The sequence below is a fragment of the Amborella trichopoda genome, chromosome 11, assembly GCF_054954075.1.
Source record: "Amborella trichopoda isolate Santa Cruz 75 chromosome 11, AtrichopodaSantaCruz75HAP2 v2.0, whole genome shotgun sequence".
Classification (NCBI taxonomy): Eukaryota; Viridiplantae; Streptophyta; class Magnoliopsida; order Amborellales; family Amborellaceae; genus Amborella; species Amborella trichopoda.
The window spans coordinates 4425257-4484914 of record NC_142346.1 but is presented as its reverse complement, the minus strand read 5'-3'; the positions used below and the strand labels follow the sequence as shown (position 1 = coordinate 4484914).

Here is a 59658-nt window from a genome sequence, read left to right as displayed (position 1 = left end):
ATATGCTTTTCTTTTGGGACTTTTGGCACCGTCCATGTATTTCTTTGATCTAGTGTGTTTTACACAACATCCTTCTTCGAGATGGACGTTGAAGTTCCAGCGGGCTCTTGCACTCACTGACTCATAGAAAACTTTTCTTTCATGAATAAGCAATGTGTGAGAGTTGACATTTAATAAAAGGCTTCTGTTTCTATGTGGCCAGTCCGCATATTGTAGAAATGCGGGCTTGGCAATAAATATATTTTTAAATATAATTTGATCCTAATTTTTAAAAAATATATAATTTTTAATATGGAGATCATGAATATGAAAAATAATAATAATAATAAAAACTAGAACTAGAAATAATAATTATATTAAAAAAACATTTTGGCTATTTATTACAATTGTTTTTATGTGAACCACCTATTTGCATCCATCTTTAAGATGGATGCTTTATACCTCCAGACCGCATATTGTAGAAATGCGATCCAACCCGCATGAAACAATTTTTCTTTAATAAATCCATTCTAGTAGATATGGAGAAGAATGAAGAAACATGAACATGAAAATACACTCTCTCAAACAAAGTAATGGGTTAGATATGTCAGTTCGGGTCAAGGAGGTTAATGTTTAAATGCCGAAAATTATGCCAAAAGCCCAAACGAAACTGACCTGGCCTTTTCAGTTTTTAAGGACAATGCCTCTAGAGTGGTGTTAGGGAAAAGTCTCTCTCCCTTTGCAAAAACAACACCTACAATTACCATACTTCAACCTCTTAGGGAGCATTTATATATACTCACATGGGAGCATATTATATATTTATTCCCTTGGGCAAAAGATTTCTTTGGGATTTAATATTCAATAGGTGATTATTTCAATAGAGAATAATTTATATTTTGAGTTCTCTAATACTTAGATCTCACCCTTCAAGAATTGGATGGCTTCAATTCTATCTTAAGGCATCCCTTCTTCAACCATACAGAGAGTGTAATTTGAAAACTTATTTTATTGAGGTTGGTCTATGAGTTTAAGATGTTATATCCCAAAAACCGGGGTCCTCAAAATATTCGTAGATTGAGTTTTGCCCGAGCGAGTAAATAGACAACATACTCTTGTAGAATTCTCAAAATCTTTTAGGTTGATTACAAGAGGAAAATTGTTCCATGGGTCTATATTTGCATCCCTTGAAACTAGCTGGCCAAATGTTTTTTTCATAAAATTACTATTTTTAAAAAAAAAATTATTTATTTTTTCATATTCATGATCTCCATGTTAGATATTATATGTCTTTAAAATTTGGGTCCAAAAACCTATCTCAAAAGTAGATTATTAGAGGGGTAATCACTCTTAACGGGACCTTACCCCATCAAAAGACATTTCGACATGGACTCATAGAAACCGTGTTATTAAAAGAATCACCTGAATACTGTTCCCTCCCTTGAACGAGAGACCATTCTTTCGTTTCCATAAATTATCATGGAGGAGTGAGGTCCACCTGCTTATGGTACCATTAACTTAGGGGTGGCAACGGGTTGGGTTGGGTCTAGGTCCGGCCGGACTCGTACCAGATGGAACCCCTACCCAAAAATAAAAAATAAATGTATGTATTTTAAATATTATGTTAAATACATACATGTATTTTTTAAGTTTTATACAAAATATATATAGTTATATTTATTAAATAATATTTAAAAATTATATATTATATAAATAATAACAATACTATTCGGGTAGGGTCCGTATGGACCCGAACCTGACTATTGTTTGGGTCCAATATTTAGACCCGGGCCCAATCCTGACCCTTTGAGTCCAACTTTTGGACCCATATCCAAACCCAGGTCGGTTCCGGTCGTCAGTTCCCATGTCCCGGGTCGCGGTCCATCGCCACCCCTACATTAACCATATTCATCAGGTGATCCGGATTATTAGAAGCTTCGCCTGATTCTTGCACCCATAACAACGACCCAGATATGTTTTTTTTTCTAGTTTTTGATGAAGTAAATGAATTCTTGAGTGGGTTTTTTTCCCATTGTTTAAATGAGAGAGAAGTTGGGATGATTTCTAGAGAAAGAGCGAAGCCAACCTTGCAATTGTGGGTGGAAATTGCAGGAATTTGGCACAAGTGGGGAGAAGAGATGGAAGAAGCCAAGATTGGAGAGGAAAAATTTAATATCGCACTTACATTATTTGATTTAATTTTGAAATACACAAATATGTACAATGTTGAATAATGCATCTCTGATAAATATTTTGATAAATTTCCCTTATTTGTTTCTCAAACATTTAGAAGTGACCACCCAAAGGAAGACAATTTGTATCCAATCCTCTAACATAATTCTTTTCATGCAGTGCTATTTTTTCTTTTTTTTTGCCCAATATTGTATCCATAAATTTTGGGATCTTGAAAATACTCCCAAATTAAATTTTGACGGGAGTTCATTCGTTAATCCTTGTCCGGCGGTCACCATCCTTGCTCAGCTAATGAAGCCAAAGCAAGAGTACTGTTACATGGGATTTCTTTACTTAATGATAATTTAGGAAGGTCATTATTGAAGGTAACTCCCGCTGAAGGCCTTCAAACCATCCCTTGAAGGCTAGTTCCCATATTTGACCTAGGGACCTATCTTTGTAGGTGCACTTCATCCATTGTTTTAGAGAAAAACAACACCCTTGTTGATGCTTTGGTGAAAGAGGGAGTTTATCTCTAATCTCTTTTGGTTAACCGCTTGCAATTTTTTTATTATTGATGGAAAAAAAGAAAAAAAAAAGAAAATACTCCTAAGTTTGCTTGAGGGAGTAAATACACAATTTGCTCCTATGGGAGCGTATATTAGTCCATATGCTAGAGCCACTTATGTAGGGGTGGCAATGGGTCAGTTCCTGGATCGCGAAAAAATGATATGAGACCTAAACCCGGACCAGAATTCATCGAACCAGACCCATACCCAAACCTGAAAAATATAGGGTGGGACTTGGACCCGGACCCAAACCCAAATCTAACCGGATGTATTTAATTATATTTAAATATATTTCATATATTGGGATCCAAAACAGAACTCAGACCCGAATCTGACCGGACCGGATTCGACCCAAACCCAGGCCCAAATAGTATTTGGGTCCAAGATTTGGATCCGGTCCAGACCCGTAGGGTCTAATTTTTGGACCCAAATCGGGTTTACCCCTTAGATCCCAAGTTAGGTCGGGTCTGGGTCCATTGCCACCCCTACTTATGTCATTATGATGCGAATAATATTAGGGTTATTTTAATTTTTAATTATTCTTTTATTTATCTCTTCAGGAATACGGTGCACAGGGATAATTAGGTGGGTATGAATTTATAGAATTTATCTTGTGCATATTGATAAATTGGATTGGGTTAGTTTAGGAGTATAAATAGATAAGGTTAAATTAGGAGAGCTAGTTTAGGAATGTAAAATGATAATGTTAAAAAGTAGTTTTTAGGCTTCGGATAAAAGGGGATGGTACGTGAGGTTAAGGGAAGAGAGTGAAAATGAGGAAGAAGAGATAAAATGGGAAAAGTGTAGAGAGGGTTTTTCTTGTTAATGTTTATTTTATTTTTTAGTCTATTTAAAGGGAGGTTACTTTTCATTGTAAAAAATATGGATGAGTTAATAAAATTTGGTCCCGTAAGGAGATATTTGGGGTGAATTCCCTCGCAGACCTTGAAAGAGGGTATATTCTCTCAACTTTTGGGGTGAATTCCCTTGCAGACCTTGAGAGATGATATATTCTCTCAAACTCTTTCCTTTTATTTTTTTGTTATTATTTTTTTCCATCAAAGCTGCGTCAATTGATATCAGAGCAAATCAAATCTTGAGAGCAAGTTAGGTCCCGCGAGCAAGTTAGGTCCAAAGTTTACAATGCCACAAAAAACGAATCAAGCTAATCCTGCTCTTATGGATGATTGTTGGGGGCAAGTTATAGAAAATTTTATTAATGCCGTAAAGGATTTTTGAACTAAAGTACGTGAGATGATTCAGATGTTGCAGCGGTTGGAGAACAATCTTACTCGTGAAGAAGAAACTCACAACCACATTCATCTTGTACCAGTAATTCCACGACAAATCCAGGGTGTTGATTTCAAGCATATTGAAGAAATTTACAAGCCAGATCCGTTGTGTTCTATAGAGAAGCCAGATCCGCTGTGTTCTATAGAGAAGCCAGATCCGCCACGTCTTATAAAACGACCACCAAATTTTGACATTAAAATCGATCTCCCAAAAATTCATGGTAAAGCGTGTTCATCGATTGAACTTTGTATTTTTTTGGAGCTGTACCAATTCTTGGTTAGGAATAATCAACCCAAGCTCATATTCAACGATTACTCTTGAAACACAATTGCAGACATCAGTCTTGAAGAAAAAATATCGAGGCTCATGGTGAGACTTCATCACCAACTTAACTTTTGAGCTCGAGGTCGAGCTTCTCCCAGCCTGAGAATAAATGATGCAAATAATATTAGGGTTATTTTAATTTTTAATTATTCTTTTGTTTATCTCTTCATAAATAGGGTGCACAAGGATAATTAGGTGGGCATGAATTTATCGAATTTATCTTGTGCATATTGATCAATTGGATTGGGTTAGTTTATGAGCATAAATAGATAAGGGTAAATTAAGAGAGCTAGTTTAGGAATGTAAAATGATAAGGTTAAATAGAACCTAGTTTTTAGGCTTTGGATAAAAAAGGATGGTACGTGAGGCTAAGGGAAGAGAGAGAAAATAGGGAAGGGAAGAGAGAGAAAATAGGGAAGAACAGATAAAATAGGAAAAGTTTAGAGAGAGTTTTTCTTATTAATATTTATCTTATTTTTTAGTACTCTCAAACCTTGAGAGATGGTATATAAATTTGGTCTCGTGAAGAAATTTTTGGAGTGGATTCCCTCTCAGACCTTGAAAGAGGGTATATTAGGGTGGATTCCCTCTCAAACATTGAGAGAGGGTATATAAATTTGGATTCGTGGAGAGATTTTTGAGGTAGATTCCCTTTGAGAACTTGAGAGAGGGTATATTCTCTAAACCTTGGGGTAAATTTCTTTGCAGACCTTGAGAGAGGGTATATTCTCTCAACCTTTTATTTTTGTTTTATTTTTGTTTTATTTTTTTACATCATAATATCAGTCCACCATTCTGCTACGAACTCTTATATGAAACTAAAATTAGCATTTTTTAGTTTAGAAACATCAATAATAAATTATTATCTCGAATGGCATAGTCTCTACCTAATTTTTTATATTTTGTCATCAAGTTACTTGGAATTCATTTCTAATTATGAAAATTAGTGTTCGCAAAATCAAAACAGAACGGTTAACCGGACATGAGTCTGAAAGCGGTTTAACCGGCCTAACCAGTAAACCGATCGATTCAACCGATTTAATCGGGCAAGTCCCGGGCGGTAAAAAAAGCTTTGAAAATAAATAAAAAAATGCAAAAAATAATCTATTAAAATATGAAAAACTTATAAAGGATGATTAAAACAAAACACATTCAAATGTAGTTAAAAATTAATGAAAAAAACTGAATTTTAACCCATTTTATATTTTCCAAAGGCTATTTTTAATTTTTTTAAAAAAATATAGAAAAATATAAAAGTGAGTATTAATGACGAAAACAATTTTTAATCTTTACCATAATGACAAATCAAATTCTTTATTTTTTCAAAATTTATATACATTTTTTTGAATATATTTTTTTTAAAATACCGGTTGATCACCCTAACCGCCCAAATCCGATTCCGATCTAATCGAGCGGTTAGAACTGGCGATTTTACAAACAATGGCGAAAACATACTAAATACCAAAAAAAAATCCAGGTTTTTCGACATGGTTTCGGAATGTACGCCACTATTCACAAGCAGTCTCTTCCAAAAACCAATGACTTTTGGATCGAAAAATTTATACCTTGATAATCTCGACCAATTATGAATCTAAAAGAATTTAAAAATATATCTTTTAAATTTTGTTTTGGAACCATTTTTCACCGTACATCTTTATAGATCATAAGATCTCGACCATTTTTTTAATTGCGAAATTATAGAACCAAGCAAAAATACATGGGGCTTGAGATGCATTCCTAAATTCATCTCTAAAGGATGAGCTTTGGGATGGGAGCCACATTGAGGGTTGACCTCATTTAAGATTTTTTCCCTCTTTCTATATGGAATTAATCCTTTCTCCTATTGAAAAAAGGTTTATACAAGATTGGAGCTCCAAATAATGCACCTTAAAAATACAATAGAAGAAGTTGTTTTGATATTAAAAAACCCTTAAATCTGATCATCTTAACTTTGATATACATAGTAGTTGCGGAATAACAAAAATTCAAAACTTAGAAATAATGTATTTTATAATGTATTATCATTAATATTAGAGATTTTCAAGTGTTCATAGACCTTCTTGATCTACACGATTTTTAAAATTTTAAATTTTATAATTAAAAAAAATGAATTTTCAGGCATTTATAAAACTTTTCGCCACCAAAATGACATCTTTTACCATTATTTGAATGGTTAGGGCTTTAGCCTTATACAAACCACACCCTATCTTATTTTATAAAAAAAAATTTGGTGACTAAGCCAGAGTCAACTCTCTCAATGTGTGTTCTCCTTTTTAAAATCTATCTTAAAATCGGATTATAAAAGGGAAAGTGTTATGCGCGTTGGAGTAAGCATTCTTGCATGTGTCCATCGTGGCATAAACTATCCATCCAAAGATGGGGATGTAAATGATGGTCCCTCCCAAAAAGGTCAAATCAATGGTTCAAATATTTTTTTTTTTAAATATCATTTTATTTTCTCTAGACATTAATGATCTCAATGTTAGAATTATATATTGCTTAAAATTAGGGTTAAAATAGTTTTCAAGAATGTACTATCAAGAGGGGGCACATTTCTACATATGAGTCCACGGATTCATATAAATCGTGTTTATTATAAATCCATTTTTTTAATTTTGAAATCCATCCTAATTATATATATTGGATCCAAAATTTTAAGATTTGTTATTCTCAATCATCATAATCATAAGTTTTAAATTTTACCATAAAAATAGTATTTTTTTTATATGTTTTTATGCACTTTAAGTTTAAAAAATATATTTATAAGGATGCAGCCTTATTAAAATAAGTAAAGCCTCACCTCATAGCTCACTAGAAATTGTAATTTTGGTTTCAAAAAAACTTTATATCGATCATCTCCGCCTTAATTATATGATTGTAGAAATTTTTTTTTAAGCATTAAAAATAATATATATTGTAATATATTATCTATAATGTGTATCTCGCCCTAAAAGTAAGTATTGCATTTTTGTAAGATCTGTACATTATTTTAGCTTCAAACTGAAGTAGGGGTTGGAAAATTTCGTTTTAGAGCCGCCCAAAGTGCCTTTTAGACCAAAATTCGACGTGAGGCTTTACTTTTTTTTTCATAAAACTTCAGCATAAGTTTTAGTTGAGACGTCAATCCATCTTTGAGAGGGACGGACGAAGAAGGACACACATGCATGGTACCAAATACGAAAAGAATCTGGAGATTCCCTGAATCATTTCGTTGCGCTTTGTATCGAGCAGAGGGTCTAAACAATCAAATTAGAACCCCCTACAAATAGTATTGAGAAATATAGTTCGAAATATTACTGTTTTAAAATATATATATTTTTTTAATTATAGAATTTAAAGCTTATCAAGCAAATTTATAAAAATTTGATAATTGACCACCTAAAAATGTATTGCAAGATGAATTATTTTCAAAACTTGGAATGTATTTCTTTCGCACGTCCATTATGTCTTGATGTTGAGATGATCAATTTGAAGATATTTAGACAACAAAACAATCTCTTCTATCAAATTTTTTGAGCGGGCTCTAATTTGAACGTTTAGAAGCTCGGTTCTATATACACTCTTTTCTTTTTTATTATTATTTATACAGCATTCGAGAGGAAACTCCATTAATCAGACGGAAGACCGCCTAAAGCCGTGAGGGCCTCTTTGTCCACGTAAATCAAGGTAAATTATCGAGTTTTTCCTTATGTAGCCAAACATTCATGCTCTTTTTCATGTTTGAAAAGCTTTCTCTAATTCACCACAACAGCTCATTTCATGGCTTTCAATGGAGGTCTCGATTCTTCAATCTGAAAAACGAAATTTTTTTGAAGCTTTTCCTTGTATTCTTACCAGTTTTTCTTTGGACTTCTTGCTATGTTGCTCGCCAATTTTGAAGATTTTCTTATATGAAACTGTTACTTTCGCAGATAAATGGAAGGGAAACACGCTGGCTTTCAATGGAGGTTCAAGTTTTTGCTTGGATAACTGCTCTGGAACAATCTCTGGAAGCTTTTGCTCATCTCCAAAGAGATTTTTGCTGACAAAATCGCGTATTTTGAGCTTAAACACTTAGTAAGAGAGTTTTAAGTATCCTCTCAGTAAATACCAAAAGAATATCCTGGGCGTAAACTTCGCCATTAATGCTCTATTTTAGGAAACATGTGCTGTATCTTGTTATGACATAGGGCATGGTCTTGTTGTCTTGTAAGTTGCACATGTTATTATTTAAAAACCGCCTCAACAAACGTTCAGCACGTTATATTGACTGTTAGGCAAGAGAAAACCTAATGCTTCTTTGAGGTCATTTAAAAATTCCTTTTTTTCCATAAGGCTAGGGTTTTACTTTGTTCACGGTCATGGACGTTACTTCCTATTGAATATTTGATTTTTTGTTTAGAGTTTGAATTTGAAAGAGTTGAAGTCTCTGTAGATGAAGTAGACAGCAGAGGAGCAGCAGATGATCAACGCAGGAATGGATCGCTTGCTCACAAAGTTTCTCAGACCATAAAATCAGCCATGAATTCCTTAAAAAAGGAGAGTGATAATGTGGAAGCTAATAGGTTACCTGGGCATTCTCCTTTGGGAAATTCAGTACTTCAGCTATCTTCAATGGAAGGTGTACCAATTGCGACCTCATCTCCGAGAGGTCAGATCTCACTTCATTTTTTATGAGGAATTTGATCCTTTTTGTTGATATTGGTGCTTGGAATGAAACTTTGAGCATGTTGCTGTTGATTTGAATTGCATTTTTCTTTCAATATGTTATTGACACTAGTCATAGATTTGGCCCAAGTTTCATAGCTGAGAGAATGGGGCAATGCTTCCTAACTGGGCTTCCCATGTCACATTGCTTATATAGTTTTGACATTTGAATGCGCTGGTTGCCTCTTGGTAAGAAATATGGCTGTTGTTTCTATATAAGAGTGATATCTACTTTCATGTATGCAAAAATATAAAAATAAATCAAGGGAATGACTTTACTTGTGCTGGGATTATATGGCCGGAGAATGAGAAATATTTCTCTCATTGTTCACAAGGATGTGTGCCTCTATGGGATGGAAGAGTAGTTTTAAGAACTGTCTTTGTGTTTCTCTGTAACCCAATTCCTCAAGTTGCAGTGTTACAGTATGCATAGCGAGCTGGCTTCTTATATGATTCTCTTGGGACATAGCTTTGCTGAATAGGGAAAATACATCTGAACTATTCATTGCACTGTTCTGGTCTATTAGGTTACAGACTCCATGGTAACTGAGGCCATTGTTGTGCTTCATTAGATTTAATTGCATGAGATTTACTTTTGGCACTGTAGTGTTAGTTGATACGGAATTTGTTAGTATCATGCAATGCATCTGAACTTTAGTACCTGGGGATCCTAGGAAGATCTATTTGGTATTGTCATGAACCCATCAGGATTCTAACTTTGGGAACTTAAATGCTATCCATGTAGTCTGAAGTCTCTTTGACTGCGTACTTTCCTCACTATGAGGAATATCTATGATAAAATTAGTGATCCACATTGAGAGCCTCACTTGATACACAGCTACCCTTGTAGAGATGTCCAGATATCAGCTACCCTCATAAAGATGTCATCTGGAAAGTTTGGCTTAAGAATTCCATTGTAACCTCTCTGGATTCGTGCATGTGGAACTCTCTCCTAAGTTGATCAGTCTCCTAATCTTAGCCGATAGAATTTCCTTTCCATATCATACTTCTCTATTTTAACAAAAACATCAATTGTCAATGTAAAAGGATTGGTGAAAGGCATCAATCTATAATATGCTAAAGGGTTGCTACATGGAAGTCAAAAGTGCATAACCCAGGTGGTTCGAGAAGCTTACAACAAGTGTATGGTGCCTTCCGACAGCGATCTCAGGTCTTTGAACTTGATTGTTTAAGTTATTTGGCTTGGTAATGAGCGCGTGGTATGTTCTAAAGGGGAATATTCTAGGGGGTGGGTGCTTGGTTTTAGTTTGATTCTTTCTTTTCTCACAAATGAATACACTGAACCATAATTAGTAATCTTCAACACAAACTCCCTCCTCCCACCCTCTCTGCACAAAGAAAAGGAATTAATGACAATTTCTATTAAAAATGTCATTTCCCTGATCCTTTTTTGTGTTCAGGTACTTGATTGCTGAGGGGGTCAATTCTTCATCATGGAACAACTTGTTTGTCCTTGGATGTTTCTACAGATATACTTCCAGATACCTACGTAGTTCTCTTATAAGGTTTAATTAATTTTTGAGTGATCTTGATAGATCTCTACGAGTGGTTCTCGCTCACAATTTTCTTATTGGTGGGACTCATAAGTGTTAAGATTGTTAAAAAATTTTGTCCTAACGCAATAGATTGAATTTGGTTGACAATTCTATTGTCGTCTTGTGGAACATTCTATCTTTGAGTTGAATGAACGAATCCATCTGTGTTAGGCTCTGTTTTTATATTGAGTTATTTTTAATGCTCGTTGAATAGATAAAAGGAGTGTGATCATACCCTGCAGTATACACAAGTTGACTACTTCTTGTTTATGTCAGTTTGTTGTCCTAGAAACTTCTATGGCTTTTGCAAAATTTATTTGAGTAATTTTGTATACATATTACTTTACATATCCATTCTTTCACATCCGGGTGGTTTCATCATCATCATCATAATTTGAGCCTTATCCTAATTATTTGGGGTCTGTTACACGAATCTTGTTATGCCACTCCACTCTATCAAGGGCCATAATCTTAGGTAGAGCATATGTTATATATTTTTTCACTATTTCCTTTTATGTCCTTTGGGGCTTTTCTTTGCCCTTTTAGACCCATCCATTTAAACCAAGTCACCCCGCCTAACTGGTGCTGTTCTACGTTGATGCTGCACATGACCAGATCACCATAGTCTATTTTTCCTCATTTTATCGCCTATTGGAACTACCCCTGAGTTTGCTCGAATTTATTCATTTCGAGTTCTATCCTTCCTTGTCTCTCCACTCATCCATCTCAACACCCTCATTTCAGCTACACTCATTCTATGGATATGTTATTTTTTGACCGCCCAATATTTTGTCCCATAAAGTTGGGCTGGTCTTATAGCCATCCTATAGAACTTTCCCTTTAGTTTCATTAGTATGCGACTATCACATAAGATTCAGAAGTACATCTCCACCTCATCCACCCAGCTCTAATTCTACGAGTAATATCTTCCTCAATCTCTCATTTCTCATGGATTATCGACCCAGGATATTCAAAATAATCTCTTTTTGATACTTCTTAGCAATCAAGCTTAACCATTTCTTCGTTTCTGCTCCTATTATTATGAAACTTGCCTTCCATATATTCTATCTTCGTCCGATTCATTTTAAAACCTTTAAATTTTAGAGCATCCCTCCAAAGTTGTAACTTTACGTTGACAGCATCTTTAGTCTCATCAATCAAAGCTATGTCAACCACAAACAACATACACCGTTGTACTTCATCTTGAATATGTCTTATGAGTTCATAACCAAAGGTAAGAGATATGAGTTCAACGCTGACCCCTATAGGCCTACTGTCACTAAAAACTCAGTTGTCTCTCTCCTAATTGTCTTCACACTAATTAGCAATCCCTCGTATATACTCTTCACCATGTCAATATCTTCTAGAGACCCTTTTCTTTTCCAACATCCACTAAATTATCTGAGTGGTTTCATTCTGATCGTAAGGAAATTTGTTGTTATCCTGGATCAAGTATGACTTAAACAAGTCTTTCTTAGCATAAGAAAGCAGCATGCATATACAAATACAAATATAGTATGTATGGGCCAGGCCGTAGACATGCCTTCTGTGTGATCTCGCAGTTGTTTTAATAATTAAAGAATTATTAGAAATGCAATTTCTTTTATTTATTTGAACGGGAAACTAGACATTGGGACAAACTGCGAGGCTACTCTCTCGAATATCAATTAGAGAAGTATTTAATGCTTTTAGCTCTTGACAGAATAATGCATAACAAGTTCATGTTATTATCATTTCACTTCAAATTTGAAGAAAAATTGATATTTATTGTCCCATGAGTGATGGACTTCTTCCATTTCTCTTTTACAGCTTTGGAGCATTGCAAAACAGCACCTGCAGGCACTAATATTTCCCAAAACTTGTTAATTGAAAACTCGCACATGGCATTATCAAGGTCTAAGACCGAGAAAAAGGATATACAAAAGCACGACTTGAAGTTAGATAGACTCTCCGATCGTGAAAAGGTAAGCAAGACACTCATTCATTTTTATCTGCTTCTTTTATATGGCATAATTCTCTCAGATGGTTTAATCTTGCTGTTTTGGCTTTTTTTAAGCGCTCTTGATCTCCTCAAGAAAATTTACTTTGAGTTGGAATCGGTGAAAACATACAAGTTTTTTCCAATTAGTTCTACACAATTAGATACTATGGCTTAATTTCAAAAATGTGGGTGGTATATGCTTTTAGTAACTGGATGCTTTCACAGTGTCAATATTTGTTTGGAACAATCAAGATGCATTTCTTTTAGAGTTACATTGCTTGTCTAACCATAGTTACTGGGAGTAGGAGCAAGAACGGCTCCGGTTCTGGGAGTGGGAGTGTTAGATCGACGGCTGCCCAAAGCTTTGGAGCTCGGGGAGCGAGTTCTGGTGAGGGTAGAAGTTACAGATTGAGATCCCGTTTAAATAGGGAGGGAGTTCCCGATACATTGGGATCGAGATCTTATTTAACGGGAACGTGTTCCATGTAAAATGGGATCGTGTTCCAATGTTCATAGGATTGCGCTCCCATCAACAATAGGTATGAGATCCCATTTAAGGTTGAGTTGCCCCTCATCTAAGAAAGACCGTGTTCCTATTTGGAAAGGATCGAGCTTTATTCAAGGTACTTTCTCAAAAAGGTTTGAATCTCCCTTTTTACTCTCCCCAAGAAACAAATATATTTTTTGAAATGATAGCTAGACATGCATTAAAAACATTGCGTGAAATGGAAATGGAAATGGTGAGCATAAAGGATATCATTAAAAATACTTTAAGTATTCATGTTCCTTGTGAACCCACAAAACTATATTATGTAAAAGTTAAATAAACCAAATGTTTTCTATAATTTTATTTTTTTCGTCTTAATATTTGATGAATAATAAATCTATTTTTATATTTCATTATAAAAGAATAATTCAGGTTTGTCCTTTATGGCACTAAACAGCAATTTACTCCATCCTTAGCACAAACTTTTTGGGTTGTGTTAATACATATTCTAAAACACACACGTGAGTGAGGGCATCCAATATTTTAATAATTAAAAATTTAATCATTACATGTGTATTTAATGCACATATTAAAAATAAAAAATAAAGGAGATAATATTTTAATAATAAAAATGTATCATTACGTACATTAAATGCAAAATTGATCAATCGATTTTTTTAAAACATATATTTCTGCGAACCCGCAAGACCATATTATGTAAAAGCTAAATAAACCAAATGTTTCCAATAATTTGATTATTTTTGTCTTAATCTCTAATGAACAATAAATCTATTTTTATATTTCATTATAGGAGAGTAACTCATGTTTCTCCTGGATGCCACTAAACAGCAATTTACTCCATCAGTAGCACAAACTTTTTGTGCCTTGTTAACTCGTATTCTAAAACACACACAAGAGTGAGGGCATCCAATATTTTAATAATTAAAAAATTGATCATTACATGCGCATTTAATGCAAATCTTAAAAATAAAAAATAAAGGAGATAATATTTTAATAATAAAAATTTATCATTACATGCGTTGAATGAAAAATTGATCTATCGATTTTTTAAAAAACATATATTTTTGTGAGCCCATATATATTATGTAAAAGCTAAATAAACCAAATGTTTTCAATAATTTTATTCTTTTCGTCATAATCTCTAATGAAGAATAAATCTATTTTATATATCATTATAGAAGAGTAACTCAGGTTTCTCCTTGATGGTATTAAACAATAATTTACTCCATTGGTAGCACAAAGTTCTAACACACACACACGTGAATGAGGGCACGAGATCTACAATTTAAAGGAATGTGTTCCTTGTGAAAATGGGATCGCGATCTGTGCGATTGTGGGATTGAGTTCCGTTATGAATGGGATTAAGAATCCTATAAATAGAAGCGAGCTCCCAAATAATTGGAATGGGTTCCGGTTGAGATCCCGGCCACAGAGTGTTGGAGCTGGGTTCCGGAGTGGGAGTGTCACCCTAGTTGGGCGCTTGCGGTAACTGTGTCTAACATGTTCACCCCATTATTTTGAATTTTTATCCCCTTAGCTCCTCTCTCTCCCCCCACATTACCCCTGTATTTCTCTTGCACTTCTTTTGCATTCCCATTGATCTCATATGTTTGTAGTAAAATTTCCTACATGTTTCCTGGGTGTTTCCTTGGTATTGCTCCATCCTTCTCTTGATTCTCCCTAGTGTTCCGTTATAGTCTTGCATTGATTTTCCACAAGCATTTCCAAAAGTTAAACAAGTGCTTCTCAAATCTTTGACTCCTTTTTCATTTCTACGCCTCCTTTTGAATTGTAAGTTCTATATTTCTCCAATTTCTATGAGCTGAAGGATCTTACACACCGAATTTTGCTAACTAACTAGGAAGAACTAACCATGGATGTCAAATTTAATTTAGATAATTTGGTAATCAGTTAGTTTATGCCCTACTTCTGCTTCTCATAATGCAGTCTTTGGACATGCCTCCTTTATAGACTTCAAGGTTCCAGCCTGTCTCAGCTTCATGATCCCTATACTGTTTATCATAATTTCTTTGCTCTGCGTGCATGAGTCTTGATCAACAATTTTCATAGTGTTCAGCAACAGTTGTTGAAATTTAACCCAGCTTCACACCTTGAGAATAGTTTTAGTTGTCACCATCCTGCCTAAACAATCTTGATTCTAGTCTTGGGTCTTCGCCCTTGGCTCTTGGCTAGTAGGTCAGATGAGAAGGCACCTTACTTTGAGGGCGTATTAGGGGTGAGCAGCTATCTAACTTCACAAGCCCCAAAGACTACCTTCTTGGTTTGCATATTCTATGGAAGACACCCTCGAGCAGATAACATACCTAGATAATTAATTTTTAAATTTTGGCAATAAATTGGCAACTAACTGAGGAACATGAAGACATTCAAGTAAACAAGTAGTAACGAGAGAAGTTTGTACTCAAATACTAAACTAGATGTTCCATTAGCAGTTATGACTAAACTATTTCATTTATTAGTTTGGTTGCTTGATAAGCGAGAGGAGACTTCAGTCATGTGATTAGATGCACTAGAATCAAGGATCCAAGAAGAATACTTGGATAAGTAGCCAAGGTTAAAAGCTTGTGAATGTGATGATTGTGCAAGTTTAGGGAAAATGCTTTGGGAATGAGGGAATTTTATGAGGGCAGTACGTCACATTCTGGTTTGTTCATTGTGGGTTGGAGCAATTTTCCAAACAAAAAAAAAACTAGGTGGCATGTGTTGGCAGCTTGGAGGGGTCTAATTGCCTAGGTGCTAGGCGGGCACCTCGGTTTTGAGGTGCCTTAGACACATACATATCTCTGCACTCCAAATGCACGTTTATGTATATATGTATAACTTATTTATACATGTATATATATCATTGTTGGCTGATCTTAGTGCCCGATACTCAATCCTCGATATTTTGGATGAATATTGAGCTCTAACACACCCAAAAATTCCTCTTATAACCTCCTTTGATAGATCACAATGCAACCAATATAAAAAAGATATTCTTAAATTTCTCAACTTTTTTTACCTAAAAACATTTGAGAAATCCAACAATTTTGTTGTTGTTGTGTTTTTTTTTTTTTTTTTGGGTTTCAAGAACCTAAAACAAGTTTTGGGGGTTAAAATAACCCCCAACAAGCTACCCCTCATTGTTTTACCCCTCTTAAAAGGGGAAAATGTGACAAATGCCCTTGTTTGAGGGCAATTTCTGCCCTTGAGCATGGGGTAATTGCGGCTGGCATCTTGGCTTAGGTGGGAAGTGCCTGCCATATTTATCAAATGCGGCTACGTAACACATTATGCGGCTGAATCAAAGCAAATGCACACTTGGGCACACCGCATACACCTGCATATTCAGGATATCATGATGCACTTGCATATGCGAGTCATCAACTGCAAATACAGCCATCACCCTCAATTACGTGCCTGATATGCAGGTAACTTCTCGTGGCCAGAAAATGCTCAGTAGCTGGGGCATTTTGTTTTTGCCCCCACGAAAAGGGGAGGAAAGGTTTTTCTTTTTTGGTTGTCGGGGAGAGAGGTATATACCTCCCCAAATCCCCACATAGAACAATTTTTTTTCATGGTTCAAAGGGGATAAAATTATAGAAAATCATCAATATCATCATCGTCAAAGCCTTTTCCCAACTAATTAAGGTCGGCTACACGAATCTTGGTCTTCCATTCTGCTCTATTAAGGGTTATACTCTCAGTGAGGCCATAAGTCCCATGTCTTTTTTCAATACTTCCAACCATGACCTTTTGGGCCTACTTCTTGCCCTTTTTTAGCATTCCACTTGAACTAACTCGCACTTCTTAACAGGTGTTGTATTGGATCTGCGGCACACAGGGCCAGCTCATCTAAGTCTATTCTCTCCATCTTATCGTCTATTGGTGCCGCACCTAAATTTTTTGGAATGTATTCATTTTAAATTCTATCCCTTCTTGTCTTGCCACTCATCCATCTCAACATCTTCATCTCTGTTACACTCATTCTATGGATATATTATTTTTTGACTGCCCAACATTCCGCTCTATAGAGCAAAGCTGGTCTCACAACTGTTCTATAGAACTTGCCCTTCAGCTTCATTGGTATGTGGCGATCACATAAAATTCCTGTCGCTCATCTCCACTTTACTCCCCAACTTTAATTCTATGCGCGACATCTTCTCCAATCTCTCTATTTTCTTGAATTATTGACCCAAGATATTAAAGTGCACTCTTTTTGATATCTCCTGGCCGTAAACCTTAACTACTTCCTTGTCTCTACTCCTATTATTACTAAAATTGCATTTCATATACTTTATCTTAGTTTGGCTAATTTTAAAACTTTTAGATTCTAGAGCATCCTTCCGAAGTTCTAACTTTGTGTTGATGTTGTTTCTGGTCTCATCAATCCAAATTATGTCATATGTGAACAACATGCACCACAGTACCTTATCTTGTAGGTGCCTAGTTAAGTCATCCATATTAAAGACAAGGAGATATGGGTTCAATGCTGACCCTTGATATAGATCTATTGTCACTGAAAACTCACTCGTCTCTCCACTAGTTGTTCGTACTCTAGTTAGCGTTCCATTGTATATATCTCTCACTAAGTCTATGTAGTGTCTGGAGGCTCCTTTTTTTCCCAATGCCCACCAAATCAAGTCTCGAGGTACTTATGATTAAGCTTTCTCTAGATCAATAAAGACCGTGTGGAGGTCTTTTCCCTTTGCCCTAAACTTCTCAATCAGTTGCCTAAGCAGGAAAATAGCCTCAGTTGTTGACCTCCCATGCATAAAATCAAATTAGTTTTTTGATACACTCGTTTCATGCCTTAGTCATTGCTCAATCATCTCTCCTAGAGATTTATGGTGTGGTTCATAAGTTTGATCCCTCGATAGTTCGCACAATTCTGCATGTCTAATTTGTTCTTATAAATAGGTATCGCAGTACTTTTCCTCCATTCATCTGGAATTTTTTTTGTTCTCAACACCTTGTTGAACAATTGGTCTGCCAGTCAATGCCAATCTCCCCAATGCACTTCCAAACTTCTATCAGGATACTATCTGGTCCTAAATCCTTTTCTATCTTCATCCTTTTCAAAGCTTCTTTTGCTTTTGATATCTTAATCCAACGAATGTGCCAATGTCCTCTGCTCTCATTTTATGTCAACAGTTCCTTCTACCGCTATGTTCCCATTGTGTTTGTCATTTAATAATTTTTGAAAATAAACTCTCTACCTTTCGTTGACCTCTTCATTCTTCACCAATACCCTTTGATCCTCACTTTTAATGCATTTAATATGGTCTAGATTCCTACACTTCTTCTCTCTCATTTTTGTTAATTTAAAGACATCTTTTTTACCTTTTTCTTGTTCCCAATATACTTTATAGATTATCATATGCCTTAAGTTTGGTCTTAGTTACTATTTATTTAGCATTTTTCGTAGCATGTTTATATGTTCTAAGTTTTGATTTTTTATGTTATACTGTCAAGTTTTATAACATGAACATTTTTCGCAATGGCCTTCTGATCCCTATTACTACCGTCAAGTTTCCCTATCGAAATTTCTTTTTCTTTTGCCACTTTCTTAATAAAATCAACCATCTCATTCTACATAACATGGACCTTATATTCAGAGTTCTATTTTCCTTCTCTAAGTAATTTGTCCTTAAATAAATTTATTTTTCATTTTTTAAATTCAACCACCTATTTCTTGGACACCTATTAATTTTACCCCTTGCTTCCATGTCTTTATGCAGACATCTATAACCACGAGCCGATATTGGGTAGCCAAGCTCTCTCTTGGGATAATCTTGCAATCTTTACATGATGGTTGATCTACTTCTTAACTAGGAAGAAGTCTATTTGGCTTTTATGCGATCCATTTTATAGGTTATTAAATGTTCATCTCGCTTTTTAAAATAAGTGTTTGCTATTGTTAGGTCGTAGGCCATAGCAAAATCTAGAATAGTCTCACCCATCTCATTTCTTTCTCCAAACCCATATCCGCCATGTTCCCCTTCATATCCTCTACTGTTCTTCTCTACATGACCATTTAAGTCCCATCCTAAAAGGTCCTCTCTCCATTTGGTATGTCTTGGACTATTCCATCCGTGTCTTCCAAAAATTGTCTTTTAATTCTATTCTCTAATCTTACTTGTGGTGCATAAGCACTAATTACGTTAATTATCTCTTTCCCAAATACAAGTTTGATTAATAGGAACCTATCACCTATTCTCTTGACATGAACTACTTTATTTTTTAAATCTTTGTCTACTATTATTCCTACGCTATTTCTATTATTATCCTTTCATGTATACCAAATTATAAAAAATAATAGTGAAATTTTTTTATCGAATCTAAAGATTTCAATAATATTTGATGATTCCTTGGGTGGAAGATTCAATTTCTTTACGCAATGTTTTGAAGGATTTTACCAAGTAATTGAAGGATTAAGGGAAATAAGATTAAAACCTAGAAATTGAAATTCTTTTAACTTTGGGTTTGAGATGGATGTTTTTGTTGTGCATTTTTATTTTGTATGTCTTGATCATTTTGTATTTAGATGTTATGTACTTGTGAGGTACTTTTGGTCTTTGTAGTTCGGATGTTATGTGATGACTATTTGGCATTTTGGGTTTTGGCTATATGCTACAGCTTACATTGTACTGTACTTAGCTGCTATATGCTAGTATATTTTCTAAATGGTTGCTACTTTACTAGGTCACTTGGTATAATACATATTCTTTTGTGTTTTATGTAATTTAATGAATGACGTGGATTAATCTACTTTACATTTTAATTGCAGTTGACTATTAGATAATAGAGATGACAAATCTGTTAGTTGTGTTAAGCTATCAACAACTCAGATAGCGGATAGATTAGATACAAATACTAAATTAAAATGCCAACTATCACGAAATTCATATAATCAAGTTATTTTTTGTATTCTTATATTTTTATTATTTTTTAAGTTTTGTAAATTTATTTAGATCATCGGTAGTGATGTGCCTATATCAGGACCACGTCAAGCCACATAGCGCTCTGGACCCCCTGAGCCCATTGAGTATGCATCCCACATTTGATAAATTTGTCATTCACCTAGGTGTTGCCACAGGTGCTTGGGCATCCTCCCCGCATATGGACATGGTGCCCAGTGGGCCCACCGAGGCGTAGGTGGCCTGCTATGGTGCCCGAGCTGAGGAGGGGTGCCCCTAGGGACTAGGCAGGATATTTTTTGTAGTATTGTTGAAGGACTCTTCAATTGTGATGATGAGCGTGAAGCTGGCCAAAGGTCCTTCCTATGTTATAAGGAACCCTTCTGCGGTACTGACTGATAACATGGCATTACTCCTTGTAATCCTTTCACCAAAATCTGTCCTTACATTTGGTCGAATATCCTATATTTTGTATCAGCACTAAAACTCATTTTCATTGTGATCCTACTAGGACTCTTGTGGGCTAGGCAAGAACTGCTAGGGACTGATTCTTCTACATTTGGCATGGATAAGGTAGGAAACCGTGATTATCCTCAACCATGATTTCTGTGAGGGATGCATCAAATGTAGGACATTAACAGCTGAAGCAGAGAAGCTCTAAAATTCTCAAACTCTGGATGTAACCTCATTAAGAAGTGGGCATGAGGCTGCCTTTCAATTTCTGAGTGATGACTCATTGCTTCCTACAGAAATGGATCCTTGAACATAACAGGTTTTCACCATGTCTAGTTTAGTGCGCAATAAAATTCCTAGATACTCTTATTTCCTGGGCTTTAGATGTATTGCTTTGTTGTTGCATTGCTATATTGCATGAAAGTAGATTCTTTAGCCCATGTATTCTGTGTGGAAGTTGATTCACTTTGTATGCTTGCATTTAAAGTGAGGCATATAATCTTATGCTTAAGTTGATTATGTCATATATTCTACGTAATCGATTTTTTCTTATGCAAGTAAGATTGTATTCTCCATGTGTGCATTTATTGATGTTTCTTGCATAAGAATGTATTTTCTTTTCAGGATTTGGTTCTTTGTTTGTCTTTATGTAATTGTATGTAAATCACACTATTTGTTTGGAACCCCATGCATTATAGCTTTACTTCTGGTTGTAATCAAATGATAGAAAATTGCCATGTCAACCTAGTTTCCCTTTTGAAACATTCGAGCTACACGCATCTCCTATTGGTCCTTGTGTTCATGCTGCCTTGCCAGTTCAACAGACGATTTCTTTTTTGTTTCAAAATGTAATGCTTTCGCTTCTTCTTCTTTCAGAAGAAGATAATCGAGAATCTTGCCAGAGTACAAGATAATGGAATAGTGGAGGTTGATGTTGCTCTGAGTGCTCCTGTGGCATCGGAACTGTTAGAGCTCGATGTTGTTGATGCTGTACATGGTGATGTAGCAGAATTAATTGAATGTAGTAAATCTGTTCCAAAGTTAAAAGTTGCGATGCTTGTAGTTGGAACAAGAGGAGATGTTCAGCCTTTTGTAGCTATTGCGAAGCGCCTACAGGCATGTCGTTCTAGCTAATTAATTTCTTCATGCTTTGAAGTTGTCCCAATATGAGATTTATGATGTACAAATAGTATTTCCCAGGAGTAGATTTGCCCTTCGTGTATTTAGTATTGTTTGATCGTTGTTTCAAGGAGATTTTGGCATCATGGGTTTATTCTCAAGTCTCAAGATGAGATTGATAATCATCACTACTAGCTTTGAGGTAGCCTTATGGATTGGATACTAAAGTGTACACCTCCTGTCATACATGTGAAACTTGTCCTTCTCTCTCTCTCATACACACATGCACATATACATACATATAATCTGTGTTGTGCATGCATGTGCAAGACTGTGTGAGGAGGGACATATTTCTCCAAAAGACTAGAATCATAATGCTTTATTATTTCGATTTCCTTAAAACTGTTATATGGAGACTTAGTCTTTTAATTGTTCTTGCCTTAGATTCTTTATCATGTTCAGTATATCAATTTCTCTATTGAGGCATAATTTTAAGTGTTACGTGTATCTGGTATCTGTTGGGTGTGTGACCTTTGCATCCATGGTTGTAATGTTAACCATTGTTTTCTTTTTTGAAGATGTAATGCTAACCAGTTTTAGTGAAGGCTTTGACAAAATTATCGATAGATGGCAAACTTTGTATTGAACCATTGGAGTCTCCAAATGGAATCTCTAGCTTGAAACAGTTTGGTGAAGCTTTGTTTTATTTAGAGCTCTCCCTTTTGATAATTTCATGTGGTTCACCCTCTAGATTTTGTTCATTTAAGGTTTGTCTTGTTTGGAATGGACGATGAATATGCTATACATTTATAGTCAGAATTTTGTTTCTGTAACTGTAAGACCTTGTTTTATATTTGGGAGTGGTGATAATATTGAAACGTCGCATTCCATGTTATGTTAAAAGAGCATTGGCATCATGCATGTTAAGTTTGTAGTTATCATAGACAATATCTTGCCAAGTCATGCACAAACTCAGCTTGGCATTGTCTGATGTCTATAATATTTGGCAAGCATTTTGTCATACCATGTTTTACCAGGGCTATAGCACACAAAGCCTTGCTAAAGTCAAATCTACCTATACAAAGGAAGTGACTTACACAAATTTGATCAATATCCAGCTACTCATAATCATGGTCCTTTAATTAATGTCCTATTTGCAGCATGCGCTTCACGTTCATTTTGTCATTTGGCAGGAGTTCGGTCATCATGTTAGATTAGCAACGCATGCCAACTTCCGATCCTTCGTGCGAGCAGCTAATGTAGAATTTTATCCTCTTGGTGGGGATCCTCGGATTTTGGCTGGATGTAAGATTTCTCCCTACCAATTCATTGTGGCCATTTTCCTTCATGATGATGTCTGGTTCCTAAGTAGCTGATCAGCTACGAATCATAGAAAAGCGTTTCTGTGCCACCATGCATTTATCGATATAGCTTGAACTAGTGCGCCTCTTTTTCTGAGCCCTGGTCATTTTTTATATTCATACTCTTCAAATTATTGTTAAAATTAATAATATTTTATTTCACCTTGTCATGAATAAACAGTACTTATTAAGTTAGCAATGATAACAATAATTTGATAGTACTTTTACCACTGTCAGTCCTCTACTTTTATTACTGTTATCCCTATCGGTGCTCAAACAATTTATGTATCATTATCACTTTTTTTTATTTCCATTGCTGTTTGTGAAGGTTCAGTTAATAAAGTGTCCAGATGGAAGTTCTAGAAGGATAGTTATTTATTATATTTCTGCCAACTTTTTGTGGAATAGCACAAACGTAGATGCAACTGCAAGTATTCTTTCTTCTCTTTTAATGGAATCTCTTTTCTCTTTAATACATGTTTAATTTGCTTTTTTTTTTTTTAATGTAGGAAATCTTATGTCTTACATGATAAAAAAATATTTAATGTGGGAATTATTTAATAATTATTTGTATTACAGGTGTTTTGTTTCTGGAATCTTATTTTCGGAGTTGACTCTTTTGATGCTTCGAACTGTGTCGAACACAGGCACCCATGTCCATCTCTATGAAACATTGTTGATCATCTTGAAATGCTAGTCTTTAATCATTCATAGATGACCTAGGAATCTGTCTTCTTGAGGCTTTCTGTTGTACCTGATTAGGCACTGGAATCTGTATGTCAGGCAGTTTTTACTAGCTTGTTCGTTTGCTTGCTGTGTTCAAAAGAATTCATCATAGTTCTTTTCTACTTTTTATAGCTTAACAGAAAATAATCTTTGAATGTTTTATGTCAGACATGGCGAGAAACAAGGGCTTTCTGCCCTCTGGACCTGCAGAAATATCCATCCAAAGGAAACAACTGAAAGTCATTATTGATTCATTGCTTCCAGCATGCACAGAACCCGATATGGAATCTGGTGTCCCCTTCCAGGCTCAGGCTATTATTGCGAATCCTCCTGCATATGGTTTGTTCTCCTTAACTTTCTTGGTTTGTATATCTGAAGTCTGAACTAATCTATTTAGAGTGGTGTATGTCAAATTGTATGGTTGATAAAAATTCTCCTCAAAGAACATGGCTAAGTAAAATGCTCATAACTTTGCGACAAAAAAGAAAAGAAAAAGGTACAACATTTATAATGTTAAGTCTTGTTGCCAAAGCATGCTAACTTATCTTTTGTATCTTATTCCATGCCTAGTGTATCTTGCTTAACAATATTTCAATCTTTAGATGTCCATGCTCATAGTTCACCAGTTTTTTGAGTATGGTTTCGGAAAAACTGAACATTGGTTCCTGGTTTCAAAAGGAACTAATGAAGATCCATTGAACTTCCAAAAAAGGCCTTTAGGTGTTTCTCTCCAAAGAATATTGATTACTTATTTGCTAAGCCCTTGCTGTAAATAAGTATTAAAATTGTCACTCATGTCTATAGGCACTCTAAAGAATATTGTCACTCTAAGCATTTAGGTGTTTCCCTCCAAAGAATATTGGTTACTTATTTGTTAAGCCCTTTCTGTAAATAAACATTAAAATTGTCACTCATGTCTATAGGCACTCTAGTTTGAGGTATTTACTTCATTTGGTGCTCACTCACACATATTGAATATTCTTACTAGAGACGCGATCTTTTTTTGTCAATTATGAGATTCACAGTTTTTTTCTCAATTTGTCTGTGGTCCATACTAAGATAATACCATATGTAAACAGTGGAAATATGATTGTCTTCCAATTTTGTGGCTTGTAGTTAATACGTATTGATCAAATGGTAATTCCTTTAGAGAACTATAAAATAGATGCAAATGTTTTTAAAAATTAAAGATGCATTAAGAAAAGTAACCTCTTTTACTTTAGATAGAGATAATTAAAATATCCTAGTTCATTTCTGTCCTTTGTATCAACCATCTAAACAATTATTAATTCATATATCTTGGAGAGTTATTAATCATATTATGAAACATTGCTTGCTTGTTCTATTACTGTAAAGGGCTCATGTTGCTTTCACAAAATAAATTAAGGGTTTATGTATGTAGTTCCTTCATAGTCTTATTAGTTCTGTTGTTGCATCAAGTGTTATATTAAATATCTGTAGCTACTTGCAGGACATGCACATGTCGCTGAAGCTCTTGGTGTGCCCCTCCACATCTTTTTCACAATGCCCTGGACGTGAGTTTTAATTGGCAGTTCCCTAATTTTATGCTTTTTGACAGTGATTGTTTTTCCTTAAGTTCTTGTTCCATAAGGATTTTAGTTAGATCCAAGGAGCATGAATGGTAGTATTTATCTTTTTAATAGTGCCGCCCTCATCTCTTTCTCTCTCTCCCATGTTTTCATTTTCTTGTTTTTGTTGACAGTGGACTGTGATTTCATTAATTGTATGAGGACTTTGAAAATTGGGTATGTGCCTCAGTGATCTTTTACAGAATATGAACAAAGATGATCTGAACCCATTTGGTGTGATTGCACAATCTAAACAAAAATGTCTGTAATAAAACTCTCATGAAAAATCGGATGTCCTTGGCTCCTCTCTATTTCTCTTAAGTGAGTTTTCTCTGATATCTTTCTAGCCGTGTCAGCACTTGATCATTGGATACTCTCATATGTTTTTAAAGGATACTTCAATGCTAGTTACTCTCCAAAGTTTCGAAAAATTATTCATCAAGTCTCCAAGGGTAGCCATTTCCTATTGTGACCCAAGAAATGGTGTTTACACATTCTCCTTCCACTATTAATGGGGCATTGCTAGTATCATATAATTGTGGACCAGTTAACATGGCTCTTTCGAAATTATAGTGGATTATGCACTTTAGTGGGAGTGTGTGTGTTGGTTGACTGACCTAAGGTTAGGTGATTTGTGGTTGTGGTCATGTCCAAAACCCTTATCTTTAGGCATATAGCACTGCCATTGAGTATTTTTAGAGGGTCATATCTTTATGAGGTATAAGAGATGCCCAAGGATGTTTTGTTGGCCAGGATAACTTTGTGGTCTCCTGTGTGCAATTGTAGGCCTATGAGAGTAGGGGCTAAATCCTCAACAAACTTTTGTACAGCATATGCACATGACAATCACTTTTCGGGAAGCAACCCTGTAAAGGGATACATGCATATGTGCATAGAAAGAGTCTCACTTGCACTATAGTGATGTGTCTGTGACTTGCTTTTAATGGAAGAACATGTAATCCACATTCAAAGGCCATGGTTTGACTTTTTAGTGGTCAGCTTTAACAAGCCAATCATGAGCTCCTGCGTGAGATTGTGGGTCATGGATCTCATTAGGCTGGTTTGAGAAGATAGTCGAGGATCATGATTGTTAGATCGAGTGGAATGCCCTGAAAGTCACTTTTTTTCTTGACCCATTGATACCAATCTACATCTAGAGGCATTTATTGAGAGGTTAATAATTTTAAGAACTCCAAATATATTGTTTTTGGATTAAGAAATGTTTTCGATTTTTTCAAAATTTTTAAAAATCATTTATAACAATAACATTCACTAGAACTTGTGTGGGGCCAAGGATCCAGCCCCATATGTGTGCCATGCTCGCATGTGTGGGATGTGGAGCCCACATGGACCACATGTCAACACTAAGTGCCTCTCTTTCTCTTCTTAAGTGTTAAATTTTTTTTAAATATGATATTGTAAAAGATCCTTGAGAATGATTTTGTAAGGATATTTTTTGCGGGTAGAAAATATTTTGTGTTTTAGAAAATATTCTTTCAGTATTTGAAATTTGACCAAGTCTTCTCTTTGACTTTGAATTTCTACAGTCCCTTTATGAGAGAAAAAGAAATTCTAGCAAAATAGAAGATGACGTTTGATTGGTCTTATTCTAGATTGACTAGAAGTAGATATGGGTAAGGGATTTAGGGGAGAAGGTTCCTAGATTCGTTTCTAAATCATTCGCGGATTTTTTGGATGGACATCTCATATTTGTTTCTATCTTACCTCACAAATTTCCTAGGAATCCTATGGCCAAGTGAAATTCTAATTCAAATAGGCATTATCCTAGACCCCTTAAGAGCTATAAATAGAGGTGGCTCTCCTCATGCTGCACCATCTCATTTCTTACCCTCTCTCTCTCTCTCTCTCTCTCTCTCTCTCTCTCTCTCTCTCTCTCTCCCTACAGCTCTCGCATACTATATCACTCTTCTCTCTCTTTAGTCTCTCTAGGGGTGGTACGCACCACCCTAAGGGAGCAGCACACACCACCTAGGGCTCATATAGGAAGGCATGCCCTGGCCTAAGAAGCTTAACAGGGTGGTGCCTTGTGGCATGCCCTAAAAGAACCCCGAGGGCTCAAGAAAATCCTAGCTTTTAGTTTGTGCTCTGTAAACTCCAGTTCTGACAATGAGGTATTGCCTAGGTGTTTCCCATCTCTGTAATTCGGCAGGGCGAATAGGTTCAAAGAAGTGTGCCAACAATCATGTAATTGGGTGTGGGGTGTATTAAGTCCTAAAAGGGTGACGTTACATAAATCGAGTAAGTCTTTCTGGCTGTTTTAATTTATTTTTCAGTAAATATTGCTTGGTTTGTTGTAATTTTCGGTAACATTATTCATATTGAAATTTATAATTAAAATTTGAACTCAGACCTTGGATTAAATTATATTTATTTGGCTGAAAAAAGTAGGATCCGAGGTTGTATTTAGGTTTGTTTAAATTTACAGCATACTTTTTGTGGCACCTGTAAGCGGAATTCAGTTATATTAATAAAAAAAAAAAAGAGAATTTTTTATTTTGTTCCCTAGAGTTCTACATAGCCACTTCTTTCACTGTGGGGCTCCTTTCCAATTATACGTTTGGATGCACCACCTATGCCAGGTAGGCTCTGGCTACCTTTGGAACTCCTATTGAAGATGAGCTTTGTGCTTCATCCAGATTTGAATGCACTTCATATTCATTTCAGTCATGCCTGTGTCTTGGAGGAATTTCATTTTATATTGGCATTTTGTCTATTCTTGTAAGCACCTAATTTTTGCATTTAAAATGATCTGGATCTTGGGAGTTGATCGATTTTGATCTGTAGTCCATGAATGCTGTCTTCGGTTGTTTTCACATTATTATTATTATCATTATTAGTATTATTATTATTATTCTTGGAAAAAGTTTATATAAGGTTGCAACCTTAAATGTAGAACTACGGATGCACCTAAACAATCCATCGGAAAAAGTTATTTTAATGTTAAAAAACCCTTTGTTTGATCATCTCGATATATCTCGATATCGAGATGTATAACTATCAAAAATAAAAAGATTTTGAGTCTTAGAAATAGTGCATCTTACAACATATTATCTACACTGTCCATATTCAAGATTTTCATATGTTTATAGATCTACTTGATTTGAATCATTTTTGGAATTTAAAATTTTATAATTAGATATAAAAATAGATTTTGAGATAATCCTAAAAACATTTTACATCAACATTATATATTATGATAAATTTTGAAGGTGCACCTTAGTTGGATTGTTTAAGGTTGCAACTTTATGGAAACCACACCCTTTTATTATTATTGTTGTTGTTGTTATTATTGTTTTGTTATAATTATTATTATTGTCATTATTATTATTTTTTTGTTATATGGTAAAACCTTGAGTGTGAATATATTTAACTTAAATCTTATTTTTAGGTTCTTTAAGTAGTTGCATCATTCTGTTTGATGATACTTAATTCATTCTTAGAAAGTGAAAGGCACAAAAAGGGAAGAATGTTGCAGCTGATGATGTGTTATCTGCTCACATAGATGTACAGAGGATGCCAAGCTTAGCTAAGGAGTTGGCTACATCATTGGCATGAATCTTATCCTAGTTTCTTTAAATAGTTCTATTATTCTGTTTGATGACACTGAAGAGTTTTAACTTCCACATGTAAACTTCTCCATGAGCATGTTATGCCACGTAATTGCATCTAATTGAATGTAATTCTATCTTCAAAGTTTCTATAGTGATGTCTTTTCTTACATATATCCATTTATAGGCAGGCCCACTTCTGTATTTCCTCATCCTCTGGCCCGTGTGTCTCAAAGTGCTGGCTATCGAGTATGTTCATTTATTTCATTATCTATATTCATTTGACATGGTTGTTTCATCTTTCTGTCCTTGCTAAGTGTTAATATGTTTAATTATTGGCCAGCTTTCATATCTTGTCGTTGACTTACTTATATGGTGGGGCATAAGGGGATTCGTTAATGACTTCCGGAGAAGGAAGTTGAAGCTTCCACCTATTGCATACTTCAGTACATATCATGGATCCATTTCACATTTGCCAACAGGATACATGTGGAGTCCGAATCTGGTGCCTAAGCCAAAAGGTAGAGACGATCTTTTGCCCTTACGGTTCAAAGACGTGAGTATGCCTTATTGATGATGTTGCAGAATGTAAAACCACAGAAAATTTGCTGCTTACCAAGTAGAGTTCACTTTGTACTTTCTCATGGAGAAGTTAGGCGAAAAAATAGCAATTTACAACTAGTGGGTAGTGGCTATTGCTTTTATCCCTTGTTGCATGCCCTCTTCCCTTTAATCATGTTTCTTGAGTTTTATATTAATGGTGCATAGATTTCAACAAACTCTATTGATAATTATTGTTTATAATATGTATCATATCATATTTCTATGAATGTATCATGATGACGTTTATCCACGAATGTACTTCTCGTATTAACCTGAAATTTTAGAAGCCTTATTTATATTCATATTTGGACGAACTTGGAAAGAAAATATTTTTTCATGAATGTAACTTGGAAAGAAAATATTCATGAAATAATGTTGTATTGCTGTTCATTTTTGTGGGAATAAGAGAAAATGAGGATGTCCTTCCCTACTGTGAGGTGGCTCAAGAGAAGAAGTAATAATTTCAGGCCAAGTAGGAGAGTGAAAAGTTCTTCCTTGTATGTTTCTCCAAGGCACCTAGTTCTGGAAGAGGTACTATGTGTTGTGTTAGAGGTCTCTTTGTCTTGTCTCTCTGCTATTACCAATGTTGGTTGATATGTATAATCATATCAATCATCTTAATACCTCAAAAAAGCAGCACATATGCTCATTAATGAGAAAGAGGAGTTGAATTCCTTGTGCCTTAGCATGCACAAAATGATCTAGTACTTGTGTGTTGTTTACATTTATGAAATGACTTACTACTTAATGAAAGGCTATCATGGTTGGGGGCCTTCAGACAATCCTGATAAACATGGAAATTGTTGAAAGTTATTCCATGATAGTTTTATCAGTATCTAGATGATATAGGGAAAGTTTCTGAAGGGACGGGTGGTAGGGAAATGAGGCTATTAACTAGTGTTGCCTTAATCTAGGTGGTTTGGCAGATAATTACCGGGATCACCTAACTTTGGTGGGCGATCCATTCTGGAAGCTCCATCCTAAGGTCCTGGAAAGGGATCTTCTATGGATCTCCTTTTTTAGAATTTCGGATCTCGATCCCTTCATCAAGGGATTGAGTTCTGTCCATTATGCGACTGAGATGCATACTACAGTGGGATCAAGTTCTTGCATGTTGGGGTCCTAAGTCCTCAGAGTCGTGGGATCCAGATTCTATTATATTGTAACACAGGACATGAGTATACTCCACACAGATTCGACCAATATGTGGCTCTAATATTATGGGATCCATCCTTTCCTATAGTTCGTACCGAGGCTCTATCAATAAGGGATCGAGCTTCCATTAACTTGGAATCAGATGCCAAAAGCCAACTTATCAGCCAAATTATTATGGAAAAGTATGCAAAGAGACCATTTACTTTGAGCACAAGGACGTCACAATCACTTGTGTCCTTCAAATTTCAAATCAGGTGATTGTGAGCGTATCATTGACTGGACTCAAAGTTCAAAAACAATTTCTTGAACTTTGTAATGCACCCCAAGCCATTCAATTTGATATCTAATGGCTAGGAGTAATTGTGACCTCCTTGTAAGAAATATAAATAGTCTCAAAGTATACGATCCTAATTATTGTTATGATTTATGATTATTTAATACATACAGACATTCTTACATACAAACATGCATATATGCATATATACATTATGTATGTATATATATGTGTATTGGGAAAGGGCTATGATGATGATGATGTATGTATATGTGTGGGCGTGTGTATATATATATATATATATATATATATATATATATACATATATATAACATAAAAGATGGCCATGAGTTTTGGTACTTTACAAAAATCAGAAGACAAACTATGAAATCATAGTTTATTAAATGAATCATTTATTTAATATGACAATGTCATACACTTACTATAGAATGATTGAAAATTTATGATTTCTTTAATAAGAATTTAAGTTTAGTTAATATTGGTTCAACAACATATGGGACCACACTCTGAGCCAAGGAACCCTAGTTAAATGTACTCAAGGGCCTCATTTTACGACTATATGGATTGCTTCTATAAAATTTATCATATGCTCTAGCCTACATTTGGATTGTTTTCCAACTACGCTTCAGTGGTAGGGAACCTTATTTAATTGCTCTGGGGAACTTCAATTCTTAACCAAGGGATCTTGGTGCCAGAAATTTTATAACTTGATTCTAACTATTTCAGGATCCTGATCCTAGGAACAGAGGGATCGAGTTTCTTGGATTTAATAGTGTATGGACAATGATACCTATCGTAAGGAGCTTCTACACGGCCTTGATCCATCAATCCCGCCCCTGATCCTGGAATCATTTGTCATCCTGTTCCCAGTAGCTATGGTTTGGCATTAGACAGTTGTAAATAGAGGGAGGGAGGTTTGTGCCTTTGTGGCGCCATCATTTTTCTACTATATAGGTTCCAATGTCTGTTCTTGACTTCTAGTTTTCAACTCATGTGCTAGTCATGGCTTCAAAATTTGGGTCCTTTAAAGAATATTATTTACTAGGTAACAGAAACAAGGACTCACATGTTGTTGTTGCCTGACACTGGTGTGTTCAACTCTGCTCCCTAAACAATGGACTGTTAAACACTGTAGATCGGACAGGATGCACATGTCATCTTGCTTACATGTGGGATACCTGTATCTTTACAGGAACCTCATGAATTAAGTATACCATGTGTACAAAATTTTTCGACCACATGTATAAAATCTACCTAAAATGTGTGCGATTTAAATCTGGACATGCGGAAAATTTGGATATGTGTGTTGATACTCAAAGACTGCGCCAATGTGTTTGAGACATGTCTGGTGACACTCAAGTGTTGGAAGGTATTTCTAAATCATGACACCTTGTTGGACATGATGAAAATATGTCTCACATGTGTAAGTAGGTAGTGAGGAGCTGTAATTTTTCTAGACTGGTTAAGCAAATCTCAGAGAGCATGTGACCTCACGTGGGAAGTTTGTGGGAAGTTCATGTACCATAGGAATTCATATGAATGGCCCTAGTTAATCTACTTCAGTGATGTTTGCTAGTTTTTCTCCTTAGTGAACACCTATTACACATGATCAGAAGACTTGGCTCTGCATTTTTATGTCCACTTTTGTCTTGAACTTTGAATATCTTTTCTATTTGTCTGGAAGTTCTTTATGGAATGGTAACTGAGAATCATGTGTATTTTATATTTCATTTTTCAAACCCAAAAAGTAGAAGTCACACTCTAGTTAAAAAATTCCTTTTTCTTCTACATTTCATTTTCTGTAAATGAGGTGAAGCTGAAGCAATCGAAGTAGATGGGATATTTCAGGTGTTTTGATATGAAAGTATGGCATTTAGTTAAGCACTTGAATATTCTTGTAGTTAATTTGTGTGACTTTGCCGCTGAAACTAAATGCTTTTAGTTGCAAATTTGCAGATTGGGGACTTCTTGTGGATGTTGTCGGCTTTTGTTTCTTGAATCTTGGGACCAAGTATCAGCCTGAGAAAGAGTTTCTGGAGTGGCTTCAAGCTGGAATGAAGCCTATATATGTTGGTTTCGGGAGCATGGTATGGCTTCTGCTAACTATTGGATTAAAGAAATATTTGGTTCGGGGACTTGGTTATAATTGCTTGGGATGCTGTCCTCTCAAAAAAAATGATGTATCACTGACATAACGACGCTAGTCACCTTTCTCTTCCCAGTTTAGTGCACTAACCTCTTCATTCAAAGCAATGAACTCCATTGCTTTGTTTTGGAATAGTTATTCATTTATCATTGCTAATGAAACCATTCCCTTCTGAATATATTGCTTACGTTCTTCCCTGTAAAATATGATGTTTCTAGTAATGTGTAGTCTTTAGAAATAGTTGTTTTCAAAGAGAATCAATTTGTAATATGATGTGTAATTAGATTTAGTAGAAGTGATTACCTTGCATGATACACAATTATATTGGCATGCACCCTCCATCTAATGGTATTGTGTTTTCCTAATAATTGCATTTTGCTGTTCTACTCTTATCTTCTACATAGACATAATTTAATGGTGTGGTTGCACGTTTTAGTAAGTCTGCTGCATGCACCCGTTGACTTTTGATTAGTTAAGAAGATGTTTTTAAATATTTAAAGTTAGCACTGGTAAAGGCTGGCTCATGTGTAAACCTGCGGAAGAGAAGGTCGTTACTCGAAAATAGTGGAAGGGGACCAAACTCCCTCTTTTTGGGCTTTCAAATGAATGGTGGAGCTGTGGGACTTCCTTGAGAAGTTGTTCTTCCAAACAGGCCCTAAATATATGCTTTGAGAATAGTGGAGGGGACCAAACTCCCTCTTTTTCGTCTTTCAAATGAATGGTGAGGTTGCGGAATGTACGTGAAAAGTGATCCATCTAAATGAGCCCTTAAGCATGTGCTTTTGAGGCTATTTCTCATCTCGAGATGATGACCCTTAGGCTAACTTGTTAGCAGCGAACTGAAAACCATATAGAAGAAGGGATAAAAGAGACACACACTATGCTACCATGAAAACACACACCAGGGACCAGCCCTAATTCTTGTATTGCAATATATAAATGTTATATCCTGAGTAAGAATAGATTTGCCCTTATACATTACAGCAAATTATAATTTAAACTACTTAAAATATGCACAAATTCCAAAACTTCCCTTCATTGCCTTCTAACATTCCCCTGCTAGTTGTACATCATGTTTTGAGCATGTACAACTTGTTCTTTAAGAGCTCATGTCTATCTTTTGCAAGCCCTTTTGTGAAGGTACCAGCTTTTTGATTTTTGGACCCGATAAAGCGAGCATGTGTCTATTTGTCGTCAATTTTCTCACGAACAAAATGGTAATCTAGCTAAATGTGATAATGCGATCATGAGATAAGCACTATTGTTGTCATAATAAACTGTTGAATTGCATATTTTCGTTTTAAGAAAAGAAACAATGTTTTGTATCCATGAAATCTCAGAAACTATACCTGTAAGTGCTCAATCTCAGCCTTAGTACTAGACCTTGCAAGAGTTTTATGTTTCTGACTCCTCCATGAAATTAGATTTCTTCTAAGCAAGTCACAACAACCTGAAAGTGACTTTGGATCTCTGGCCTAGTTTGCATCAGATACCCAACTATATAAAATCTATTTAATTTAGGGTAGGTTTGTATGAGGCGGCAGCCTTAAACAATCAAAGTAATGCGCACCACAAAACTATGCAAAAAGATATAGTTTCGTTGCCAGAAAGCCTTAAGATGGCATGCAAATCTATTATCACCCCTAGTTACGATATTTAAAGCTTTAAAATTACTACGGATTGAGCAAGATCCAAAAAGGCAAAAACTGCTAAATTTTTTAAAAATGGACCATCTAGAGAATGCCTTACAAGATGCCCATTTTTTATGATTTGAAATCTTTTCTTTTATATTCATACATCTCGAGGTTGAGATGGTCAATTTGAGAGTTTTCGATTATCAGAACAACCTTTTTCGATGGGTTTCTGAGAAAAGCCTTACTTCAATAGTATAACATTGACACCTTATATTAACTTGTTCTTTCAATCAATTCATGTTTTTTCTTTCATAGAGCAGTCCATGATTACTATTCCTTTTACATATCTAATTATTCTCTTTAGTGCTTCCATGTGTCAATGGGAGCATGCATAAATTGACAAACTTGGTAACAACATATGATATAGTAGGCTGGGCAAGAGTGAGATATTGTAATGCCCTTGCAGAACTTCTTTATCAATCTGGATTACCAAAAGATTGTCTTTTAGATACCCTTAATGTTTTATTCAGAGCAGCTGGTGTATGATATTGCCTGCAATCGATCATATTTGCCTAAGAAGATCTAGAGCGTACTTCTGTTAAGGCAACCAAATTTGATTCTCATTTCAACCTACTTCAATTCTCAGGATGTATCTCAACTGACCTAAGTTTTTCATAATAAATCTGTCATGCAGAATTTTTTGGCACCATCAATCAGGTCTATAGCACTCCCAAATTATTATGTTATCAACATGAACCAAAATAACAATAACACCTTCCTTGTTATGAAAAATAAACAATGAATGATGTGATGCTGCCCTGATAAAAACCCTTTCTTTTGATGCATTATAAAAACATTGAAACCACCTTCTTCGAGCTTGTGTTAACCCTATATATATATATATATATATATATATATATATATATATATATAACACACAGACACACACACACACACACACACACACACATAAAGATCTTTTCAACCTACAAACATGAGTTTTTGGATCTGGTTCATGAAAACCTGGTGGTTGTTCTATGTGGACCTCTTCGATTAGCTTTTTCATGTAAAAAGACATTCTTAATATCCAATTGACAAGAAACTAACCATAGGGTAAAATAAGGGAACTAACCACCTGAACTGTTACCATCTAATAACATGGTTAAATGTTTCATTACAATCAAGTCCATGTTGTTGATTAAACCCTTTTGCAACCAGCCTTACTTTAAACCTTTACACATTGCCATCTGACTTGTACTTCACTTTATAAACCCACTTGCAGCCCAAATTTTTTTTTTTTTCTGCATGTCTGAGAACTATCTCCTAAGTCTTTTGATGTACGTAGCCTTCTACCACAGCCTTTATCCACCGCCTATCTTTTCTTGCCTCAAGATAAGTTCTGGGCTATTTGATTTTGAAAATTTGACACATAAAAACTTGAAAACTATGAGTGAAGGTGTTATAACTTACTCCTGTGTGCATTTTAAGTGTTTCTCTTGAATTTCAACTGGCCAATTTTATTACTGACCTTCACCCCTTCCTTTTTGGCATACTATAATTTCCTTGGCTGATGTATGAGGGTCTTCCATTTTATGAGAGTCTTCACTTGGGATTATGAGGGTCTTCATTTGGACTATATTCTTCTGCTATTCACATCTTCTTCTTTGGTATATTATAACATCTTTGGCTGATTTATGAGGGGCTTCAAATTTATGAGAGTCTTCTTTAAATCCTGGTCCATATATTCGATGAACTCCTCCCCAAGTCTAGGAAGAGTTTCATTAATTATTTCCCCATCAAGACTCTGCTGCTCACCACTTCTGTCTACATCTTTATCAACAAAAAATGGTCTCTTGTCTACACCTTGATTCATGGGTCATCAATGAATTTCATGATGCAATGGCACTTTCCTTTTACTTGAATCACCTACATTCGTAAAACAAGGAGGCATATACATCCTTCCTTCATCAAAGCTTACATGTCTCTAGATATGTATCCCTTGCATTCATCATCATACCCTCGAAAAACACATATGTTTGCCTTTGGAGACAACTTATTTCTCTGGCTTTTGTCAATATGTACATACAAAACGAGCACCATGTGGAATACTCAGGGTCCCTTTCTGATCCCTGGACCAGTTGCATGCTCTCCTCTCATTCGAGGTAAACATCTGCCTCAACTGGACTCTCCTTGAATGTATGCTACCTAAGCATAGGTACTAGGTAGTAAATCTCGTGACTCTGGACCTTACAATCTCTTTCTTTAAAAAACTACGCATCATGCTGAGGGTGAGGGCGTGGCTACAAATGAAAGTTGTAACTGACTTTGCCTTCTTAGCTACCCCTGAAATATCGTGCTAACCGCCAAGAGCCTCAAGAATGAGGTCTGTACAGTGTGTTGTGCATGGTGTCCAAAAGATACTAGGTTAAGCTATGCGCAACAAATTAGCAACAACAACATTAGGAGTAGCATTATCTGTGACAACCTGTATAACATACTGCTCCCCAACCTCCTTGATGCCCTTCTATATCACTTGTAATATGTAATAGGCATCATGGCTATTATCAGAGGCATCAATAGACCTTAAAAAAATGGTCCCTAAAGGACAATTCACTACGAAATTCATCTGACTTCTTCTCTTATCACTCCTCCAAGTATCAGTCACGACATAAACCCCATACTGAGCCCATGCATCCTTTTGTGATTCCACAATCTCCCTCATGACATTCACCATTTTTTTCAAAAGAAGCTCTAAAAGCTCACATGGGGTTAGGGCCTTCAACCTAGGCCCAAATTGGGCAATTACCTATACCAAAGTGTAGAAGCTGCTTAGACGAGCGGCATTGAAATGAATGCCTGCCTCATAAAAACATCTAACAATGTATTGTGCAGCTCTATCTTTTTCTTCCTTCTTGATTCTATTCTCAATAGTTGTTTGCTTCTTTGTTTTCTCTCCTGCAATCTCAGGGCCAAGCTGGGGTAAAAAATAATCCATAGACCCTCTAATCTGAGGCCTTTTATGCCCCCCACTCCCAGAACCAAGTACAACTCCCTTTTCGTTCCCCCTATTCTGGGATACAACACGTTGTTCCAACTCTTCACCCCTCCTGATCACTATCATCATCATCAAAATTGACACGAAACCCACACCTCAGCTCTGTTATGGAAGCCTCTCTCTCATCTTTTTTCTTTTTTACAATATTCATATAATTTTTTATCTCCTCTCTAATAGCAATAAGAACTTTTTTACATGGGGCAATCCTCCCTGATATCACAAGATGTTTATACCCCCATCTGTATCCTTTTCACAATAATTGCATCTTATGCAATTTTAATTTAAAGGATTTGGGTTATATCCATATTTTCAACGCAGATCACCTTCTATTAGATCTTGAAGAACATATCTTAAAATGATTCAAGGAATCCAAAAAAATAAAAATTTTCACTAATTTTGATGGCTTGATCTCCAAACTTCCACCTTTGGGATGTTTTTTAATATCAAAATCTTCTAGAAATCCCTTTAGTGGACCTATAAAATCTCCAAAACTAAATCTAATCTCAATGGGTAATGTTTGGATTGATTTCTCGTAATTTTGAGAAACCCTTCGATACTATAGAAATCACAAAAATCTAGTTTTTGAGGTTTCTATCTCTTTAAAATGGGCTCTAATGGGGTTTAGCTTTGAAATAAACCGAAACACTTGTTTTTACAATCTTATATTTATCAAAACAACCCAAAAATACCCCTTAATGAGGGGCATTTCGCCCCTGGGTGGGGCGCAGGCCTTGGGTAGCCGCCTAGGGTTGGGCATTGGGTGCCCGCCTAGGCAGGTGACCAGGGTAGACCGTCCATTTTGGCCACCTAGGCTTGGGCGAGGCCCCCTTGCCCACCTAAGCGCTAGGTGGGCCACCTTTTGGAACACTGCTTGTATTATAATAAATGTAATGTTACATCTAAAGTAAGGACATATTTGCGCTTATATATTGCAACAAATGACTGTATAATAGAAGCCATTTAGAATACACGCAAGTTACAGAACTTCCATTCATTGCATTCTAACTATAGTTACTGGAATCTCTCCACCGACTTCGCGATTCCGGTTCCGAAACCTGATTCTGCGTTTCCATTAAGGAATCTCCACGAAAACCATTTTTTGGAACCAAGGAAACTCTATTCCTTAATTTCGGAATCTCGATTCACATCTTCAGAAATTATATTTTAGAACCAAGGAAACTCGATTCCTTAATTTAGGAATCTAGATTTAACACATCTTTAGAAACCCTTTATCGAAACCAAGGAAACTTGATTCCTTAATTTTGGAATCTTGATCGAACACATCTTTAGAAACTTGAACCCATTAATTGTGGGTAAAAAGAAAACCAATTCAAAGTACATAATGTCCAATGTCTATGATGGTTGTGCACTTCCTAAAGGACATTGGAGTAGATATCTTCCTTCGAATGTTTCTAGTGGTTGTAGGTTTTCATTATTTTACTTGTGCCACCCTAGACAGCTTTTACTTTAAATTTAAAATATAATTGGTAAATACAGCATGTACAATTAAAAGTAAAACCATGGCAATATCCTATTTTGTTTTTATAATAATGAAGTCAAAATCACAAATTAGGAATACTTATCTTTTGTATATAATGACCATAAGTTCAATAGTCAACACAATCACTTCAAAATTTGGGAAGCCTTTTAATAAGAGACATCGAATATAGGTTCTAAAGTTGATAAGGCTCAAGATGTGCTTGGGGCTTCCTTCTCCATTAAAATGAAATCTCGATTCTTAGTAGGGGTCATCAAACGCATTCCATAGTTCATATTATTGTAAATCTCAATTTCAAACTGGCATGGATCTCTGATCCATGTACTTCAAAAACTTGATTCCAAATATGTTAGAATCACGATTTGAAACAGCAACATATCTTTGTTCTATATATGTCAGAAACTGGATTCCATAATTCCATAGATGTCGGAAACTCAATTCCGCATATTAATGAATCTTGACTCCTAGAGTGTCAATTCCAGGGGATAAGAATCTCGATTCCAAGGATGACGAAATCTCGATTCTATATGTGGATGAAACGTGGATCTATTTCGGTCGAAACACGATTCTCAAAAACTAGAAATCTCGTTCCCTGCGATTCCTATTGTATGAACGACGATTCGTAATACAGGAATCTTCTAGCCAGCGGCGATTCCGGTTCCTAAAACTATTCGGTTCCCAGACGTTTCCAACAACTATGATTCTAACACAAACATCTCCAGTGGATTCCTCATATGCACACACTGAGAGTCATCCTAATTGCAAAAACCTCATACTTAAGCACGCAGGTGCCCTTCTGTTTGGACAAAAATCTCTCATATCAAGTTGTTGGCTTTTCGACTTTTGGAGCATTTTCTTATTTTTCTAATTTTAATCAATAGAAAGTTTTTGGAGATTTTGACCTCTAGGGTAACTGTCAAGAAGTGTTCATGTGACTATGGTCTAATGCTCGTTTATAAGGTATCTCCACACATGGGTTGCAATTTACAGAGTACAAGAACTACATATGCAAAGAAGAAATTCATAAATATGCTTTGTGAATATCAAGTAAACATATTATTATGATCAACCATTTGTTTTTTGTTTGGATGAGCTAACGTACTCATTGGTTCAAGGATCACCTTTTCATTTGTACTAATATTAACAATAAGCATATTCTTCTGATCAATCCATTTGTTCATATGTTTGAAGGAGCTGATTTACTCGTTGGTCTAAGGATCACTTATTACTCAGTTGTTTAAGGATTACATTTACTCATTGGGTTCTGTTTTTAATTCTTGGGAAGCACAATTTTTTATGACAGTATGCAAATCTTAGCCTTCAACTGACTTTCTAATAGACTTGTTTTTCTTGACGTGTTAAGCCTCTTGAAGATGCAACAAAGACTACAAGCATCATCATTGAGGCATTGAAAGATACTGGACAACGAGGAATTATTGGAAAGGGGTGGGGTGATCTCGGAAATCGTAAGTTTTAAAAATCTTACATGATGATTTTTACATGTGTATGTCGTCATTTATTCATCTACTTTATGGTTCTTGTTTGATGTCATGGTTGGATTTTCCCATACTACCATTTGCATAAGCAGAAAGTTTCATTTTTCCTAAATATCTAATGTGCTAATTCATGCTTATTGGTGTTCCTGTTTGATTTCACAAGTTAACATTGAATTGATGTTTCATGGAATTTTTTTTTGGGTACCTATCCATGAACCTTATGTTTTCTTAGTTACAAATTATTCTTTTCTTTTCCATAATTTACTAATAAGTTCAGTTACCCAATGATTGCGTGGTGTTTGAGAAGAAACTGACTGCTTTAGATATGGCCAAAGTTTTCTCCTAAGAGTTAGGATATCTGATTGGGACATTCCATATTAATGTATCTTCATTAAATGCAGTTCACCTTTAATGCAGATAACTTGTTGATTCTTCATCATCATCATCATCCAAGCCTTATTTAAATTATTTGGAGCCAGCTACAAGAATCTTGTTCCGCCATTCTGCTCTATTAAGGGTCATACCTCAGTGAGACCATAAGGCACCATATCTCTTTTCACTACTTCCATCTATGTCCGGGCCTTTCCTTGCCCTTTTAGAGCCTTTCACTTAAACCATTGGGGATTCATGAAAAGATATGGCAAAATTTTATGCTAGCTGCCCTACCTAACACAACCCTTCTCCTTGGGACCGGCCATGGTGGAGATATAATTTGTAATTTCCAATTGAAATTCATCGCCTCTCCTACTCGCATAGGCTTTCTTGGTGTGACAGTAGGTTGGACGGACATCATCATCATCATCATCATTATTATTGGAGACTTATCCCAACGATTTGGGCTTGGCTGCATGAATTTTATTTCGCCTATTCTGCTTTATTCAGGGTCATACTCTCAATCAAACTTTAAGTCAGCTTATCTCTTCCCACTACACTATCCATGTCCTTTTGGGCATTCCCCTTGCCCACTTAGAGCCGATGTGTGATAAAATATCATATGGCCTTCTGGGGATGACTTCCCACACTGCAAGGCATTGAGAGCAGATCCTATCAATTTTATTTAAAATGCTTTTGCAAAGTCTAAAGTGAATGGTAAAGAAAAGACATTGGTTTTTACTTCTCACAATGCTGGCAAAGTTGCAACTAAAGGAAATGTGTTGTACTGTCATTTGAGCAATTTTCTGCAAAAAGCAAAAATACATTTTTATGGCGCCTTCAGCATTGCTTATGGAGTAGATTAACCAACTTTGTCATGATTTCCTTGAGTTTACATTTCACCTATTTATCTTATGAAATCATTATCCCAAGTGCTGCTTCCCTTTTGTAACCTTGTCTGTTTTCTGTGTTGCAGTTATTGAAGTACCAGAAAGTGTTTTTCTTCTAAAGGACTGCCCGCATGACTGGTTGTTTCCTCTTTGCTCTGCTGTTGTAAGTTGCTCTCGCCTTACTATTAATGATTTCCTGATACTAACCTTTAAAGATGGCAATGACAATTTCCAAATTGAGTTTTTTCCCCCATATGTTGAAGAAATGGCATTTACTGAAATCTTAAAACGAACTTGGCCTGGCCTTGAGCTAGTTGACTTGGTAAAGTCCCATGCTAAATTTTTGCAAACATTCAAGTTTTCATACTGAGTGCCATGTGAAATAATCTTTGATTCTCCAATGAAATTCTAAGCTGACACTAACCACCTCTTATAAAAATTATTTAGCACTTTGTTCTGGCCCATCATGCTTCCAAGTACTTTTAACTATCATGTATGCTGAATGTCTTTTACAGTTACAACATGCATTTGTTATGTACGTATGTACTTTCCTCTGCATTTAAGCATGCACAAACATTGGTTCCATGCTTCCAATCAGTGGAATATATGCTCCTTTTCTGATGCTAGTCTCCTTGATCCTGGATGCTTCCAGCCCTAGATTGTGAGCCCTGGGATGCAGTTGCTCAATTTGATGTTACCAGGTCTAGTTTTCATATTCATATTAGGAATGCTGACATGACTCATGAATATCATTACTTAAAATGAAAATCTTTGCTTTGAGATCTTTACTATTAATTTATCTGAAAAAGTGCAATCCAGTTTATGTTTTACCTTGCCTAATGATCTATGATGTCCAGGTTCATCATGGTGGAGCTGGTACAACAGCCACAGGCTTAAGGGCTGGGGTAATTTTCATTTCTTTTAGTTATCTCTTGCCCACAGTTGCATACTTCTGTGTTGCATGATGTTGAACTTAACAGAAAGTATAGATCTTCTATTCACACACCATAACAGGACAATATGCAGGTTCAACAACTAGAGAAAGGATGAAAATAACCCAAATGCAGGCATACAAGAAATAGAGAACAAAAATAGACAATTATACCTAGTCACAGATGCAATGTGCAAAGCTTAGAGAAGTCTTTAAAAAGGATTATTGAAATAGTAGTATTTAAAATATGGAATTCATCCTAACATCATGACTCAATAGATCTTGACAGTAAGTTCGAGGATAAGTTAAAAAATTTCAAAGTGTGTGTGGGCGCACATGCACGTGTATGTTTCCTAAGCTTTAGAGGCCATTGTGGTCTGAAAAAATGGTTTAAGATTTAGAATAGTGGCCTTTATTTGCCCTTGGTTTTGCATGGTTGGGCTTAATTATAGTTGATTCAGCCAAATAGGATGATTCAAATTCCAATGGACCTAATGTGGATCCTATCAGCCCATTTTCAGGCTTATTTTTTGGGGGATTGAGAAGTATTTGAACATTTGGGCTATGAAATGTTCCAATCTAATTCAGTTGAATCAGATGACAATGATCCTTTCTTTAGAAGCATTGCTTGGGAATTTGGAATTCATCTAGTGCATTATCTCTTTTTGTTTCTCTTTTTGTTGAATATTTATTGTTTATTTTGTCTTAACTGTGGCAGTGCCCAACAACAATCATACCATTTTTTGGTGATCAGTTCTTCTGGGGTGATAGAGTCCATGAAAAAGGGGTTGGCCCTGCACCAATACCAATATATGAGCTCAGCGTGGAACGGCTTGCAAATGCCATAAGATTTATGCTTGATCCAGAGGTAATTCTTCCAAGTATGCTATTGCAGTGGTGACTTTAGTGCTGAGTTATGGAAACATATCTACATTGATCAGCCTTCTTGTCTTATTACTCAGAAGCTTAAACTATTATTCTATATCTTGATTATTTTCTTTGTTCGGTGTTTGAATTCATAGTGAGAAATTTTATATGATTTCTAAAGTTTATGCTGTTTGTTTTAACCAAAATCGTGCTGCATCAGTATATTTTCCCGTATGTTTTTTCTTGTGAGATTTCAATATGAAAAATTGTTTATTATTGCGAAATCATATCAACAAGGATACATTAAACTATAAAAATAAATGACATAACTTCTCCACACCTTTGTGCTAGCAGAGCTTAGGTCCAAATGAGCACACTAGTAATGAATTCCCTGCATGCTTATGATCAATTATTGGTGTTTGATTTGTTTTAATCACGCAATCCGAAACTGGATTCTTGGAAATTCAGATTGACCCTCATAATGAAGCATTTGCTAAACTAAATATTTAAAAGATTATTGAATTTCTAAATTCTTAAAAATGGTACACCAATAATTGCATAGTGTGAATAAAATGGGTGCACTATGCAATTCGAAATAATATTTCAGTTCAACTGTCACTGTTGTAACTGTTGAGAAAAATTAATTGGAAAGAGAAAATCAAACCAGCAGAAGTCAAAGTTCAAACGACACAGAAAAAAACCAGATTTACATGGCTCACATTTTGCAGAAGTTATGTCCATAGAAGAAGTTTGGCAAGTCCATTAGTCACCAAGAAAGCCTGTGTACAGGTTCTTTCTGTATTTTTTTCATCCTTCCCAAGTATAAATAAAAACAATTTTTACCCACTCTGTTTTATCTCCCAAGAAATCCACTTTTCTCAAAGGCATATGTTTTTTATTTTCCTCTCAGAATCTCTCTCTAACTTACACTAACCATAGCCACCATGGGCTTATATGGCCATTTTAAACAAATGGAAAAAAGCTGCCAAAAAATACTCTTTGTATGTTAGGGTTTTACAAAAGAAAGAAAGGCGGAGAGAGAATTCAAACAACCCACGTACAACAATCCCCACCTTGTATTGAATTCAGTTCACCTACTTGAAAACTCCTTCAAGCTTCTTCCCCAACACATTCCAAAGGGCATCTGCTCAACATCTTGGGCATATGTTCTGTAAGTTCAAGCACAACTTGAACTTCTTCGGTTGGGCAGTCTTGATCATCGTGTTAGCAGCATTCTTCTTGGTATCATTCTCACACTTGAAATTATACATTCTTCAGTGACCTTCCTAATGGTTGGTCTCACATGGTAGACTTGGTTCTTTGCTAAACATATTGCAGTTTGCCTATCACAAAACACCTTTGATTTATCCTTATATTAATCTAAGCTCACTCACCCTTCAACCGTATAGCTTCCTTAATTGCCTCGGCGGCTGCCATATACTCGGGTCACAATTGATCTAATATTTGATTGAATCAATTATAATTGACTTATTTGTAATTTTCTATTTATTTTTTATAGTTTCTAAAAATTTTATACTTACTTATCTTTCTATTTTGTCTTGAGAAAACGAAAATAGTTTTTATTTTTTATTTCCACTGTTTTTGAAAACTTTTTTCTCATCATTTATATATTTTTTTGTTGTTGTTGTCTCTTTTTTTTTGGCAATTTAAAGGTTTTTTATATGTTTTTTTATTATTTTCTCTTACTGAGCTTGGCGTGTACTTAGAGGTTTCACTCCCCTGAGTAGCCAGGTCAATGGCTGAGTTCCGTGGCTGGGCTGAGTTCCGTGGCTGAGCTGAGTTCTTAAACCTTGCTTCCACCTAACTAATCCACCAACAAGAGTGAAAACATAACAGTAGTGGAACTCCTTTTCTCAAGATCCTTAGCAAGAGCAACATCCATGAAACCCACGAGATTATCTTTCCTCATAACGTTCCTATAAAATATTATGCAAATATCTGTGGTACGTTTCCAAGTAATGAAGTATCCACTTAACTGCCTCGTAGTGTTCCTTTCTTTGATTTTCCATATCTGCTGACAACAATGACATGGGAGATGTCTGGTCTAATGCAGACCATGGCAATTATGATGTGCCCACCACACTGGAATATGGAACATGATACATATGCTCCTTATCTTCGTATGTGCTAGGACACAAATCTGAAAGAAAGCTTAAAAGTGAACAGCAAGAGGTGTACTAACAGTTTTCACATCTTAGAAATCAAAGCTTGAGAGAACCTTCTCAATCTAATTTTCCTATGATAATCCACAGCTTCCCATTCTATCTCTATAGATTTTCATGCCTGAAATTTTCTTTGCGTGCCCGAAGTCTGTCATTTCAAATTCTTTCCCAACTAAGTCTTTATATTTATCTATGACATGCTTTCTTCCAGCAATCCACATGTCCCCCACACGTAAGACTTGAATTATGAATGCATATCTTTGAAGCAAGCAGTACTTACTCATGGTGTACATTTGCTTTATCATGGACATGTAAAATCACTTGTACCGTTGTCTAGGAGATTACTTGAGGCTAATTAATGTGTTCTTCAATCTATGCATCACTTCTTCTTTCCCTTGCTTCACAAATTCTTCAGGAGGCTGATGTGTGTAGATTCTCTCATCTAGATTGCCATGAGGAAAGGCAGATCCTACATCTAATTATTCTTGATATAAATCATAACAAAGCAATCATAGCCATGGCAACCGAAATAAAAGTATATTTTACCATTGGTGAGAATATCTTATTCAAGTCAATGCCTCCTTTATCAGCATATCCTTTGCTATTAGTTAGGCTTTGTATTTTGTCTCCACCTTCAACTTAGCACCCTTATTTTGTCTTGAACACCCACTGGAAGCCACTTTCATTTCGTCCCACTAGCACCCCAAAATTAAAATAAAAATATTGCTTAAATAAAAAAATAAAAAATTAAAATTTATGGCTGTTAGATATGGCCTTGTGAATCTCAACAATTGGAAGGGTGCTTGTGCACCCTTCCACCCGTCCACATGATGTGGACGGGATACTTTTCCATTTCTCATTGCACACATGTCTAGATAATTTTAAAAAGTGGATTGTATATTTTTTAATTTTTAAATCACTTTACAAAATAATATATGTGTGCGTGTGTGTATAAAAATATAAAGGGCACTCCCTAAGCACTCCCATGTTGATATGATACATATATCAGGCCACCTCTTGATCAACTCCCCCACGTGCTCCCAAGGTAGGGAGCTTCAGCTAAGGGACGATCCCAGCCTCCCAATCCAGCTCGCACCTGCTCCCAATCCAGCTCGCACCTGCTCCCACTCCCACTCTCGCTCTCAACAACTATGCTTTTCTCGAACAATCATTAATAAAAGAAACAAAACATGAAGCTCGACCTTTTGATGCCATGGAGCAGACCTCCAATACAAGTGAATGAGTGTAACTTAAGACGACCTTAGTAACATGACTTTTAGATTGATTACCATAAATGCAATGCTCATGCAAGTCTGAGTTTCAGAATGTTATACCCCTTTTGACAGTTCTTGCGCACAATGTTCCTTCATGCCTTGTTCACTCAGTTGTCCTAAGTGCCATCTGTCATAGCTGTGCCTCATTTGCAAGGTTTGTATCTGAAGTAGATACGCCCACTTTGCGTACAAGCATTTTGCCCAGCAACCTATAGAAGTTTTCCATTTCTCTCTGCCTTCGTGATGACAAGTGCTCCCTTTATCACCTTTAAAATCCTGCCTTCCAACACTATTTTGCAGCCAATAGTGTCTATGGCACGCACCCAAGAAATCAAATTCTTTTTTAGTTTGGTGCATGTATGAAATCTGCAAAAGTGCCCTCAACCATCTTGATCCTAACTGTGCCTACAATTATTGTATTAAGACATTCTCACCATCGCATGATTTTATGTGTGAAACCACTCCTTAAGAGGACACATACAAAAACTGCAATTGGAATCAATAATACTTGACTTGGAAAAATAATCATTGCATGTTATAGGGTGAATCATTGTTACCTAGATTGTCTACCTTGGCCGGCGATCCCTTCTGAATTCTCGATCCTAAGATCCCGGAAAGGGATCTTTTAGGGATCACGTTTTGTTTGGAATTTATGATCTGGATGCCTTTTATAAGGGAACGAGTTCCGTCAATCATGTGTTTGAGTTCCCGGATTCTTTAACAAATGCTCGATGTTGGGCAATCCATTATCTAATAAACAATCATAAAATGCAAATTATTTCGTGTATATGGTTTTGGGCTATACTTTACTACATATAACTTTGTTGTTTGTATTCAACAAAAAAGATGGCAACACAAGCGGTACTTCACAAAAATAAACCTGCAGAAAGTATGCAAGTCATAATTTACTAAATAATTGTTGTTTTTTAATAGATTAATATAATATAAAAAACTATGGAACAATTTAAAGTTTCTTATTTATTTAATAAAATTTTAAGATTTAATATTATTAATTCAACAACGTTGGGAACTATGCAGTAAATCCAGAGAGCCCTATTTAAACTTACAACAGGGCCTCGTTTTTCAACTAAGTTGAGCTCACTTCTACTAAATTTATCTCTCACTCAATACTATGTTGGATCATTTTTCCTATTGCTCTGCCGCAGTTGAGGAATTCACAAACTTGTACTCAGGAACTTCGGTTCCTAGCCAATGGGTCTCGCTCCCAAATATTATAATACTTGATCTTAACTAATTGAGGAACTCGATCCCTAATACACATGGATCATGTTCCTTATGTTTGAGGTTGTGCGGACGTTGATCCCCATCATAGGGATCTCCTGGGTGCTTCCAGCTGTCGATCCCGGAACCGTTTCTGATCCTATTACCAACAACTATGGATTGGATATCCCCGTGACCACCATCAGCACTGCTTAGCTTGCTCAAAAAAGTCCACCTTTCCCTTCTTTTCTTTGAGCATTTTGCACCCCTTCTACAGGGGCCCTAATTTCTTACAATATAGTATCTCAACTTGCCTTTTCCTATTATTGTATTGAACTTAGATCTGCCTCTACATGATCCCTTCTCCATTGATCTTCCTATTAACCACCGGTGCCTCTGCCGATGCCTCCTTATTAATGAGCCCTTTTCTTATAAGATAAGATGGCTGCAATAGCATCCTCTGTTTCTGTATTATCTTTCATGCATTCGGGTTGCGACAAAGTGATCATAAAGAGCAGGAGGAGAGGTGAAAAACATGAGGGCTTTGTCCTCTTCCTCGTCTTTTGCATCTACACTTGTCAATTCACATGTAAATTATTGTACAGATGGAGATGATGAATAATTTGTGTACCTTCTTTCATGTTTACGGAGTGTATAATTTCTGCTTCAAATGTAGTTGATTTGAGGGAGGAGTGTATAATTTCTGCTTTAAATATAGTCGATATAAAGCTATTCAAGCTTAAACCAAAAAGCAGATGCTGAATCTTCCTCTGCCATATCTACATTGTAGAGAACTTTGGTAGAGAGGCACATGGAAGTAGTACTGGAAGCCCTCACATTCATATCCTCCCAATCTTCTTTTGACGTACTTGTAAGCTTTTCCTCCAGAGGTGTGTAGGTGCTGTTGTATTACTAGGTCCTTGTTCTACTCCTTTTATATCAAGAAACACTCTTCCCCTTAAACTTCCCAGTATTGTGGCTTTAATATGGCTTAGTTAAGAAAACTATATGGGAAAGAGAAAATACAACAACCAACATGAAAGAAGATCAAACCACACACAAAGCCAAAACTAGATTTACGTGGGTCGCTTCATCGCATAAGCTATGTCCACAGAAGAAGATGACCAACTCCACAAATCGCCAAAAAAGTTTGTGCACAGGTTTTCTTTGTATTTCTTTCTTCCCTCCCAAGCAGACAGAATTGATTTCATGCAATTTGTCCTCTGAAGAAACATCCTTTCCCAAAGGGGTGTGGGTTGTTTTTTTCCTTAAATTCTCTCTCTAACCTAATCTTAAGCCTATGCACAACGGAATTATATACCTACCCGGAACAAAAATACATGCCAAGAAAACCCTGTGAATGTCAGGGTTTTGCACAAGGAAGAACAGGGTAAACAGAGAATTGAAGACACCCCATGTACAACAGTTATGCCATCCTTACTTTTATGAACGGGTATTGAAAATGAATAAAATATTGTCTTTTCAACCAACTAGTGCTCAACTCCATTTGTTCAATTTTCTGAGGTAACTACAAAGTTCCCAGCATCTTGAAACCACATTTTATTGTATCAATATTTGTTTTTTCAGGTGAAATTGAAGGCAATGGAGTTAGCCAAGGAAATTGAGAATGAAGATGGTGTTGCTGCAGCAGTCGATGCCTTTCATAGACACTTACCTGAGGAATTACCCCTTCCTTCCCCTCCGACTGAAGAACCCCCAAACCCTTTTGATTGGATTTTCCAAGCTCTGCATAAGTGGTGTTGTCTTCCTTGTGGTGTTTAATATAATTATAATTTCAACTCTTGTATATTATCCATTCATTATTCTTTAGGCATTCTTGGGGTACAATTGTTTGCACAAGGAGCCCACTGGCGAAAACTGATGAAAAATGTATCTTGTAGCGAGAAATTCTTGCCTTTGAATTTTTCCTGTATATTTATTATATACACGTTTTCTGTATTTGGGATGTTTGGTGGCCTGTAATTCCTTTTGGCTTCCTCTAAGGTTGGAGAATGCTTTCAAAACCTTTTCTGGATTCACTAAGGAAATTGACAATAAGCAGGATGCCTGAAATCAGGATTCGCTTCATATTTCAATCCTTTATAAGATTTGATTGTTTGCGGGAGCTGTTTTCAGTTAATTAAGATAAGGCCTTAGGAAGTATGATTTGGTTGTGTGGTGAATCATAAGCAGGCGTATGATATTCCATTGTGCAGGGGGAATCTGGTGAAGAAATATGAAGTGGACAAATGTAAATCGATCATTTTGTGCTCGACTGTCCTCGAGCTTCACACCTCTTTAAGTAATATTCAAAATATGCCCTTCTTGAGTGGATTCAAACTTGGCTTGAATAATCTTTTTGACAGTTTTGCCATCCCCTTATCTAACCCATATCTCTATAACCTCTTCTGTAGAATCTGCAGAATCAAGAATGCTAACCACAAGGTTGGGTCTCTTCTGTAGAATCTGCAGAATCAAGAACCCTAACCACAAGGTTGGGTAGGGTCGAGGAGGTTAGCTCTTTAACCAAAATTATGATGGTACGATTCATTAGTGAAAGATATCAATGTCAGAAGATGACAATGAAATGTCCAAAAATATCCTTCCAACATGAGTTAGGCCCTGGTCTAGGTCTAGGCCATAGCTTTTTCTTGGGAAAATTGTGTAGACCCCTTGGACCATGCTTTATCGGTATGATGCTCTACAATACTATAAATCACATAACTAATCCGATTATTATTTATTTTTGCAGCAACCCCTCGAAGAAGGATGATAGGTTTATTTTGGATGAAAATAGCCCCATGCAGGTTCTTTCTAAAAATTTGGAAGTTGAAATTTGAGAGAGAAAAACAATTTAAAATTTTTCAGAGAGAAATTATATCAAATTTGAAGTTTTAAAGCCAAAAATTATCTCAAAATTTTAAGAGATTGTCTCAAAATTTTTGAAGAGAAACTTTCTGAAATTTTTGGAGATGCAATGTTGGGTTTATACATGGTACCCTTAAAACAAAGCCATTTTTGTATTTGGGGGTTTGTGCAAAAATAGATAGTAATTAGGTCAGTTGTGTGGTTTAAAAAACATTGGGGCACCATGCCTAGAAAGTATGGTCCAAGGGGTATACATAAATTTTATTTTTTACTATTTTTCCTGTCCCCCACCCAGATAAGGCCCTACCAAGGCCCTCTTTGGCCTGGTCCTGGCTGGGCCTAGCTTGAGCTTGCCCAATACGGATTGCGGCCATGGCCAGCCGAGGTCACTAGCCCTACGGAATACGTTGTATTAGGGCATGTTTTGATGATAGCTAATTTTAGCTAGGGTATAGTGGTCTGCTATCTTATATTATATTAATTTTCTCTGGCCTAATACTATTGCCTTAGCTACTTGGTACATACCTTATATTATTTATAAATAATATCATTTAATTAGTTTACTTTTCTGGTATTTGAAGTTGTTTTTGGTTTCTGATTTCCAGCTAATTACTGTGAATAAAGTAAAAATAGCCTTTCAAAAAGATAAATTTTTATGTACAAAAATTTACAAGTTTATCTCATACAACTTTATGTTGGGTACTTCTTAATAGTTAATTCATTATTAGGACTAATTTTATTAGTACAGTGAATTTAGTGATAACGAGTGGATCCAAATATGCTCTTAGTTTGTTTAAAGTTTATAACATTGTAAAAAGCAGTCGTTGTTTTTTGTACAATATCTTGACAATGTATCTTCATTGCAATCTCTCTTGTTTCGCTCATGTGCATAATAACCTCTTTACATATTCTCTTCTTCTTCTTTTTCTTTTAAATTTCTTATGGGATGATATCTCTACATCAGGAATACAATCTCAAATCTTCTATGTCATCTCCCTTAATGCCCCTTGAATGGTGTAATAGTGGTTATTCATTGTTCACTATCCTAAATTATCACGGGGAGAGAGGCACTCTAAAGCTTGTATATAAACAAGTTACTAAACTTCTGTTTGAACCAATTTGAGAGAGTTATTGGATGCTATAATTGTTTGTGAAAATGGTGTTGATTCTCCACATGATAGTTTGCATACCCTCGCCCACAAGGCACATTTGATAAGAAGGTGATTATTTTTTCCTTTGATGTTAACTATCAACTTCATTAAATAAAGGAACAAAGCTCCATAAGCGTAAATTTATCTATTTTAGAGGTCGCCTTTCTTTGGACTGAGTTGTTCTCTCCCTTAGTCATTTAAGTTTCATATGGGTATCATACACTGTCTCAATCAATGATTTAAAAAATGGATCGATGACCCAGATCGGGCACCTCAAAAACCGATTCGAATCGGGAATCGACTTAATCGATCGGATTAAAGCTTCAAAAAAATCCGAAAAATTTATTAAAACTCATTATAAATGTTGTTTTTTAGGAATCCAATAAAAAATGAGGGTACTACATTATTAACTTTCATTCTTTTATCAATTTGTGAATATTGAGATGTTCTTGCCCTGTATAAATTTATTTTAACTATTAAATTTGCATCACATAAAAGAAAAATCATAGAATTATCATGGATAAAATATATAATTATATATAGACTATTATAAAGAGTAGACTAATCAATGAAAGAATGGCCATTAAAATCTTGTTTTGGCAAAAAACCCTAACCCCCTAAACAAATCCAAACTATTACAGCCTAACTAACTATAATCCAAAATTATTACAACCTCATTAATTATAATATTATATACTAAAATTATAATTATTAGTTTACATTTTATAATTGTTTTATTAGACAAATAATAACAAATTAAAAATATTTTATAATATTATCTAATTTAAAATGTATTATTGACAACTGTAAGAAAAATAGTACATTACATGATTTACAATGCAAAAATTCATAAATAAAATAAAAGATTTGGTTATCAATGTAAAATGCGTACAAATTTTGGAAATAACACTTCAATTTTTCAAGAATTTATTTTTTTAAGTTTCTATAATAAATTTAGTAAAAGAGATTGTTAGTAGAAAGATGGAGATTTCAAATACAATAAAATTTTTATTTTTATTTTTTTTATACCTTTCATATTATTTACAAAAATAATTGTACCACTATATGCAATAAAAATTAACGGTTATATAAAAAATTAATTTTTTTATTTTTCATTTTTTTATGTCTTTTATATTATTTACAAAAATAATTATATTTATACCAACCACTATATATACAACAAAAATGCAACACATGCCCAAGGGATTTGAAAACAACAAAAATATTTATACCAACCACTATATACACAACAAAAATGCAACACATGCCCAAGGGGATTCAAATGCAACATATGCCCAAGGGATTCGAAAACAACAAAAATATTTATACCAACCAATATATAAACAACAAAAATGCAACACATGCCCAAGGGGATTCAAATGCAACACATGCCCAAGGGGGTTCGACCTTGGGACCTCAAGTAAAATATTTAAAGTCATAACCATCAAGCCATCTAAATACATATGATTATAAACTACTGATTAATAGACTATATTTACATTTCGTTTTCATTTAATAATGTTTGGGAATTATCCCACATCGAAAGATGGGTATTCAAATTTGGTATATAAATACCTATGCAATATGAATTATAAAATGTGTATAAAAATATTAGGACAACCTCGCATGTGCGTGTGGACACACGTGTGCCCGTGTGAGTGTGCGTGGGGCATGCTCGCACGTGTGCTTGGACACACGTCTGTGAGTGTGAGTGTGCGTGGGGCACGCTCACACGTGCGCTCAGACACATGTGTGCACGTGTAAGTGTGCGTGGGGCACGCTCGCACGTGCGCTCAGACGCCCGCGTGCGCGTGTGAGTGTGTGTGGGGCACGCTCGCACGTGCGCTCGAACACCCGTATGCGCGTGTTAGTGTGCATGGGGCACGCTCGCACGTGCGTGTCATGTGTGAACCGGGCGGAACCGTATGGGAACCGACGGTTCCACTAAAGAAGCAGGCTGAACCGAATGGGAACCGGTGGTTCCACTCTAGAATCGGGCTGAACCGGATGGGAATCGGTGGTTCCACTCTAGAACCGGGTTGAACCAGATGGGAACCGGCGGTTCCACTCTAGAACCGGGATGAACCGGATGGGAACCGGCGGTTCCACTCTACAACCGGGTTGAACCAGATGGGAACCGGCGGTTCCACTCTACAACCGGGTTGAACTAGATGGGAACTGGCGGTTCCACTCTAGAACCGGGCTGAACCCGATGGGAACCGGCGGTTCCACTCTAGAAACGGGCTGAACCGGATGGGAATCAGTAGTTCCACTCTAGAACCGGGTTGAACCAGATGGGAACCGGCGGTTCCACTCTAGAACCGGGATGAAACAGATGGGAACCGGCGGTTCCACTCTAGAACCGGGCTGAACCGGATGGGAATCGGTGGTTCCACTCTAGAACCGGGTTGAACCAGATGGAAACCGGCGGTTCCACTCTAGAACAGGGCTGAACTGGATGGGAACCGGGGGTTCCGCTCTAGAATCGGGTTGAACCAGATGGGAACCGGCGGTTCCACTCTAGAACCGGGCTGAACCGGATGGGAATCGGTGGTTCCACTCTAGAACCGGGCTGAACCGGATGGGAACCGGCTGTTCCACTCTAGAATCGGGTTGAACCGGATGGGAATCGGTAGTTCCACTCTAGAATTTGGTTGAACCAGATGGGAACCGGCGGTTCCACTCTAGAACCGGGCTGAACCGGATGGGAACCGGCGGTTCCACTCTAGAACCGGGCTGAACCAGATGGGAATCGGTGGTTCCACTCTAGAACCGGGATGAACCAGAAGGGAACCGGCGGTTCCACTCTAGAACCGGGCTGAACCGGATGGGAATCGGTGGTTCCACTCTAGAACCGGGCTGAACCAAATGGGAACCGGCGGTTCCACTCTAGAACCGGGCTGAACCGGATGGGAATCGGTGGTTCCACTCTAGCACCGGGTTGAACCATATGGGAAGCGGCGGTTGCACTCTAGAACCGGGATGAACCGGATGGGAACCGGCTGTTCCACTCTAGAACCGGGATGAACCGGATGGGAACGGCGGTTCCACTCTAGAACCAGGCTGAACCGGATGGGAATCGGTGGTTCCACTCTAGAACCGGGTTGAACCAGATGGAAACCGGCGATTCCACTCTAGAACCGGGCTGAACTGGATGGGAACCGGGGGTTCCGCTCTAGAACCGGGTTGAACCAGATGGGAACCGGCGATTCCACTCTAGAACCGGGCTGAACCGGATGGGAATCGGTGGTTCCACTCTAGAACCGGGCTGAACAGGATGGGAACGGGCGGTTCCAATCTAGAACCGGGCTGAACCGGATGGGAATCGGTAGTTCCACTCTAGAACCGGGTTGAACCAGATGGGAACCGGCAGTTCCACTCTAGAACCGGGCTGAACCGGATGGGAACCGGCGGTTCCACTCTAGAACCGAACTGAACCGGATGGGAATCGGTGGTTCCACTCTAGAACCGGGTTGAATCGGATAGGAACCGGTGGTTCCACTCTAGAACCGGGCTGAACCGGATGGGAACCAGTGGTTCCACTTTAGAACCGGGTTGAACCAGATGGGAACCGACGGTTCCACTCTAGAACCGGGATGAACCGGATGGGAACTGGCGGTTCCACTCTAGAACCAGACTGAACCGGATGGGAATCAGTGATTCCACTCTAGAACCGGGTTGAACCAGATAGAAACTGGCGGTTCCACTCTAGAACCGGGCTGAACCGGATGGGAATCGGCGGTTCCACTCTAGAACCGGGTTGAACCAGATGGGAACCGGCGGTTCCACTCTAGAACCGGGCTGAACCGAATGGGAATCGGTGGTTCCACTCTAGAACCGGGTTGAACCGGATGGGAACCGACGGTTCCACTCTAGAACCGGGCTGAACCGGATGGGAATCGGTGGTTCCACACTAGAACCGGGTTGAACCATATGGGAACCAGCGGTTCCACTCTAAAACCAGGATGAATCGGATGGGAACCGGCGGTTCCACTCTAGAACCGGGCTGAACCGGATGGGAATAGGTGGTTCCACTCTAGAACCGGGTTGAACCAGATGGGAACCGGCGGTTCCACTCTAGAATCGGGCTGAACCGGATGGGAACCGGCGGTTCCACTCTAGAAACTGGCTAAACCGGATGAGAATCGGTGGTTCCACTCTAGAACCGGGTTGAACCAGATGGGAACCGGCGGTTCCACTCTAGAACCGGAATGAACCGGATGGGAACCGGTTGTTCCACTCTAGAACCAGGCGAGTCCGGTTCGACTCGCCATTTTTTAAAACACTGGTCTCAATAAAACACTCAAGCAGTTGAGTAGTATTAGATTGGAGGGATATGGGTTGAACCCTACTTAGAAGGTGGTTGTCGAAACTAGTGGCCTCATGGATTATATCCCTGGCCACCGTGATTGAATCATCTTGCTTTTCCAGTTCAGTACGACGACACCTCATCTTAATATTAGAAAAGTAGAACTTGGTATAAGAGTCACCTTGCTTATCCAATTTTTCCTTGAATTTTGTTGCCATGAAAATGCTCTAAGCAAACTCTATAGAAAGACACTGTCGAGTTTTTTTTTTTCCCCTGCTTTTTTCATTATCATGGCTCAAGGTTGTTTAGATGCAACCAAGATGTTCTTGTATCATCTTTAGTCTTTCTTTGGTTTTCTTAACCTTGAGTCATACCTATCCTAATTGTCCATCTTTGGGGGGCACTTTCGTGCTTTTGACTTTGTGGGTTATTTTCACCAAAAAAAAAAGCTTTGAATGTGTTATCCCCTTAATCTGTCACTGCAATAATTTTTTGATACTTTCTTTGTTTAAACCACATGCTAAAGAGTGGGAGTAAATGGACGACATCCAAGAACAGGTGGATGCCACAGCATTAACATATTTATTCAAAGAAGTGAAGGTAGTCGTCAGTCTCTAGGGTTGGTGTTTCAAGATTAGGAGGATCTCCTCAAATTTCACTTTTCTTACAGCTTGGTTAAATAGCTGCTATTGCTATATAGCTCTTATGAGATCCATAGCCATTTAGGGGGCTTTCGTGCTTGGTATTTACAAAACTAAGGGCCCTGCAGGGTGGCAATGGACCCGCACCCGACTTAGGACCCAAGGGGTAGATCCAATCTAGGTCCAGGTAGGGTTTAAAAATTAGACCCGGAGGATTGGGTCCGGGTCCAAAGCTTAGACCCGAACACTTTTCGTGTCCCGGTCCGGGTCTGGGCCTAATAATATTTTTCAGGTCCCAATATATAAAATATATTTAAATATAGTTAAATACATAGATATTTTAATTTTTGGATTGGATCCGATCAAATTTGAGCCCGGGTCCGGGTCCCACACTCTCTTTTTGGGTCCGGCCTGGGCCCGGGTCTGTTGATAGTGGGTCACGTCGGGTCTCATATCTTATTTTCGGGTCTAGTTCCCAGTCTGGGCGGACCCGTTGCCACCCCTGGGCCCAGCCCTAAAAGTACTTTTTACAAACTTCATTGGAAATGCAATTAGGTCCTAGCCCATTCCAATCTAATCACAAAACATGGCATGTTTTGAGGGTAATTCTAATTGCGTAAGGGTTACCCAACAGCTTTAATCACCAACTGGTTTCTAGATTGGTTTTATACTGCATGTTGTTAAATCTCAATTTAGCAACCTATCCAAATTGACCTTAATTATAATTTACAATAAAAAGCAGAGCAAAGCCTTGCTTGAAAATGCATTGCTGGTGCCAGAAACTCTCAAATTGATCATTTCAACCTCAGCTATTCATTTCAACCTAAAAAACAATACAGAAAGTTCTCACAAGGCAATATAGAAGGAAGAAGGCACCACTTAAATGAAGAGTTGGAACTCTTCAGTCTCAAATCTCAATCACGGATCGAATCACAATCATTAAAATAATTAACGTCACTTTAGAAGGTAAGAAAGCACCAGTTAGGTGAAGACTTGTAACTCTTCAATCTCAATCACAAGATTAAGAGTTAACTCTTCGTTCTCAATCACAAAATTGCGAGTTAACTCTTCCATCGCAATCACAACTGTTAAAACTATTACCGTCACGCTTCTCTATTGGAGAGCACTCCCTTTGGTTCTTAGAACATATAAAGAGGATATTCTCATATTTAAACAAGGTTTCTTCATTCCAATGTGGGATAAATAAATTCACTACTTCTCTCCATAAATAAGATATAAATACAACGGTCCTCAAAGGGCTACACTTTCAAAAGAACGAATGTTATGGTACTAAAAGAGAGATTATTTTGAAATAACATAATATCTTCTAAAAAAAAATGCAACATTTTAAGATTTCAAAGTACAATATTTATAATGCATTGTTTGGGTAAGTCATTTTCAAGTGTTCAAAAATCTATTAGGTTTACACTATTTTTTAAACTTCAAATTTCATAATCAGCAGGCAGAAATATATTTTCAAGTTGTTATGAAAATTTCTAGTACCAAAATTCTATTTTCCAAAAAGTTTGTAAGTTATATTTTTACTTTTTAACATGAAGCGTAGGCCTTGTGATGACTTAACTATTTATGATTTTGAGAAAGAAAGTGTAGGGGTGGCAACGGGTAGCGTCCAGGTCGGGTCCAAGTTTTGGACCTGGACCCAACCTTTCGGGTTCAAAATTTAGACCCACACCGGACCCGAGGCTGGGTCTACCCGTGGGGTCCATTTTCATAGCTAAAAAAGTGGACAGGCGGTCTCAACTCTTAGGAATCAAACACCTCGAGAACTAAAGATGGAAGAGAAATAGCAGGTTTTCCATCCCATGGAGACCTGAAAAAGAAGTTCGAGTGAATTACATTTTACTTTTTGACTTGTAACAAAATCATATGCCTACGATTACGCCATAACTTTGCAGAAGCTGCCCCGCAATGGGGTTATATTTTTCTTGAGCTTTGTGATTGGGTAATTTTAAAAATGTGTGCAAAGTCAAAACCATCAAACGAGTAGTTGTCTTGGATCATGGACTTCTACTTGTGCGAATCATTCAAATTCAAATTCAAAGGTGACCAATCAACACCTATCCCAAAATTGAAGCAAAGGATGTCATACTTTTCTCTTAAAATATTCATTTCCTATTCAAGATGGCTTTGCTATCTTCTCTCATATCTTGAAACAGAGAGAGAGAGAGAGTTGTCCCTTTGCTGACTTCTTTACATCTTAAATATTTTATATTTTTCAAATATATAAATTATGAAGCTAATTG

At 36.6% G+C, this 59658-nt stretch overlaps 1 protein-coding gene across 13 annotated transcripts; it reads left to right on the top strand.

The window, feature by feature from the left end:
- Positions 1–7975: 7975 nt before the first annotated feature.
- UGT80B1 (UDP-Glycosyltransferase superfamily protein) lies at positions 7976–50384 on the top strand. Of its 13 annotated transcripts, none has more exons than XR_016043627.1 (16): positions 7976–8112; positions 8249–8393; positions 8743–8967; positions 12389–12543; positions 21318–21557; positions 22754–22865; positions 23816–23986; positions 25119–25182; positions 28993–29054; positions 29149–29326; positions 32815–32945; positions 40555–40657; positions 42036–42112; positions 42807–42854; positions 43599–43748; positions 50013–50384. XR_016043627.1 is itself a non-coding variant. In XM_011627636.3 (16 exons), the coding sequence occupies exons 3-16, from the start codon at positions 8838–8840 to the stop codon at positions 50205–50207; spliced, it is 1812 nt and encodes a 603-aa protein (XP_011625938.1). In that variant the 5' UTR covers positions 7976–8003; positions 8249–8393; positions 8752–8837; the 3' UTR covers positions 50208–50384. The 13 variants fall into 13 exon arrangements, 12 of the variants coding, with proteins under 12 accessions (XP_011625938.1, XP_088706937.1, XP_020527407.1 ...); XM_011627636.3 differs by having other exon boundaries at positions 7976–8003; positions 8752–8967; positions 28997–29054; XM_088850811.1 differs by having other exon boundaries at positions 7976–8003; positions 8752–8967.
- Positions 50385–59658: the final 9274 nt, after the last annotated feature.

Coding starts and splice junctions, on each gene's coding strand:
- UGT80B1 (XM_011627636.3), top strand. CDS start 8,838: ATGAATTCCTTAAAAAAGGAGAGTGATAATGTGGAAGCTAATAGGTTA. Junction 40,658..42,035: donor GTGGGGTGATCTCGGAAATC/GTAAGTTTTAAA, acceptor TCTGTGTTGCAG/TTATTGAAGTACCAGAAAGT. Junction 43,749..50,012: donor GATTTATGCTTGATCCAGAG/GTAATTCTTCCA, acceptor TTGTTTTTTCAG/GTGAAATTGAAGGCAATGGA.